The sequence below is a fragment of the Oryza glaberrima genome, chromosome 6 (assembly GCF_000147395.1).
Source record: "Oryza glaberrima chromosome 6, OglaRS2, whole genome shotgun sequence".
In the NCBI taxonomy this organism is placed as follows: domain Eukaryota; kingdom Viridiplantae; phylum Streptophyta; class Magnoliopsida; order Poales; family Poaceae; genus Oryza; species Oryza glaberrima.
In genome coordinates this window covers 12431407-12483955 of record NC_068331.1, presented here as the reverse complement: position 1 = coordinate 12483955, position 52549 = coordinate 12431407, and the positions used below count along the sequence as shown (strand labels likewise).

Genomic DNA, 52549 nt, shown 5'->3' with positions numbered 1-52549 from the left:
ATCGATCCCAATATTTTTATAATCACTTTCACATATTTTCTTAATTGTCATATAACTTATTATCCCATCTTAACCGTTTATCACTATTCACTACTTAATTTTTGTACTAACTATTTTCTCCTCTCAACGGATCATACTATTTTCATAATCATTTTCACCTATTTTCTTAATTGTTGTATCTAACTTTAAAAATACTTATATTTTAGCTAGGACGGAGAAAATAGCAAATAGCTGGCTACTGGTAGTTAACAGTGAAGAGAACACATCTGTTGCAGCAGAGATCTGGTGTTGGTACAATATTTATGTTATTTGGTTTCAGATATGCATCGAATGATTTATTGTGTGCATAATTGTAAGTGTGATCCGAAATTTATTGTGATAGTGATACAAGGACGGATTGAGATAGGAAGAGAGTGGTAGGTCTAGACTCTAGAGTCTAGACTGAGCTCGGGTTAATTGAATGCTGCAATATTAGTTGGCTGAATTGGCCTAATATAATATGTTGTCGTCTATTTTAATTGGCAAATCAGAACACCTGCCGATAGCCAAATTTTGTGAACCATTTTACAAAAAATATAGTATCAATGTGTCACGATTTTTTTTCTTGATTTCGGCCACTTTTTTTCTATGTAATTACTACCTCTCTCTTAAAAATATGTTTCTTATTTTGAGAAGCACATTATAAACGCAACCGCTTACAGCATGTACACACATCCCTATAAACGTACACATGTACACCCTACCCATATGAATATATCCGAAGAACTAGACCAGTATTTCTTGAGATTGACAAAGTCATTACTATGAACATCTTATTATCGATGGACACGTCGCCCACCACTGATTAAACAATTTCTTACATGTTCTCTTTCGAGTAGGTAATCAATTGTTTTATCCTAATTCTCTTATGTAGTTCATGTAAAAAATAATAATATAAGTTTTGGAATTTATAATGTAGATATGTGCAATTTACTATAAAATTTAATATTTTTTTATAAAAAATTGATACTGTATAAATAATGTGTCCCTTTAATTTGGGGATTCGCCACTTGCAAGGGTCGGTTATAGGAGCAAAGACGAATGGTGAAACTGTTTTCATAAGTCCATGTCATTGTCCATTGCGGAATTATTAGGGATGCATTTTGACATAATTAGCTCAATGTGCTTTTTTTTTGTCTGTTTTCTTTTCATTTTTGATGTAGTCTGATTTTTTCTATCAAATATATAGCATCAACACTTGACCGGATCTTTCTTAAATAATAGACATTAGATCAACCTCAGATGTAGCTACGCATCCCTTGAAATATGACAAATTTACATGATTTTCATAGTATTTAGTTCAGTTCCTTAAAAGGGGTTCTTTGAAGTTCTTCCAAAGGAGAGCTTGTTCAGAGGAATGTAGAGACCACTTTGAAATTCTTCTAAATAAATATATATTAATATAGGGGGTTGCTATACCACATGATCCCGTCTGGATATGATGATACCATGCAGGTATCAGATTCTGATACCTGTTGGTATCAAATCTGGTACCCGTAGGTACTAACTGATACCCATCAAGTATCAACTAACACCTCGTAGGTACCGACCATTGCTATCGGTGTTACAGATAAAACATATCTCATATACTTCACGTATCTAATATTATAAGGAATGATGTATTCAAATATGGGGAATATAGCAGATAAGAAGGTAAACTCCTTCCTTGAAAATAGAAGGTATCAAACTCCGACAGGAGGAAGGCAAGGTCTTATTTGCCGGTATCTCACATGAACTCTCCAAGTTCTACTTGGATAGGAAGTTGCCTACCATATAAATATATAGTCCTCCAGGAAGTAAGGGCATATATAGAATCATAAGCCAGAGCCACGAACCACATAGAAGACCAGTCAGGAGAAAATCAATAGCTAACCACCAACTTCAAGTCGCCGGATTAGTTCTTGATGAATACTAGTTGGTATGCTAGATTAACTAGCTAATTCCACCTTTGTCATAAGTGTGATACATTCCAAAACTATTCATATAAATTGTATTAGGATTAGTTATTACCCATATTGGGGACCTTAACCAGTATAAAAATCCCTATCTCCCGTTTCTTTTATAGCATTCTCGAATATACCTTAGTACCAACATCCCCTATACTCCTAAAATACCATTATCGGTATAGACCGTCAATAGATACCCATTATGTACCAATTGGTACCTTATCGGTAACGGCAGCTACCTATTGGTACTAGGCTGATACTGATGGATACCTAGCTTATACCTATCGGTACCAAGCCTGGTACCCATATGTATCAACCGATACCTATTGATTATCAAATCAGAGCTAAGACGGTGAGAGAACAAGGGATGAAGATGGTTAACATGATGACAACGAGCTCAGGCAATGCCAAATATGCTGGCCAGAGATCTCAGGGTTTCAAATCTGTTGTGAACAAGCAATGGAAAGGACGTTTCCTCCCCTATCCTCTCTTGGCCCTTGGCGACAATGGTGTTGGTGCTGGTTTTCCTTGATAGCGATGGCACCGGCGCTCCCCCTTCCTTCATTGGCCACGATGGTATACATGATGATGAACGCTCCCAGTCCTCCCTCGGCTACAGCTTCCCTTGACACGACCTAAGCAAGAGCAGTAGGAAGACCTCATCTGATCCTCCCAGCGCCTGGAGCAGCAGGAAGGAACTCATCCTCCTAGTGCGCCGAGGCGAGAGCAGTAGGAGGAGCTCATCCTCACGGCACCTACGACGCGAGGCGATGCTGTATGTGCTGGTGATGGTGATAGGTATGGGAACAGGAGAGTCCGCATCCCATTCCCATGCCGGCGAGTCTCAAAAACTGATCTGCAGCAGTAGTACATAAATTGGTGGGTAAGTAAAGTTCATCGAAATAAAACGCTATTTTGCGAATGGATGGTTTTTCGGGGATAAAAGCATAAAGGATAGAGGCTAAAGATGAATTAATTTTCAGGTAGAGCACCACATATATATATATATATATATATATATATATATATATATATATATATATATATATATATATATATATATATATATATATATATATATATATATATATATATATATAAGTGTGTGTTGATAGAATTTTATAGGAAACAGTTTAGGTAGGGATCACCTATACATTTGTCGATAAATTTTCTCTTAAAAATTTGACAAATGTAATTATAGTACACTCGTGATGTAATTACACTGTCACTTGTATGTAACTTGCATGCAACTTTTAAAAATCTTTTCATAACATGCTATTTCGGTGAAGTGGAGGTCGTGGGAACGAATCCTTTCACATGTATACGTGTAGTGATTTTTTTCCTTCTTCACTTGCATAAATCTTGAAATATATCTAACGGTTCAAAATTACGTGAAAGTTACATTATAGTTACAATGTAATTATATGTAAATTACAGTATAATTATACTACGATTATACTGTAATTACATATGTTAAATTTTTAGTTAAAAATTTATCGATAAATATATAGCAAAATTGGTTTGGGTATGATTCCTTGTTATACCCTGGCTCTAACAGATCGACATCACATCAAGCACTTCACACCGATCTAACGGTCCATGACTCTAGCTAAGCGTAAGCTAGTAGACCACCTATACATTTGTCGACAAATTTTCTTCTAAAAATTTGACAGATATAATTATAGTACAATCGTAGTGTAATTATACTGTAACTTGTATGTAATTACACTGTAACTTGCATGTAAATATAATGTAACTTGTATGTAAGTTTCATGTAATTTTGAATCGTTAGATCTATTACAAGATTTGTTCTGGTGAGGAAGAAAAAAATCACATCACACACATATGTGAAAGGATTTTTTCCCACGACCTCCATTTTACCGAAATAACATGTTACGGAGAGATTTTTTAAAGTTACATCCAAGTTACATTATAGTTACAGTGTAAGTACATTATGATTGTACTATAATTACATTTGTCAAATTTTAGGGAGAAAATTTGTCGCCAAATATATAGCAAAATTGCTTCAGTTTGGCTACTTGGTTGGCCAGCTGGCTCATCCTGCGACACAGAGGTCCAAGACGCGATAATTAAGCAACGTGCGTGCTTGACTACTGCTTGTACTTGTACATGTACAGGCATCAAACCCGGACGGTGTGTTTAATTAAGCTAGTAATCCAACGGCCCGTATGTCTCTTGAAGCAGGGCCAGCGAGCATGTTGACGTAGTACTCACTCGTCTGCATCCGAATCTGAATAAAAATCGTTCACAGTACTATTTAATCTGATATTGAAGTTTTATTATATTTTAAAATGAAGGGAGCCTGTAAGTACTAGTACTAGTACATCCGTGGAATTGGGGGGATCGGATGGGGGCCGCGAAACACCGGAGCGCGGAGGCGCCACTGAATCGGCCAGAGATCGAGAGATGGGTCATGGGAGTAGGACAGGTTCCTACGCACGAGGCAGCGACGGATCATCCACCTGATCGACGATCATCGATCTCTATTTATCGATCCCCCGGCCAGCTGCCATCTCCGTTCAATGCATCGTATGTATCGTCGTCGCCGTCACCAACTAATGCCCACGGCCCGTATGTCCCAGAGGCCATTAACTTTGTTAAGGAGCCAGTAGCAGCTAGCGGCATGACAGTGACTCCATGTGTATCACTTCGGGCCGGCGGCTTCAAGCCTCCAAGAGTTCGAGTGATCTGTACCTAGCTTAGCTATAGCAATAGCTAGCTAGTAGTAGATGCTTGTGGGTTAGGTTTAATTAACTGTCTGCTAGTAGGTGCATCAGTGTCTCTTCTTCTTTCCTTCTCTTCCGTTTCCGTATACCTGCTCCCGTTGTTGGAAATTATTAAGACATGTGTTGTCGCTGTCTAGATGGGGACCCTGTAATTTATTTGCGAAGGACATGTTTAAAGCAACATGCCGATGGTATTTCAGTGACAGAAGGCTGTTTAAAAAAGGGGACGGGATATATACCATCCGACAGAAAAACATCTCATTTTTTTTATAAAAAAAAACTCATGGGTTTTTTATTGCTTCAAGATTCATCTACCACACTCTAACCCTAACCCCTCCTCTCCTTTCTCGTCATTCCCAAGTGCCGCCAGAACTCCCGAGTGAGCGCGCGTATGTGTTGCCTCGTAGGCTAATCTGAAAGTGTCAACGACGCAGATAAGCACTACTAGGGAAACGACTTTTAACGATGGGAGATTTGGTCGTTAAAAGTCCAAATGTGGTCGTTAAAGGTCACTAACGACCACTAAGTTTGTGGTCGTCAGTGGTCGTTAAAGGCTCCGTCGTTAATAGTTTTAACGACCAAACGATTTTTACCCGTCGTTAATCCGTGTTCTTTTGCCATCGTTAATTCTAATTAACGACCATGATATTGTGTCATCGTTAGTTATTTAACGACGATAGTATTGCGCCATTGTTAATTTTTAACCACCTCCGTTAACATCCAATTTTTAATCACCACATGGTACACAACACGGTACACTATTGTTGATAGTAGAGAAACATAATTGCAGTCTGCACCGGCTCTTGGAATTAACATCCATGTTTATCACCATATGGATATAACATTTACATTATGTTCTGACCAATCGTAGACAATCAACCACATTTATTCATTGCAATACATAATAAAAATTTGTTCACCGCATCCAGCTAAATAATTAAGTCATTCAAACAGAACCAACATCTTGATGTCTATCAAAATTAAACACTCGATCTATAAGTATGTACTTGGAGGTGCAGTGGACAAATTCCTTTGTTATACGATGATGATCCCATCAACATTTGCAGGTATTGTCTTCAGATGCACCAGTCTCATCTGTCTCACCATTGATCCTATACAACTTACAAAAATGATATTAGCTATTTAACAAGCTATGACACTTCATACATAAAATTCATTAAGGCACATGAGTTTATCTCTTATGATGTCTTTCTAATGACACATCACTTCCATTTAGTGTAAAAAAAATTGATATGATGTTGAGAAGAGCCAATATTTGCAGACATGTTGTGTGCACATTTGATATTATTCATAGAATAATTGCATGACCATGGAGAAAATAAAGTGCAATAGAATAATTTGCATAAACGAAGACTGGTAAAATTTAAACCTAAAAGGTGATGTTCAAATAATTGCTTATGTTTTGTAGTAGTAATATAAATGAATATCTTATTCCGAAAAGAAACTGAACTTACCAGAAATTTTGTTTAAGGAATGAGGAATGCTTTGTCACCATCTAGTTTCATATGATTCCTGTAAATTTAGAGAGCTTTACTACATTTATATTTTGCAATGATATAAAAGGAGTAATTAACCTGAAGAAAACTAACAAATAAATAAAAGGAGTAATTAACCCACAATGTACAGTAGCTCGTACCAATTTAGATAGTGTGTCAGCAATAGCTTTACAGATATGGAAATAGCTCTTGTGTTGCATCCAACTTGTTGTGGCCTTGCGGGCAAAAAATCAAGCCCATCAATGACCGATCTTGTAGGAACTAATGAAAACTTGGAATACTACCTGACTATAATTTAGTTAGGCCAATGGAGTGTATTCATCTTGGTTCCTACTAAAATAGATTTGAACTGAAAATGTCAAAATATATAACCAATAGAATAATCTGAGAACAAAATGATGCTCCCATTATTTGTGTCCAAGATCATTTAATCGGTTATGTAACATGAATTTTGCTGAATGGAGAAAGGCATAAAAAAGAGCTTACTGTCTTGTGCAGTACTGCACCCGTCAGTTCTTGCCAGATCAAGCTGCCTCTCCATTGCTATTCAATTATCTCGAGTTCTCATAAAAAAACATTCTCTTGAAATCCTTTAGTACAGCAAGATGTCTCCAAAAAAAATTACGATGCTACCAGACAATAATCTAGTAACTGTAGATAAAATAAAGCAATCAGTATATATCTACACTATCCTGCAAAAAACAATAATTTGCAGTATAAAAGAACTAACTCAAGACCATGCTCCCACCTGCTGACAAGCCCTGTGCGTCAGTTTTTGCCGTGCAACACCTCCCTGCCATCACAATTCGCCACGCTTGAGCACAAATTAAGTTACTAATTTTGGATACAGGGTTCGGGATGTTGATCAATCATCAATCAGGGCAGATCAGTAGGGATTTTCAAGCATACCAATTAGGGCGGCGACTAGTGAGGAGAATAGGTGGTGACGTGGAGATGATGTTGGGGTCATCGGGTCGACATGGGCAGATCAAAAGATCCAGCCGGCCTCTGATCCCCTCGACGGCGAGGTGCACCCCTGCAGCGCCCAGCCTCACTTGTGCTCACTTGCGCAGTGGTGGCGGCTAGATGGCGCAGGTGGAACTAGAGGCGACGGCCGGCAGTGCAGGCGCGGCAAGAGGTAGGCAGCCAGCGACGCAGTTGGGGCAGGTGGCGGCTACCGTCACGGATTGGAGGAGGTCTCCCTAAACCCTCGGCGGCTTGTGTAGTGGGTTGGGCTGCTGGTGCTTGGGATGGATGGTGGTGGTTTTGTGGAGTCATGGGCCTCCTTCACGTCAATTTTAACGACCGTGTAGCAGCAAATTTTAACAACGAGCTATTTAGTGGTCGTCGGATTAGAAAATCAGCTCCTCACCACTCGTATTCAGAGGATAACGAGGATTACAATTTTCTGCTGGTCATTAATGTTGGGATTTCTAGTAGTGAAGGCCTTCTTGGTCGGCCTTCGTCGCTTCTACCGCCCCTTCGTTTTCCCCTTCTCCAATGGTTCCCTGCCACTGGATCCGCTGCCACCGCCTAATTCTTATAAACACATGCTCCGGTTTGTCCACGCCCCAACGATGGCCCAAACCCTCCTTCATTCCCACGGCTCCAGTGCAACCGCTAATGCCTTGTCACCTGTCCGTGTCCATTGCATACCGCCAAGCCGTTGCCTCTCATGGTCCGTAAGCTTGGTGGTTTTCCCCATCTTCCTCCTCCCACCTTACCAACCTGACACACTAAACACTAACTTGTCAGGCTGCTGCTAGTCCCATAGGCTTGCCGGAGATGGGGGAAAGGAATCTTCGGAGCTGGAGTAGAAAGAGTTGGGATTGCCGGAGCACAAATTGCGATGTAAATCTTAAGGTTAGAAATTTGCGAAATTTTTTATCCTAATTTTCTATCAACAGCCATTTATCAACTAATTTTAATAAATCTACTACTGGCTTGCACTCTATATGTACGTGGATGTCTTCATCGTTAGTGAATGCTAGGAATTTACTACCAAATATTTTTTGATCTTATTTCCTACCAATTTAGTACAATGGATTGGGAATTCAATTTCTTTAAACTAGGTGATTCCCCTCACTTTACTATAGGAATTACTAAGTGATTTTGCCAAATCATGTTTGGAGAGAAATAAATTAAGTAGACTCTGTCATGGATTGTAGATGAAATATTAGGTCGTTGTTGGCTAAGATTTGCATCGTAAGATGAGGAAGGTAGAGAAAGAATGATAAAAAGTTATGGTTTATTAGTACTAATCACGAAACAAACTTATGTTACGCTTTAAAGCAGAATATATGGATGAATATATGTTAAGTACTATAAAAATAGATAACTTGTTAGCTTCTGGAATGAAGATAGATCAATGCAACCGTGTTTGGTTGTTCAGAGATGGTTTGGGCCTGTGCAGCATTGGTGTGTTATTCAGTGGTTGGTTAATGTTGTTAATTAATTATTATATTGTTTTACTACTCTCAAATGGAGTATTTGTTAAATGCTGCTTTTGCAAATGATCCTTTATATCCATGTGCACTTGTAAATTTGTTGTGTGGCTTATGGAGTATTCCATATACACAGATTGTAATAATTATCAAACCTCAGTTGGATAAGTTTTCCGAAGAAGACGACGTTTAACTTATACCTCAGTTGATCTGCCTGTAGGAGTGGAGCTGAAGCCTATATCATTTGTTCGCTTGTTCTCTTTTCTTTTATAAGCATTTAACGTTATTTACGATGAATATATCTATTAAATTGTCGATTCGTTTGTCTCCACTGTTTTTTGAATGAGGATTGTATATACAAATTAGTTCGAAAATTACTAATGAATTTTCTGTTGTGAAACACATACACTGCAGGATCCTTTAATTTCCTACAATAGTTTTGAAAAAATACAACAGAGTGCAATTAAGCAAAATCCGAAAGATAAGGCATTTGCTGTGGACAACACCAGCTATCCATGGCGCTCAACTTACGGCCAACAATCTACCACTCAGAAAACATAGCAGCAGCCCAGGCTAAATACTACCCCAGCAACACAACTTTTAGATAATGGAATGAAATAACATCCTGGTTTTTACTCAAAACAGTTACAGCCAATTATTACAAACTAGCACTCTGTAAAAAAGAAAACCAAACTAGACAAAATAACATTATTCCAGTCTATTAGTAAATCTCCATCCATGATTCAGCAACACAACTAAAACCAAAAGAACACTAATACACCACATCGCCATTTGGGAGCAGGTCTGTTGCACGCAAAATCTTCACCAGATTCAGCAGCTCAGCAGCCATACTTGAGCCCCTTTTTTAGCAGCCTCCAATTCTGTAGAGAAGATATCATTTTGTGCATGCACTATTCTGAATGATTTCAACGCAACATCTCATGGAATACGAAATCGTTTTCTAATGAGCAGAATCACCCAACAAGCAGCAGCGAAGATTAATTGAAAACCAAAAATTCATTACTTTCAATTCTATTCATATCAGAAACAATACTAATTAAATCTTACACTCTGGCCGTGTTTAGTTCACCCCAACTACCCCAAACTTCCAACTTTCCATCACATCACATCACATCCAAAACTTTCCTACGCACATACACTTCCAACTTTTTTTTCCGAACTTTCAACTTTTTTCAGGAACTAAACACACCCTCTGATTGGTGATCCTTCCCATTCATTTAGATCTTTCAGTACACACCAGAATACCAGATAAAACGAGGAATGACACACTCAAAGAGAAGATCTATGGTCCACACGGACACGGTTTCACTCACTCCACGCATCTTACACTTTTAAGATCCATTCCATTATTGTTTTGTCAATATTGATTAGCACATGAGATCTTCCCTCTAAATATCATCTACATGAAAAGTTTAATTTTTAGAAGTAGCCCGGATAGTTTCCGTCTAAACCCCGAAAGGATAGGATTATGTATCATCCAAAGCCAATTTTGATTCATCTCTCTCTCTCCCCCATTACAATTGTATCCTTGACAACAAAACCGTCAGAGAATTGTAGCTCCCCATTCTGTCTCTCCTAAATTCCTTCTGAAAAGTAGGCACCAAGCTCCATAATTCTAAACATCTCTGATCACATTATTCTGCTATTTATTAACATATAGCTCTGAAAACTTCAATTCCATAAGAATCCTATAAACCTATACGAGTGATCCCCACTTAGTTTAGTTACTATGAATTTCCTCCATTGTGGTTGATCCACGTCATCAAGTTAATCCGCACCCATACGATCATATCTCAACGGTCCTTCGTGTCACCTAGATCAAGTTGATTGATAGCCGTCTGATCAGATTTCGATGGTCCTATATATGCGTCGCCTAAATGGAGAGATCCTGGGCGCTATCCACAGGGCCACAACCCACTTTGACGTGTGGAAAAGCCCAATAACAGCCCATATCATATTCTTCCCTCCCGGACCCTATCCACTCCAGAGTCCAGGGCAATCGCCCAACCTGAACCAACCATCGAGTTGCCAAACAGATATTAATTGTTGCTGAATTATTATATGTCAATCTCCCACCGTGGAGACTGTCTCTGTTAAGTTTGACTGTTTCCCTCCAGCTTTAAAGTTAGTACAGTAGTGGTAGTACAGTATTAGTGTGGGGAATACTGCGCGCCGGGCGACCGATGTAGAAACAAAAATCGGACGTCTCGGGCGCCCGCATCTGCTACAGCTCCTACTTTAAATAGTTTTAAAATGATTTTTCTCTTAAACTAATTATCCAATCTACGGTCCGATCACGCCGTTGTATTTGTTGTAATTAAATCTTTACAACAAGACCACACATGATTATATTTCGAAAAAAAATATTTTAGCTTTTCTATTGATATTTTTTTGAATGTTGCATATGATCTCTTTTGATGTTTCAACAAGTAGTTTTACGATGTTTCAGCTAGTGTACTCGCGATGTTTCACTATGCATGGATCAAATGTTGCAGTGGATTTTGATATTATGGAACGCGCCGTTGCAACAAATCACCCACATATTTTGGAAACCCCATATTAAGTGAATTTGGTTTATTTTTCGTTCCACCCAAAATGTTTCATCTAGTGTACTCACAATGTTTCACTATGTACAGATCTAATGTTGCAGTGAAATGAAATATTCCATTGCAACAAAAAAACCCACATATTTTGGAAAACCTCTGTTAAGGGAATTCGTTTTATTTTCTGTTCTACCGAAAAATGTTTCATTTAGTGTACTTATAATGTTTCACTATGTATGGATCAAATGTTGCAGTAAACTGAAACATTCTTTCGCTATTTGCTAAAACATTGTTTTTATAAAAGGTGAAACAACACCCGATTTAAACGAGTGAAACATTTTCGATCTATTGAGTGAAACACTTTCGATATACCTGGTGGAACATCGTGCAACATTTAAAAATAATTCAATAATAAGCTTAAAAAAATTTCCGTCGGAAAATATCCATGTGTGGTCTTGTTTTGAAGATGTAATTGCAACGAATTTAATGGTGTGATTAAATCATGATTTGAATAAGTAATTTAGGAGAAAAATAAGTTTAAAGCAGTTTTAAACGTAAATCGGACACTGACTTTATGCTGACGGTAGCATCCGATATTTTTCCAGACGACCGGAGTTGCCTCCTATTAGTGTACACTTAATCTCTATCCTTTTTTGGTAAGTCACTCTCTAAATGCCTGCTTACCTGGGAACAGTTTCAGTACACACACTCCTGAACACAATAGACTTTATCAGCGTAGTGAATTCATTCCATTAAGCATTGCTGCTGGCCTGGCACATTTATCCACTTCTCCAGGAGACTCACCGATCGAGTCACTGCAACCATGCATGATTCACTGGAAAAAAGCTTTCGTTCTGTTGCTATCTGCTAACTCTGCTAGCTGTTGCATTATTGCAGCAGGGTTACCAGAGAAATAAGCTAACACTACCATTGGCACACTGCAGATATCGATCGTGCAATCTGCCGTAGGTACACAAACAAACAAACCGTTCGCCAATGAAGGTTAATTTGAAGCCTCTGTTCCAAGGAGATGTTTAGGTTGTTGGTAGAGCTTCGGCTAAGGCGCAAATATAAAGCTGATTTTAAAATTTGAAATATAATTTCAGGACCAGTTTTAGGAGTTATTTTGTCATTTTCTTTGGTCAGCTCTCTTTTCCTAACATGTCTAGAACACGTAAAACTTCTAAGTAAATATATTCTTAACATTTAATTTTTTATTACGTTACAGAAAAACTACATATAAAACTGTTGCATGGTCGCATGGGTGATATTCGTTTATCAGAATTTAAATTTTTAAATTGTTAAATTTTGTCTCATGTGCTACGTCAATGCTACGTCAGATGAAGACCGAGTCAAATTAGCCACGTAGGCGCCACGTTAGCTGAAACCACCCTCCAAACAGCTTTGAAACTTATTTTGCACCGGTTTTGATAATTCAAGGACCCATTGTATTTTGTTTATTGATTTAAGGACGAAAATCGGATTCGTTGACAAGTTACGGGACCTTAAATGAACTTATTTCCCCATTGATATCCCTGAAACTTCTGTTTGTTCCCTAGCAATTCGAAAAAGAACACCGAAGGTCCCTGAACTTGTCATCGAGTTACAAAAACATCCTCAAACCGCAAAACTAGATATCGGGCACCCCTTAACTAATCAAAACCGGTCACAATAGGTCCAAGGACAGTATTGCACCCGGTTTTGTCCAACGTGGCAGCTGACTCAGCGTGGGACCCACGTGGGTACCACATGCAGCCTCTTCTTTCTTCCTCTCTCCTCCCCTTTCCACAGGCGACGGGCGTGCGCATGGCGGGGAGGTTGGGCATGGTGCGGCGGGCGCAGCTAGTGAGGGAGAAGCTTGGCGTGGCTGGCGGCCGATGGGGAAGAACTGCGCAGCACCGGCGCAGGGGGAGGAGCTGCGCTCAGCCAGCGGCCGGCGAGGGAGGTTGGGGAGGATGTTGAGGTCGGTGAAGAAGGCGATGACGGCCGTGGCGAGGAGCATGGTGACGGTGGTGGAGAGGAGGAGGAGCTGCGCTCAGCCAGCGGCCGGCGGGGGAGGTTGGAGAAGATGTTGAGGTCGGTGAAGAAGGCGATGACGGCCGTGGTGAGGAGCATGGTGACGGTGGTGGAGAAGGCGCGGAGCTGGCTAGCCTCAGCAACGGCCCGGCGCTTCCTCGTTGTCGCCATCGAACCCCATGGCGGCAGGTGGGGGGAGCACGCCGGCCTGGAGTAGAGCGATGACGAGGTCAACGGACATGAGCACAGTGGTGAGCATCATGGCGCCGATGAGGTCGACGGGATGTCGCGGGTGGGGACGCCGGCCTCTCCTCCTCCTCTACCGAGGACGTCGCCCTCCGCTCCCTCTTCCCTGAGTTCCGCCGCCACAAGCTCGACCCCTTCACCTCCATCGTTCACTGTGGGCATGGGCACCGGCGACCCTCCCTCGCCAGAGATGGAGGCCACTGCGGAGGCGCTCACTTGAGAGGAGGTGATGCGTCAGCGGAGCTGCGGGCGCGGCACCGGCAGTACGTATGGGAGCTCGGGCGAAGCCCGCTCGAGGCTGAGCAGCCACCGCCGCCGTCGCCCTCTGCGTCCGGGCCTGGCGGGGAGGGGACGGGGAGAGCAAGGACGTCGCCACCGTCGCGCCGCGTCGGGGCCTGGCGGGGAGGGAATGGGGAGAGCGAGGACGCCGCCGCCGTCGCGCCACCTCCGGGCCTGGCGGAGAGGGGACGAGGAGAGCGAGGACGCCGCCACTGTCGCGCACGCGGCTTCACCGCTTCTCGTTCCCTAACCTCGTTTGGGGCACCTACCGCCTCCTCCGCTGCTCCAAGAACCCCGCCTCATCGCCCCCACCCGTGGCGTCTGACACCCCGTCGCCGGACAAGAAGAAGGTCGCCCACCGCTCCGCTGACGGCGTGGGCGTCGGCGGTTCACCTCAGCAGGGTCTGCAGCGGCCGTGGAACCTCCGCACCGGCCACTCCGCCACCGTCGCGCCACGTCCGGAGGGATCGGACGATGCGGCCGATGCCGCGCCGGACCGAGCGCCGCTGCTAGCAATGACCAAGAAGTGGGCATCGTGCTATCCAAGGAGGAGATCGCCCAGGTCTTCAAGACAAGAAGAGGGGAAAGAGAGAGAGGGGGGTGTGATGACATGGTCACCCTGACATGTGGGGTCTACGTGGGTCCCATGCTGACTCAACTGCCACGTAGGATAAAACCGGGGTCAAAACCGCTTGAGGACCTAAAGTGACCGGTTTCGTAAATTAAGGGATGCCATATATCTGGTTTTGTGGTTGGGGGATGATTTTTTAACTCGATGTCAAGTTGAGGGACCTTCGGTGCACTTTTTCCCTAGCAATTCTTACATCAAATGGTGCTTGGGCCTTGCTTAAATGGGCCTCTAGCTTGGTCCAGACCATCCACCTTATATGGTCTAGAACTGAAGGCTAATACTGTACAAACTAGGGCCTTAAAGAGCAATTACATTTGCCGGTCGCAATGGATTTGGCAAGAACAATTGTTTTCAAACAATGTCCGATCGATATATGACATGGAGAAATCAAAAGTAAGGAATATATACGCGGACAATGACCAAATATACCTCCAACACGAGCACTAGTTGACCCGGATCAAGTGGCTGCCACGTTGGCCAGGATCATAAGGGTATAGATGGACCTTAACTATCAAATCCGATCATTAATTCCTACATAAAAGCAAATGAAATAAAAAATCAACTTTAGTGATAGGGTTTACTACTAACTATTTTCACAAGTATTAGTGAATATATTGTTCGCAGGTGATTATGTATGAAAACCATCCGCCATGCGAGTAAACACGTCTTTGACCAATCAGATGCGAGTATACGGATTACAGGGCCCACAAGCAGATGAAATCACCTCAAAATGGACCAACCACTTTGCACCATTATAAGGGCCCACTAGACATTGACTCAGCCGAAGGAGAGGGTGAATGGCGGTGATAGGGGGTTGGCCGAACCATGTTTCGACCGAACAATCCTTATGCCCATTCATCCCCACCTTCCACATCAAGGATGGTGATTGGTTCCCTATGACGGTTGTGGGTGAACCAACCTCATAACCGCCATAGTAACCGTCATTAGAGCCTACAAAAGGAGCTCTCACTTCACTCTCAAGCATAACACAACTCAAGTGGAATATAACACACTTTCATATTTCTGCTATTCTACAGTAGAGTTATAATATAGGAAGAAAGAGACAGGAAGTTTTGAAAGGAGTGCCCCAGATATCGAAGTTCTCTCCGTGGGAGTTCCGAATATGTTAGCATTCTCTCCATGGGGAGTCCCGGAGGAGTGTCGGCGTTGTCGGCACTCTCTCCTATCCTGTACCTCAACAAATGCTTATTTTATGTAAGTATTCGTTATTTTCTTTCGTATTTACTTTTTCTTATTTAAGGAAGTTATATTCTCATCTTTGTAGGTTCATTGTTTAGTATTTATAATTAGTGCTTTGGTACTAAGGCTCTGGATAAAGAAGAAAGTTATTGTCCAATGCTAGAGTAGTAATCGATAACGTAGAAATGGTGTCTAGGTTAGAGGTTATCTTTGTTTGTTGCGTGCTCCAGGGTAAGTGAGGTAGGCGGCAGGTGGTGATAACTCTGTCTGTCCTTCGTATTCCTCCACATTCGAGTACGTCATAGAGCTATAGGCTAGAGTCCGTTGGCAGAACGACCAGGGTGAAGCAACTGATAGAGTTTTACCTCAACTTAATTAGAATTATTAACCCATAGGAATCATCTCTATCCTAAATCTACCATTGAATTGTTCTTCTTAGATGAATCATTTTCTTATATTATACACACATGCCCCTTGTGATCCGATACCCTTGGAATACTCTAAGGTGAAGTGGTATATTGGTATCCGTGTACTTGTGGAGTTATATGTCACCATAACAAATACCAATGGAGGGTTGGGTGTAAATGAGCCAATAACTAACAGAAGGATTTCACGCGTAACAACATCTGTCATTTCATCGACCATATACAATAACCCTGAATTTCGAAGAAATTTTATCCAAATATTAAATTTTAATATGTATCTAGTGGCTTCTACATATAGTGGCCCTCAATATAACCTGTTATTCTAATAACCGAGCGGTTATGATGGATATTTCTGAAGTGTTGACTTTCTTGGGGATGACTAGGCATGCAGACATCCAATTGATGACAGAAAATCGGAAGCGCTGACCTTCTCCACATTTCATTTACGTGGATTGATTATACATATGCATAGTACCCCTTTTACCTTTCCATTCCCCACCAAACATGTTTCACCTAGTGTACTCACAATGTTTCACTATGTATAGATATAATGTTGCAGTGAATTGAAACATTCTTTTATAACAAATCACCCACATATTTTGCAAACTCTCTATTAAGGGAATTCGTTTCATTTTTTGTTCCACCAAAAATATTTCACCTAGTGTACTCACAATGTTTTACTATGTATAGATCTAATGTTGCAGTGAACGAAATATTCTTTTGCAATAAATCGCCCACATATTTTGAAAACCCTATATTAAGGGAATTCTTTTTATTTTTTGTTCCACCAAAAATGTTTCACCTAGTGCACTCAGAATGTTTCACTATGTATAGATCTAATATTGTAGTGAACTGGAACATTCTTTCGCTATTTGCTGAAACATTGTTTTATATAAGGTGAAACAACGGCTGGTTTAAATGTTTGAAACATTTTCGATCTACTTAGTGAAATAATTCCGACATACTTGGTGGAACATCGTGCAACATTTAAAAATAATTCAATAATAAGCTAAAAAAATTCGTCGGAATATATCCATGTGTGGTCTTGTTTTGAAGATCTAATTGCAACAAAATTAATGGTGCAATCGGATCATAATTTGGATAAATAGTTTAAGAGAAAAATTAGTTTAAAGTGGTTTTGCACGCATGTGTAGCGCTGACACCATTCTCCTGATTTTTGCACGTATGGATCAGGCACCCGATCGGTAGTCCCCTCCACATAGTTATTACATTTAAAGCGCAAAGACTGATTTATAAGCTGATCTTCATCCTCCTAAACTTTTCAAGTGGTACTAAACCACCAATTACAAGTTTACAACAACTTCTAGTATATATGGGCCTCAACTACATGGTTTTTCTGCTGCAAACAGACTAGGGAATCACGGATTAGAGGTCACATGAAGAATGGATATGTATCAAAGAAACATCTAAATTTCATATTAATCAATATCACCACGTTTAGTTAAATTGACCATAATTACAATAAAAACTAGATGATGCCCTACGCTTTGCTGCGGAATATATGTTAGATATTGAAGAAATGATGAAATGATTTAGATTGAAATATTATGAAAATGATTTGAGAATGATGATTTAGCATGTGTATATTTAGTTTTGGAATGAAATAAATTGTAGACACAGTTACTATATGCTTGTATGTTGAGCTTTGTTTGTTTAATGGGTTGACGTAGCATGTTTGCATGTAGATTTTAGAAGTGCTAATAAATATTATGCTTGCATGTGAGCTTTAGGTGTTTAGTGGGCATTAGCTTTATAAAAAGAAGAGATTGCGGATGACCAATCTGGTATCACATCATGATAAAATGCTGATAAGTCATCAAGGAAAATAGAGATATCAAAATTCGTAGAATAATTAGTTCAGTACTCCATTCGTCTCTTTAAGTGCGGTTGTGAGTTTCCGTATTCAACATTTGACTGCTCATCTTATTTAAAATTTTTGCATGATTAGTATTTTTATTTTTATTAGATGATAAAACATAAATAGTACTTTATATGTGAATTAAATTTTTAAATTTTTTAAGACTGACGGTCAAATGTTGGACACGGAACCCGCATCTACACTTAAAATGAAACGGAGGAGTATCATCAAAAGATCTCAGCTATAGTTTGTGTTATTGTTCAAAGTTCATATGTTCAGGGTACGGAATTCTTTACCTGTAACTACAGAAAGTTTGAAGGGCAAACAATTATATGAGGTGTGACTGATATATATATATATATAGGACTGGGGAGAAGGGATCGATGTGGGCGGTGGTGTAGGGTTACAAGGGCTTACTTTAGCCATTACGAGAAAATTAACGCCTTGTTTAGTTCGCGAAAAGAGAATTTTTGGAAGTCACATTGGATATTTGACCATATTTGACCGGATGTCGGAAGAGGTTTTCAGACACGAATGAAAAAACTAATTTCATAACTTGCCTGGAAACCGCGAGACGAATCTTTTTAGCTTAATTAATCCATCATTAGCACATGCGGATTACTGTAGCACTTATGGCTAATCATTGACTAATTAGGCTTAAAAAGATTCATCTCGCGATTACCATGCAAACTCTGCAATTAGTTTTTCTTTTTATCTATATTTAATACTCATTGCATGTGTCTAAAGATTCAATGTGACGTTTTTAGGAAAAAAATTAGGAACTAAACCGGGCCTAACACTGCAAAACGGATTCTAACTGACGGCTCGTGATGGCGATGGCAGAGAGTAGAGGTTGAAGAAAACACGATGGTATATTATGGAACTTGATAAAGTCTGTGGGAGATTGTAGAAGTGCGGCGATGGCAGAGAGCAGAGGTTAAAGAAAACACGATGGTATATTATTTTCTTGAGCAACACAATGATATATTATGAAACTTGACAAAGTTAGGGTGTGTTTAGTTCACACTAAAATTAAAAGTTTGGTTGAAATTGAAACAATGTGGTAGAAAAGATAAAAGTTTATATGTATAGGAAAGTTTTAATGTGATGGAAAAATTGAAAGTTTGAAGAAAAATTTTGTAACTAAACTCGGACTCAGTGAGAGAGAGAGAGATGGTAGAAGTGCGACATACGGAGTGGTACTGATCTCAAAATCGTCTGAAAACGACCTTCACCCCCATGTTCCTACCCATACAGGCCCTGGGTGCCACCAGAGACATGCAAAGGGAGGAGAAGACACGTATCTATTGCCGTGGGCCCGTGGCACCGCAATACCGCATCCTCTCCTCTCTTCTCAACATGGACCCCGCCCCAGCCACCTCTCTATCCAGGCCTAGAAACCGAGAGAGAGGGAGGGAGGTTTCCTCGATCACCAGCGTCGCCGGCTGGAAAGAAGGCGACGCCGCCTCCGTCCATCGGGTCAACGTCGACGTACCCTCTCTTTCCCGTTCTTAGCTCCCCTATGCGTGCCGTTGATTTAATTATCCCTGAGCTCGCTCCGTTTGATGCAGTGGATCCCCGGGAACGCTGCCGCGCCATGGAGCCCCGGAGCACGGCCGCGCCACCGCACCGTTGCTAGGGCTTCGTCGTTGCCGCTTCCCTGTGCTGCGCCAAAAGCTTCGCCTCCTCGACCTCAGCTAAACACCCCAAGAATCACCCCAATACGAGCTTTGTAGAAGGAGAACGTCCATCGTCTTTCCCGGCCTCGGCCGAACCCCGTCGACTCGGTTAGTGTCGAGCCCTCCCCTTTTCGCAGATTACTCCTCATGCGATGTTCCACCTCGTTTCTCCAATGTGGATGGCCAGATCTCTCTCCATACTCGGCCGTCGTCGACTTCGCCGTGACGCCGAAGCTCTCCATCGACATCGACTCCAAGCCGTTCCGCAAGCTGCTGCTGCCGTCCAAGCCTCGCAAACACCATGCTTCTGACCGGTGAGCACCTTAGAGCCCCCTAAGACCGCCCAATCCGAGCGAGCTCCACCGCAACATGCAAGGCATCCGAAAAACCTCTCCAATGTTCATCATTTACATCATCTCTACCTCCTCTGGGTCCGTATAGTCGTGGGACACATTTTCTATTTTTACCCCGACACCATCCAAGCCACCGTTCGCCGCTGGCGAGCTCTGTTTCAGCTCCAACCAGGCACCTCCTCGCGAGAATTTGGTTTAATCTAGGGTTCGTGTTACAAAAGCGCATGACACACAACACTGTCGCAGGACCTATACGCGAATAGTAGAGAAAGATGAGGCCTCTTGATCAAAATAGCCATTCAACTCGTGCTGAATTGTTGAAAACTACTATAAATTTCAAAAATGCATAACTACTTCATCCTAGCTCCTTTTCCAGTGATTCAAATTTCTAGGAACTCATAAAAATGTACTCTTATGCACTGCAAAATAAAATATATTACTTTTAATGTAAAGAATATGTCTAAAATGTTAAGTAGTGAATAAGTACTAAACTACAAACATGGATTTCATATAAAATACATTTTAGTTCCAATTAAGATGATTAAAATTTGGTTAGATTCAACTAATTACGACATGTACTCGTATTAACCAAAACATGGAACACTTGGTACATTTAATACCTCTTAAATTAGTATTGCCAATTATTAACATAAAACTTATCCTAACTTGTGACATATATATAAAATTAAATATAAATAATTTTTGAGATGAATCCAATTTCTTTAGATTTAGAAAAAACATGATGGTATTTAATACTGGGAAATAAAAAGTTGCACTTACAGTATAATAATAGTCTCTACAATTTCATTTAGGAAAATGTAGACATAAAGCATGCTTTAACTTGTAACATACATAGAAAATTCATTTTAACTCCAATTGGGGTGAATCAAAATTTCTGTAGATTCAGCAAAATGTAAAATTTAATTTAGTAAGATAAAACTTGACAACTTCTGTACCTGAAACATCAATAAAATTATGTATAGCAAAATAATTAACCCACTTGTAGTCCAACTTCTAAAATTCATAGAAAATTCATATTAGCTTCAAATATTATGAACTCAATCTTGTTAGGCTAATAACACCATTCAATTTAATTGGTAAAAACAGTAGGTACTGCACTTGTACAAAATCAGTCTCTAAAATCTTATATAGAAAATTATTAACACAGACCATGTTACAACTTGTAAAATGCATAGTAAAATCTTTCGAACTCCAAAAATTGTTAAACCAATTGGGTTGGTCTTAGAAAACTATACACTTCATCACTGTAAAGTAAAATTTGACAAAACTACCTCTCAAATCTCTTATAAATATTTTCCTAGCAACTAAATGTTATAGTCTAGCACACAACTTGTAAAATTCATAACTCACAAATAAAAAGAGGTAAAATAGTAAATATTTCACCAAAAATCATGTTAAACCAGTACATGATCGCTGTGCATAAATCATTCATTTTATAGCATTTTGTAGTTTTCGCATAATTTGGTATTTATTTGCATACCGTGAATTTTATATAGATCATTGCGCTAACGGAGAAGAAGAGAGTTAGGTGGTGTTCAATATAATTTATTCAAGTCAAGGCAAGTTTTTCCTCCCCCTTCCTTTGATCACCTTGAAACCCATGTTTTGGGAGATGAATTGAAATGTGTTGTTTGCAAAATTGCATGAGTATTTGATAAAATGGATATTTGAAATTTGGTTAATGGTAGCTAAAACCTTATTGCTGCATACTGTCCTTGAATAATTGTGGTACCCTCTGTTTGTATCCCTAAGAATGGTTTTGAGTACTTCACTTGTGCTCGATTGGGCCTATACATGCTTTATATGCTACTACTTGCTTAGCAATGCGTAGAAATATGCAAATACTTAATCTTATCATTTTATAATTGAATTTTGGGCATTTATTTATTTCTGGGCAAAAATGAAAATGCTAAGTATTTGTGAACTAAAATGAGGATAAAATGATTTTAGACTTGGGCGGCGTGGTGTGTATATGGTGGTAGTTGCACAACGATAGTGAGAGTGTTCAACCGGGTCGATTAAGGACCGAACTTCGTGTCACCAACTAATGTTTACCGTACATCCACATGTGCTATCTATGGTGATAGCCTTGCCTAACGTTATGCTCTGTCAACTTCGACTAACAAAATAAAATGACCAGCAGGGAGTCATCCTAATCACAGCTCATATCGCTCACTCATGGAGACCGCTGAGCTGTGCTGTTTGCTAGCTCTTCTTCCTCTTGTATACTGCCTCCTCACGCTCTTCCATGGCTCACGCGAGAGCGACCTTCGGCTACCTCCTGGGCCATGGCGGCTCCCGCTCATCGGCAGCCTCCACCACCTGTTCGGCCGCACGCTCCCGCACCGCGCGCTGCGCGACCTGGCTCGCCTCCATGGCCCCCTCATGCTCCTCAGCTTTGGCCAGGCGGCTCCGGTGGTTATCGCGTCCACGGCCATTGCGGCTAGAGAGATCATGAGGACGCACGACGACAACTTCTCCACGCGGCCACTGAGCACCGTGCTGAAGGTCTGCACCAGGTATGGCGCGGGGATGACGTTCGTGCCCTACGGCGAGCACTGGCGGCAGGTGCGGAAGATCTGCAGCCTTGAGCTGCTGAGCCCCAGGCGCATCCTCAAGTTCCGCAGCATCCGGGAGGAGGAGGTGGCACGGCTCGTCCTGGCCATCGCCTCATCATCGACGCCGACGCCGACGCCGCCTGCACCTGTGAATCTGAGCAAGCTCCTCAGCAACTACATGACGGACGCGACGGTGCACATCATCATAGGCCAGTGTTTCAGGGATCGCGACACCTTGGTCCGCTACGTCGACGAGGCCGTGCGGCTGGCGAGCAGCCTTACCATGGCCGACCTGTTCCCCTCATGGAGGCTGCCACGCGTGATGTGCGCAACAACTCTGCACAGGGCAGAGGTGTTCGTCGAGTCCGTCATGGAGTTCATGGATCGCGTCATCAGCGAGCACCTTGAGAAGAGGTCGTGTCAGGGAGGAGACCGCGAGGAGGACCTCATCGATGTCCTCCTCCGGCTACAAGCAGAAGGAAACCTGGAGTTCGAGCTTACCACCAGCATAATCAAAGCAATCATTTTTGTAAGGAACATCATCATGTCATGAATTGCATTAATTTTTTTTCTCTTCTATGGATTGATTGTTTGACTAGCAGAGAGAAACAATATATACAGGAACTTTTGGCAGGCGGGAGCGAGGCGCCAATAACGACGCTGCAATGGGCCATGGCAGAGCTGATGAGGAACCCAGATGTGATGTCGAGGGCACAGGCCGAGGTCAGGGAAGCCTACAAGGAGAAAATGAAGGTAACTGAGGAGGGCCTAACTAACCTACCCTATCTACATTGTATCATCAAGGAGACCCTGCGGCTCCACACTCCTGGGCCATTTGTTCTACCAAGGGAATGCCAAGAGCAATGTCAAATACTCGGCTATGATGTACCCAAGAGAGCTACTGTAGTCGTGAATATATGGGCTATTTGCAGGGACGCTGAGATTTGGGATGAACCAGAGAAGTTCATGCCAGATAGGTTTGAGGGTAGTGCAATAGAACACAAAGGCAACCACTTCGAGTTCATACCGTTTGGTGCTGGGCGAAGAATTTGCCCTGGAATGAATTTTGCACTTGCTAATATGGAGCTTGCTCTCGCAAGTCTTCTGTTTTATTTTGACTGGAGTCTTCCGGAAGACGTTCTCCCCGGCGATTTGGACATGACGGAAACTATGGGCCTCACTGCTAGGAGGAAGGAGGACCTTTATGTGTGTGCTATTCCATTTGTGCAACTCCCCTAATTTCCTTCGCCTCTTGTTCAGCTTGATGGTTGTCCTATCGAAATGACTCTACCACTCTACGTCTAGAGCAAGAATAAAATCCCACATGGCATTGTCTAGCCATGGATTGTTGTATGTTTTTCTGCATTCTTTTTGTTGGAACTTGTACTTGTTTATTGTGAACATGTATGTTTGAGATCAATGGTTTTATCTAAGGAGTATATTTAAATTTCAACTGTAGAGGACAAAAGTTAATTGAGGATTAAGCGTTTGATATTTTTCCTTTTACCAATAATTTCTAAAGTTACCTAAAATCTGATAGAGGCTTTAATAGACTTATAGCAATAGATAGGATGACAGTTAACATCTTGTGACAGCCATAAGCATATAGGACCGAACAGCAACAAGAACTAATCCAACCAGAGGGGGTGAATGGTTGGTGTATCCAAAAACAAAAACTTTTAGCGGAATTAAAAGTTACCATCGAATCGATGGAACGCGGTCTGACCGAAGTAGATGCGCCGGTCTGACCGCCTGAATATCTTCGGTCTGATAGGAGTAGATCGTCCGGTCTAACCGCCCCGGAGATTAGCTGTTGTCACAAACTCATATAAGAAGTCCTAATCCACCTAGGAAACCTTATCGTACAAGAAACCAACTTTACAAACTCTAATCATACCAAATTTGGACTCCTTCCAAATTCGACTCTGCATCCCATACGCACACAATATCTCCATCGTATGCCATATGGAATCTTCACCAACCACGTGCATTGATCTTTAGCCTAAATATCCCGCATGATATTTGACCGTCCGGACGTACGTCACCTTATCTTAAAGTTGACTCCAGATCCATCACCGGCAATACTCCCCCGAAGCATCAAGGCACCTACACATGAATCAAACAAAGAAACCATATTCCGAGCCCAAGCTATCTCCAACTTGACTCATTGTTAGCAAACAACAGTATTACATACGCATAGTATCCATTTAGAAGCCATAAACATGAAACATCCACGGATATCCAACAAAACAACCCGAAACCGAAACTGACACAGGGTCAGCCGGTCAGACCGCGGGCTGGCCGTTCTGATCGCACAAATACCTCCAGTCTAACCAGCAACCACTGCCCGGTCTAACCGGTTCTCACCTGTCAGCAGCACCTGTTCATCACCTGAAAATTCAATCATCTCCAAAACCGCTTCGCCAATAATCTCCAAATATCAATATCAATAATCTCATATGCCAATTGTTCATCACAGAATAAGAATTAAATACACTTTGATTTTACAGAGCATTTTATCCAGAGATGGTCAAATCTTTCATGGATACAAGTTTTCTGATGTTCGATGAGAAACCAGTTGGGACTTTCAAACTATGCAAGCATCTACAGAAAGTCTTTTTCTCTTCTAGTGTCAGTGAATAGCATGCCGGACGAATCTCGATCTTCCCATTTGCCAGCTCTTTTGGGTGAAGGTCATGCCTTATGTCCAGATTTACCAGGTCGGTACGTGACTTCAGCCCATCTTTCGTCTTACTCAGGTTGTCTAGTAAAGTGCCAATGGTGATGTTGAACACATTCTTCTCAAGATGTATTACTTCAATGGCATGACGAATCTCCAGGTCTTTATAGTATTCTAGATACCTGAAAAATATTGAGTGCTTCTTGAAAAGAAACGTATCATCCTGATCCGTTGCATCTGTACTATCCTGATCCGTTGCTTTCTTTCTCTTGCATGCCTTCTTCTTTCCTTTCTCGAACACGACCTTAATATTCTTTGTCATGTTGAAGACTTGTGTACCAGTTCGTTTTTCAGGAGGAAGATCGTTCTCTACTGTCTTGTCGAATAATATGGCCATCGCACGCCACTTGTGCCTCTGTGATAAGAACCGACGATGACGCATGTACACCGTCTTCCTTGAGGAGGTGAGGTACTTGTACGACGTGTTGTCGATACACATAAGACATCCAAACTTCCCCTTAAGCTAGCGTGAGAGTGAAAAGTTCGCCGACAGGTCATTGATGGTAACGAATATGATAGCACGCAGAGTAAAATGTTCCATGCAGTACTCATCCCACACTTGTCACCCTTCTTTCCACATTTCTTGCATGTTCTCCATCAATGGTTCAAGAAACACATTTATGTCAATCCCAGGCTATTTTGGCCATTGTATAAGGTTAGTCAACAAAATGTACTTTCACTTCTGGCAAATCAATGTAGCCAAGTTATACATGCTGAGCAGCAAATCCATGTAACCCAAACACACGCGATGATGCATGGCCTATATAGCTCCAGCCCGACCCTGCCCCATTTAGCCCGGCGTTTTCTCTCTCCTAAACTTAGGGGGGAGGTTTTCAACCTCAAATATTTGCTTGGGATCCATATAAAAGGTGGCATGCGTGTTGTCCTCTGTTTATCCATATAAAATTGCACTTTTCTAAATGGAGTAGTGTAGGCACTTTTAGTGTTTTTTACTAACATATATTATTTGCATGGCATGTTTTTAAAAGTATTTAGTAGTCCATACCTTTTTAATGGATACTTTGTTAGGTTTGCCTTTATTTATTTCAAATTTTTCATCGGATAAAAGCGAAGAATTTATACATTTTTTGAAATGGACAATTTTTTATTGAATAAATATATTGTTTGCAAATTTGAATAGTATTTAGTACTGCATAGTACTTTAATTTAATCTTTGTTTAGGTTCCTTCATTTATTTCAAAAAATTTTAGTGGTATACGATGAATATACTATTTGTTTAGTTTCCTCAATTTATTTCAAATTATTTAGTGGAATGCGATGAATATACTAGTTTTGTAAATGTAGTAATTATAGGTAATTTTTAATTTTTTAAATTAATGTTATTGGAATCACTAGAGCATGAAGAGTAATATAATGTCTGTTTAAGCTGTATCGTTTTTTCATAAGGATCCAGGCCTGCCCTTCCGTGCTCTCGTCCGTGTGAGGGTGGATGAGACCAAGGCGAGGGGCCTCTCTATCAAATCTGGCCACCACGATCGAACTCGGATGCGAAGCTAATGGCGATGGAGGCGATCGCGAGCAGGAGCAGCGGCTCCATCCCCATCTATTTAGCATGTTTATTTAGCGATTTGCAGATATTTTTCCTTCTTTTTCTGATATATTCATTTTTCCCTTGTTGATGTTCCTTTTTCCTTTGATGCATGAAAGTGATTTGTGTATATGAATAGCTGGGTACTCGGGTAATATATGGATTCTGATTGGAGTGATGCAATGGTGCACTTGTGCCAAAATCTTGAACTAAGTTTTTTGTGATTTGTGAGGTTGAAGAACAATTTGGGATTGATAAAGAACTATTTAAGATTGTTTTACTTTTTTTTTATTCCAGACATTGGCTCGAATCATGCTGAGACGCCTCTTTTGTTCTCTCTTTCAAATCGTTCCAAGGATAGTTTCCTAACCTATCTGATTAAAAGCCATGGCCTGGAAATAGGCCCATGAAAGCCGCCTAAACCAGATTGGTTAGGAAAGTGCAAGAATACCACCGTAAGTGTCTCTATCAAAGGGATAATAATATAAACTTTGTACTACTATAAGAAAAACCTTAGGGTTTGCTTAGGGTGCGTTTGGTTCACGATTAAGGTTGGATAGGATATGGCGGTTCATATTTTGTTGGATATGGTGATCCAATTTTTTGTTTGGTTGAGCGAATATGACGATTCAGTCTTTTGTTTGGTTGTAGGGATGAAGATGGATTTGGTGATTCAATTTTTTGTTTGGTTGGAGGGAGTATGATGAATTTGTAGGTGTGGTCACCTCTCACTTGAGATGGTGAATATAACCTCCCCCCAATCAAATTAATACATAATACAAATCATAAAATTTCCAACCATTTACACCACTATCTCCATTATAAATACACATAGAAAAAAGAAAAAGAAAAAGAAAAAAAAAGGAAAAAAAGTCAGCTGGATCTGGGGGCTCACCACCGCCGCCGCCTCCTCTCGCCGGCCACCACCTCTCGCCTCCTACCCCCGGCCGCTGCCTCTCGCCTCCTCCGCCGCCGCCTCCTCCCACCGGCCGCCGCCGCCTCCTCCCATCGGCCGCCACCTCCCGCAGCCGCCGCTGGCCTCCACCGCCACCTCCTCCCGCAATGCATCGTCGTCGTCACCGGCTAGGCTCACATCGCCATCATCATCGCCTCCGCGCTCATGTCCCACGCCAGATCTCCAAGCTTACCACCATTCCCTCCTTCCTCCGCCACTGCTCTCACCGCTGCTCCCTCCTCTCGCCGATGCGGCGCTCGCGCCCGCACCGGCCGCAGCACGCCGTCGTCGTCGTTGCTGAGCACGCATCGGCATCGTCGTCACCGGCCGGCCAGCTCGCGTTGTCACCGCCCAGCGCTCTCTCTCTCTCTCTCTCTCTCTCCACGGGTTGACGTGACCGCTCGCCTGGCTCGCTCGCTCGCTCGGGCGGTCGCATCCGGGCGAATCGGCCAGAGCTAGCCATTCGGCATTAGAGGGGAATATTCCCCTCTAGGCCACCATGTCCTATCCACCCAAAACGTCCCATCCAAACACACCCTTACTGTGCGGTAAGCCATAAATAGATCCCAAGGGGTACTTTGCAAGTGAGAGTTTCAAATCAATATACTCCCTCCGTACTCGTAAAGGAAGTCGTTTAGTACAATGTTTAAGTCAAACCTTGGGAATATAAATCATGAATAACTCTCAAGTTATTGAGTTTGAAAATGTAAAAATTATATGAATAGATTTGTCTTGAAAAATACTTTCATAAAAGTATATATATATATATATATATGTATATCACTTTTTAATAAATATTTTTATAGAAACAAGAAGTCAAAGTTGTGTTTTGGAGACCGTGTCGCTATTCAAAACGACTTTCTTTAAGAGTACGGAGGGAGTACTACTTTATTAGTTTTGTCTATACTCAGGACAATTGTTGTGCCTTTTGACAATACTCAAAAACATGTAAGTTTAAATTTGTCTTCGAGTTAAAAATAAATATGACTATGAATATATGCTTATTAACTAGTGTTTGATTTGTTGTTTTGTTTCAACTCATAGAAATCGAATTTTAACTTACATATTTGTGAAGTGTTTATGTAAAAAAAATCATAAATATTTATGTGACATACAGAAGACAAGGAGACATCCCTCGAAAGTTTAAAATCAATTCCCACAATTCAGAGCAAACTTCCTCAACTATATACTTGGCATATTAACAAAATTAACAAATTTTGTGCCAAAAGAGACAAGGCTGCTGACCCTCACTATGTTAAAGGAGCATTTGTTTTTTAGGAAATTGCTTAAATAAACATTCGACATCGCCATGAGATTCATGTGAGGTAAGGTAGGAGGTTAACCCACAACATGCTTGGTAGACACATACGACCCTAGCGCGAACATGATATATGTTTGTTTCATCCGGTCACAGATAATTTAATACAAATTACTTTAAAATTATAGTTACAATATAATTCACTTCAGTTACACTACTTTTTTTTTTTACAAAAACTATCCAACATTCTGCAACTACTCCTGCTTTTTTTTTAAAAAAAAAAAAGTCCAACTCTTCCGAGCATCCAACGCTTATTGCTCAGTGCAGCCAGACATAAACCCCATATATAAGTTGTCAATTCTCAAGGGCCCATTTCCCTTCCATCTCTGCCTCACTCTTCTCCTCACTAACACCCAAGATGCGGAGCCTCCACTGCGCTCTCCTCCTGCTCGCCGTCGCCGCCGCCGCCGTCCACCACCTGCCACCGGCCGCGTCGTTGCCGGCAATGCCGAACCCGGCGTCGCTCGAGCCGTCGCTGCTCTTCCCGTCGTCGTCCGGCGCGTCCTCCCAGCCGGCGCAGCCCGGCCCCGGCGCCGCGTCGTCCACCATCCCGGCGTTCCCGGAGCAGTCGGAGGCCGCCGCCGCCACCTCCGTCTGCCAGCTCGCCCCGTCCCCGCCCCTCCTCCCCGCCGTCCTCGCCTCCTGCAACGCCGGGGGCGGCGCGCTCCCGCCGCGGCTGCGGTGCTGCCCCGCGCTCGCCGCCTGGATGTACGCCGCGTACGCGCCCACCGCGCTGCTGGCAGCGGCGGCAGGAGGAGGCGGAGGCGTGCCCGGCGCGGCGCACTCCACGGCGTCGGCGGCGGAGGCGGTGGCGGCGGTGGTGGACCTGCCGGTGCTTCCCGACGACGCGGAGGAGTGCGCCGGCGCGGCGGAGCGCGCTCTGCTCGCGGCGGGTGCGTCGCTGCCGCCGCCGCCGCCGCCGTCGCAGGTGGGCGCCAACGGGACGACGGCGGCGGCGGCGTGCGACGTGCCGTTCTGCTACTGCCGGGTGAGGCTGAGGCGGCCGGCGTGCGCGGCGCCGGCGGGGAGGGCGGCGAGGAGGCTGGAGAAGGCGTGCTCGCGGCCGGGGCTCGCCGGCTGCTCCAGGTGTCTCCGGGCGCTGAACCAGGTGAGCCTCGACGCACACTAACACAGGCTTCTCCTTGGATTGCTTCTTTAATTTGGTGCAGTGGACTGGGTGCATTCAAGCTTCATAAATCGCTACAACATTTCTATTTACTTAAACTAATGGAAGCTTAAGATTGTTGATCATGGGAATCATTTCATGCATGGTACTACTTTTTTTTCTTTTATTTTTTTATGTTTTTCTCTTCTTTTTTAATTTCAAATTAAAGCAAGAAATTAACTAATATATCATTTACTACTTTTAAATATGTCAAAGAACATGATATCAAAGTTTTGTGTACCTAACGGTATCAAAGTACTGCCTAGTATCAAACAGATGTATGGAATTGGGGTGGTAAATAAGGTCCTATCTAGAATGTATGAATTTGTACGTGTAGATTTATGGAAAAGGGAGCATCCATCACAATATCTCATTGCTCTGAATATGGTCTGACACAGATTGGAAAACTTATTATCACAGAATTGAAGTTTTTTTTTTGGGGAACAAGTGTTGAAGTTATCTGAAATGTAGTTTTTGCAAAATATTTTAGCTGGCAGCTTTTCTTTATAATGGAAAATCTTACATTTCCGGCCTTTGCTATAATAGTAAATACATAATATATATATAGTAAAATATTTTAGCTGGCTTGGCTGACTGAAATTACAAAATGGAAAAAATGACACACATCCTTATTATTTTATTTTATTTTCAAAGTATAATATGAGAAAAATAAAAGCTTTATATCTTAATTAACCAGGGAAAATGCATATATCAGAACATAACAATTTTCTCATTAATTTTTGGAAACATCTTGAAAGGTTCTAAAAATCACAAATTAATTGTATTAAGGTTTGAAAATCATAATGGTGGCCGGTGTAGAGAATAAGGTAGCTTAGTAAAAGTGAACACCTATCTGATAAATTAGAAAAGATAGTTTTCCCTCAAGGACAGGCAATGTATATGTATCCACAAGAACAGACAAATAGACGGTCCCAGGATTTATTTACAGCCAACAAAATGTCCAGGAAAATGTCAATTGAAGTTCACAGGTTCCATATAGTACGTACGTAGTCACAAATCCTATAGGGTACAACACAAGAGGACCCCCATGTAATAATTAAACAAAGGATAAACTACTATAGCTACAATGCACTGCAAGTCTAGAAGAGTTTCCTCAGACTTTCTGCACATAGTTAGCTGTATTGTGATGCAATGTAAGCATTACTTTCAGTAGAGCCACATATACAGCTATACTCCCTCCATCCCCCCCCCCCCCCCCCCCAAAAAAAAAAAAGACAAACCCTGGGTTTCCGTGCCAACGTTTGACTGTCCGTCTTATATGAAATTTTTTTATAATTAGTATTTTCATTGTTGTTAGATGATAAAACATGATAATACTTTATGCGTGACTTATCTTTTTAATTTTTTTCATAATTTTTTCAAATAAGACGGACGGTCAAACATTGGACACGGAAACCAGGGTTTGTCTTTTTGGGACAGAGAGAGTACATACATACTTTCTGTCCTACTCATCACACCTTTTCTCGTTTTTCATTCGTATGTTTCCCAAATTTGTTTTTGTTTTCTTGAAAAAAAATGTATACGAAAGTTATTTTAAAAATTATATTAATCTATTTTTTTAAAAAATAGTTAATACTTAATTAATCATGTATTAATGGATTGTTTCATTTTGTATATGCGAGTGATTAGTTCCCAGCATCAACATCCGAACACAGTCAGCTTAGTCTCTACTAGTAGTCTGTACCAAAGTTGCATTCCTTTATTTCTTCTCGGGTTCTTCCTGCCTTTTCTTGTGTGATGTGATAATGCTGTAGCCTGGCCCTGTATCTCACATAGACTTGGCTCACCTGGAATTTGGTGCATATATACAACTGAATTTACAGAAATGCACTTGGAAGTGTGACAGTGAGAAAAATTTTTAATCAGAGATCCGGGCCGGATGGGTAGGGCCTGGAGCAATGGAGAGCATGATTTGGTTCTGAACACCATGCCTCCCACAGCTTTATTTCACAACTTTCACTTTGGCTCACTTGCTTTACCATTGTTTTGCTTCAGGACTCGATGCGCCATTGTTTGCCCCCCTCTCATCTCTTCTTGCTTTTGTTTTCTTTCTCTCTTCGCCTCAAAAGCCTCCACTTCCCATACCGAATCATTGGCTTTACGACCCAAGCTTACCACTGGCCGGCGGTGTCGTCAAGTTTCACTTTCACCATCTCATTTTCTTTTCAGAGAGAGAGAGAAAGAGAGTGTGTCTGTCTCTGTGTGTTTCACAGACGGCCTCAACAATGGTGATCTTCTTCTGTGCCAATGCCATTGTCATACGACATGCGTCACATGAGGTTGGAGAGTTCCGAGAGATAGATGTGTGTGGGTGGCGATGTGACGCCATGTCTCGCACGCATGCGCTTTGCAATCGCAATATCTTGCTGGCAATCTCTCCAAATTGAACTGTTGCGAGAGCTAGCCAGCAAGGGCATATTGGCAGGAGGAGAAGCCCCTCCCGTTTTTTGTCCCTTGTCGATCTTAGCTGGAATCTCTTCGATTATTTACTAGTACTACTCCGTATCATGTTCTGAATGAGACGACGCATAAATGATTTTCTTTTACTGTGTACTGTGATCGATCGAGTTGACCTAGAACAGTGTGTATCAACTGCATATGGACAACGCTGAACATCTGATTATGCTGCCATTAATTAAGAAATCCTGCGAGAACATTGATTAGTTGCTCGGCTGAAACGATTGATCAAGTATAGTAGTTTGCATCCTTAATTAATTACCTTGCAACGAAAACTGCCTTTAATTTCGTTTTGTCAACTTGTAAACAAAAGAGCTCATAATTGTTTCACAATTGTTAAATGTTAATTAGCCCGATTATTAGCTCATTTCTTATGTTCTTGGATATATTGTTGCAGCTCAACGGAGGGAACGCCACGAAAGCGGCCAACGCGAGCCACGGCGGCGCGCAGGCGCAGCAGCAGCAGCAGCGCCAGCGCGACTGCCCGCTCATGGGGCTGACGTGGCTGCTCCACCGGAACGCCACGCGGCACGGCGCCGCGGCCACGGCGGTGATCCAGGCGCTCATGGCCGCCGACGACGCCACCGGCCGGCCCGCCACTTGCTCGCTCCCCTCCGACGACCTGCCGGTCGCCGTCGCCTCGTCGGAGATCAACGGCGCCGCCGCCGCCAAGCTCGCTGGCGGTGGACTGAATATCGGCCGCCTCCTCCTTCGTCACGCCGTCGTGCTGGCTGCTTTCGCCATGATCTTGTCGTCGCAGTACTGCTTCTGAATGATCATCGGTAAAATTTGCTAGTTAGTTAATGTCTGTGTGAGATTGATGTCGATCGTTTTTTTTTCTTTAATTAGTTCTTCAAAGAGTAGGGATTGCATTTCGTTAATGTAATTATGTGCTGTCCTGGAGCCAGCTAGCTAGCAAATCTGATTATCTGAGAGTGAGCACTGAGCAGTAGCATGAATATCAATGAATCAGTTGTACGGAAATTTTAGCACTAATCCGCTACCTGATCTTTTTCCAACGGATAGAACGTTTGGATAGATTTACCTGGGAAGGGGACCAGATTCTACAAATTCTCAGATAGATTGGTAGAGTAGGAAACAGGAGATAACTGTCTCGAAACCGCTCTCGTTCTGCAACTGAAGTTTATCTGAACTTCACAGGATGGATGGTTATGTGAAAGGGTATGTAGCCTAGTGGTTGTAGTGATCTGAGTAGCACCCCAAGATCCTGAGTGGCTGAGTTCAAATCTCCATAGAAGTGAATTTGAGATTGGGTTATTTGAGAGCTAAGTTCCGGCTAAGTTTCCTATCTGATAGGCGAGTAAAATGCGTCACATGTACCACAACTTGTAGAGTGGGTGCAATTTAGTCACATATTTTGTAAATTGCTCAAATAAGTCACTCAACTTGTTTTGAGGTGCAAATCTAGCTGAAAAGGTGCCACGCGTATTATTTATGCCAAGGTAGACGTCACATCAGCATGACAGGTTGACCTTGTATGCAAAGAACAAAGATACAAAGTAGCCCTTACATTGTTTCAATTTTCCGTTTGAGTACATAGATTTGTTGGATACTCCATGGATATAGCTTCATAGATTTATGTGCTAAGATTTTGCAATACGAGAGAATCCATGTGATGGCAGTAGAACAACTAATCATATGTGGGCTGATGAACACCAGTAAGACGCGGAATTGGAGCCATCAAATGGAGCGCTCGTGGCCAGCGTTGATGATTTCGCCGGTGATGGATTCGTATGCAACCACGCAGGCTATCGCCGCGACTCGCTAGACCTGGCGTCGTCCTGTCCCGTGCACATGCTAACAAAAAACCTACAATCATGGCTTAGCACATGGGCATAACAGATCTAAATAGGCCAATTAGATTAGCAAAGAGTAATATAGTAGAAGGGTTTTTTTATAAAATTGTATTACTTTCGCCAACTCATCGTCACGTCTGCCATTGTATCGTCCACTTTGACAAAAATAATACACGTGGCACGTTTTTGATTATATTTGCACCCGCAAACAAATTGAATGACTTATTTGAGCAATTTACAAGATGTGTGACTAAATTGCACCCACCTTGCAAGTTGTGATACCTACAACACATTTTACTCTTGATAGGCTAAGTTGCTAATTTAAAAAGACTACATATATCCGGTTGGATATAGAGGCCGGGTAAAAAATACCCTTATAAAAAAAAGGATGGATGGCTATTGGCTACATTAACGGAAGAACCTGAAAACATAAGAACATAGAGCGACCACACAGCTGGAGGACAAAATAGCAATGGCCTCTATTTATTTCGATTACATCAAGATGTGCACAGGGCAGCTCACTATTATACACGTACATCTTGCAAACATACTCACGAATGCACTCTTAATACACGTCGAAATCTTCTATTATATACTTAAAAGTCCATTAAACTTCCTACAAGCGCTCTTAAGCCGCCACGTGGCACTTCTACGAACGCTTCTAGACCGCCACGTGGCAATGCCTAATCTCACCGTTGATTTTCACTTAAATCGGTGGACCCGAAAATTTAGACCATTAGATTAGATTAGATATATTTTATTTAAAAAGAAACTAATACCTTACTGTTGGCCGAAAAAAAAAACTTAAGAATTCCATAAGTACGTACGTACGGCTTAAAACAATAAAACTCAAATACTGTTCATCGGTTCCGGTTCGCAATAAATATAAGTACGTAAGATCAGGAAAGAGCAATTGAGCTTATGCTGCTCACCTACGAGGCTACGATTCGTCAGGAAGCAAAAAACCATGTCAGCGTATTTACGATGAAAAAAAATTAAAGCAGCGTGTAAACAAATAAAGCCAAAAAATAAACGTATGTAGTACCATCAAAATAAATCGAGAATAGAAACGTACGTAGTTCCTAGAAAAAAGCTCGTGCGTTACAACGGGTAAAGCTATTTTAATTTTATTATTGATGTACAGTTTAGCTATAGTAAAATTGACAGTGGAAATTCGCTTGGATATTCTTTTTATAAAATCATGAGCTACAATTATGGGTCTGATCGTCTCAAATTAGCATGCAAGTGTTTTAAAGTGATTGCTTATATGGCTCACGTATTTGTAAAAACAAACAAAATTAAAAACGACTCAAACACGGACATGTATTTCTAAAAGCGATTGAACTTAAAAACTGACTCAAAGACATGTGACGTATCAAAGTACCGGCAAAAACATCTTCAATCTATCTATCTATTATATACTAAAAGTCTATTAAACTTCCTACAAACACTCTCAAGCCACCACGTGGGACTCCTACAGACGTTCCTATATCGCCACACGGCAATCTAATAAATTGGTGGACCCATTATTTCTAACTTTTACATTTATATTTTTTTTTTAAAAAAAAGACCCCATAACCCACCTCTCTCTTCTCTTCTCTTCCCGCACCAGCCCATCTTTCAAATTGGTGGACCCATTATTTTTAACTATTAGATTTATCTTTAAAAGAAAAAAAAAGACCCCATAACCCACCTCCCTGCTCTCTTCCCGCACCGGCCCGTCTTTCCAATATGTACATACGTACTTACATTCCTCCTCCCTCCCCTCCTATCTATTCTCCCCTTCTTTCTTTTCTTTAGTTATTAAAATTCTAAAAATTAATAAACTTTAAATAAAAATAATTTACCAAAAAAATTTAGTCATGACTTTTAAATAGATATAAATCTATTTCTTCCGAATTACTGTTTCCGTTAAATAAATTAGATGTACGATGAAAAAATAAAAAATAAATAAAATGTGAGTAACATAAAAAAAATATATCCTAACCTTTTGCCATGCGTTCCCAACGATTAAAAGGTCTATGAAGAAAATAGATGATATAGATCATATCATCATATATCACTTAAAAAAGATAATTAAATCTTTTTATGAAACAAAATAATGTTAATTAAATCTATCATGGAAGTTATTTTGACATAATTATATGTTTAATATTCAAAGCAATTTACGGTAGTGCAAAATAAAATATTTTAATTGTGATTAGCATTCAGAAAAAATATTATCATCATTCTAAAATATCAATATCAATATGTCCAAACAATCTTAATAAATCTGTTAGAAAAAAAAAGACTATAATACCCCTTATTAATTAAAAGGTATGTAGATGGTGAGAAGATGGTTAGGATAAGATTGAGTAAACAATAAATGTTAGTTGTTTGGATAGGACAAGTAGTACTACTCTAAAATCCCTTATATTTTGAAACAAAATTTAACTTTATCAGATTTATGTGATGGGGTATGAATCTATCTTTAATTAGATGACATAGTTCTATTAGCTATATGCTTAATAGAAAATCTTAAATAAATTTATCCTAAAATCCACAAATATATAGAAAGCATAAAAGCAATTATTACTTAAAGTTTAGAAATACCCATAGTACAAAATATATATAGTTTCATAGAAACCAACTTCATGGTGGAGACACAATATTTTCTCATAAATTCAAAGTTGCATGCTTTCACACAATTTTAGTTTACAATCTTTTATATTGCAATGGTAATTAGAAGAATATCGATAATAACCAACATTCAAAGCAATCCCAAATAAATTCGAATAGAGTAGAAATGATATTTCAATAAAAAATCACCTACACATGAACATTTGTAATAAAATTTCAAACAATTTAACAAGATGCCCGCGTATGTGCGCGGGCTACCTTCCTAGTTGAAATAAAAGATAAATAAGGCTAGCAGCAAATCTCTAATCTCTTGCCAAATCCTATCTTACAGTTATAACCCACTGCACTAAATCCTAAAATTTAACATAGAAAAATATTATATCATCCTCCACTGACAACAAGATGCCACATCATCATTTACTAACAACTATTATATTTAAACATCATACAAGCATGTTTTGTTATCTATAATTTTATAACTTATTAAATTTTAGTGCTTTTAAAATGAAAACATGTTAAACCATCATCCCATATAATCCACATAATATTTTAATATATCTCTTCCTCAGTTTTTATAATATCCTATATACCTATATAGTTCATCCTCAATTAGTTAATGTGATTTCTCTCCTCTCAAACTAAAATTTGACTGGTCGCTAGGGAGGATCCCAAAACTGCCTTTCAAACTCATTTTGGCCACTTTTGAATACAAAGTCATGTCATTTTGGTTGACTTGGGCACCTGCAACGTGTCAAGGAGCTATAAATGACATTTTGTCTCCTGTGTTTAGGAAATATGCCTTAGTTTTCTTTGATGGCATTCTAATCAGCAGTCCTGATTATAATACTCATGGGCAAGATTTGAGGATAGTGTTGCAGCTCCTTTTGAATCATCAGTGGAAGGTAAAGCTGAGTAAGTGTTCTTTTACACAGCAGGAACTTACATATATGGGTCATACCATTGGGTTTAAGGGAGGGTCCACTGATGCTAGTAAAATCCAAGATATTTTGGATTAGGCAGCACCCACCACTCTCAAGAAGCTCAGAGGCTTCTTGCATTGTTGGGTATCATAGAAGGTTTGTCAGAAATTTTGGCATTTTAAGTAAACCTCTAACTAACATGTTAAGGAAGGGGGTAGACTTCAATGGACTGTTGAAGCTGAGTTAGCATTTCAGTCATTGAAGCAGGCCTTGGTTTCAGCCCCAGTTTTAGCACTCTTTGATTTTCAGAAAACTTTTGTTATTGAGACTAATGCTAGTGAATTAGGGATTGGTGTTGTGTTGTCTCAAGACAAATACCCAATCGCCTACTATGTCAGCAAAGCTTTGGGGCCTAGGACCTGAGGTTTGTCGACTTATGAGATTAAGTGCTTAGCCATTTTGTTGGGTATGGACCATTGGAGATATTATCTTCAATATGCAGAGTTTACTATCCTTACTGATCACAAAAGTTTGATGAACCTTACGGACCAACGTTTACATACTAGTTGGTAGTAGAAAGCTTACACCAAGTTGTTGGGTTTAAAATTAAAATTTTGTTAAAAAAAAGGATCCATAATGGTTTGCGGATGCTTTGTCCAGGTGTGATCATGGAGACACCATTGACACTTGGTTGGAAGAGGTTGCTCAGGGTTATTTTCTTTGCTTCCTGTGACATATAGAAGAATGAAAGCATTGTTTGGTTGGCCTGGAATGAAGGGATTTATCAAACAGCAGGTTAAGAACTACTCCATTTGTCAGCAAGCTAAACCTGACTGATATAAATATCCTGGACTGTTTCAGCCTTTACTTGTGGCATCAGGGGCTTGTCAAACAGTGACCATAGATTTCATAAAAGGGCTTCCAACATCCAGACGATTTAATTGCATCATGGTAGTAGTGCACAAGTTGTCTAGGTATGCTCACATTTTAGCCTTGGCTCATCCTTTCTCTGCTCAAGATGTTGCCCAGCTGTATATGGAAGGTGTTTTTAAATTGTATGGATTACCCCTGGCCATCATTTCTGATAGAGACAAGATATTTACCTGTCATTTCTGGGAACAGTTGTTCCAAAAGGCAAAAGGTGGGCACTAAACTACATTTGAGCACAGCTTATCACCCCCTTTATATACTGCTGAGCTCTATGCAAATGTTAGTGTAACAGCTGCTGAGCTCTATGCACATCATCATTTGAAAACCACTGCTGAAGATCAGGTATCTCACAAGAATCCACACCAATACCTAGCTGTAGTGGGGTGTGTCCATAGAGCACATCAAAAGTAGTTTTGCCCAAAGTGGAATGATAACCGGTATTGTACCAATATTCTGCCAAATACAACCTAGTGGCCCATTTGGATGGACAAGATTGCGTAAAACAACACAAATAAGTTTCTAGACACTGATTTACCCTCTCAGTCTGTCCATCTGATTTAGTTCAGGCTGATAAAAAAATGCAGCTTCAGAGCTTTTGCAGTTGGGGACTGGGTGTACTTGAAGTTAGCCTTATGTCCAATCTTCAGTTGCTCTCTAATACTCTGGTTAGTTCCCTGAGAGGACAAAGCATGGAAAAACTGAAAACTTGAACTGTCAAAGAAAGGAAATGAATATAAAAGAAGAATGTTATTGTTGAAATTCAAAGCAATAAAATTAGTAACATGATTGCAGGTTTGAATTACGGATCAGCAGGACTATTATATTTGATTCCACATTTTCTCCGCCGTCACAAGTAAACATATCTACCAAAAAAATTGTAAGATTTGTCAGCATTATGAATGTAGTTTCCTGAAATTGGGCTCTGCCATTTGCAGAACAGGACAGGCTGCCATTTTCATCACACAGATCACATTCAACAAAACGTATCAAAGATCACATATGCACGGCAAGGAGCTCAGTTTTCCTCGCATGATTATTTAGTGTGGCAACAACACCAACATGTATTGTCTGGGTAGACAAGTGAAATTGTACACATACTTACTGTACAGCAGAAACCCACATAGGTTTAGATAAAAATAACATACCAGGTCTGTCATTTCAGCCTCAACTTTCTCATTGCTTGGCACAAGCGGAGGCCTCAACTTTGCCATTGCTTGGCACAAGCGGAGGACTAATAGAGTTCCACTGCTCTGAAATAGCATGGAGTTAGACACAGGTTTAGAAAAATTGTAATTGAATAACAGCTCATTAACCCATTACATATATAAAGAAAAGAAAAGAGTAGTTAGGTTCTTGTTCCTGGAACAAGTCTAGCGTGCATAAATTAAAGGAAAAGAAATGGACATAAATGCAACAGAATTCTTGTCTCGTGATATGTAAGAGGAAATTGATTTCAGTTGTACCCTCACTATTTGAATTTGTGAAGAGAATTGTAAATATGCTACATGGAGGACATTTTGAAACTGAAAACGACAAATGATGTACTATTGTTGTATATACTTATACATCTCAATTGTGCAAAAATGAACAATTCTATAGCATACAACTAATAGTAAGATCTTGATAAAAAGATACTTCTCGTAGGCATAAATATTCACCGGTCTTGAATTGAAAATTAGGAGAAACAAAACTAAAAATGCAACACAATTGTCCTGAGTTTATCAACTAGCACCGGTAAGCAAATGGTTGCAACTTGCAAAAGGCATGCTGTGAATTTTGGTCCCACCTCCAACATGGGCATTAGCAGCTCTCTTCTATCCCCTGAGCTTTGCATCAACCATGCCTCTCGGCTGTCACAGCTGATGCGCAAAATGAGGTGAACCAGATAATCCCAGAGAAGCAGATGGCTCCTCTACATCAATTCATCTTGAATCTTCAAGCGCAGGTCCGCAGTCTTCTCAAGCAGCCATGCATTACATTTTCAATGCACTTGCCCTCAGCTCATGCCGCCTACCAAGCAGGAAATCGGGTTCTCTGAATACCTCTCTTCCGGCAAAAGAAGTATGATCACCATCAAACAATGGAAATCAAGCCAAGCCATTGATCATAGCAACTCAGCCATAGGAGCGCTTGTCACTCCCTCAGAGACAGGGAATCTATACTGATGTGGTTGAGAAATTCAGTGCAGCCTATCAAGCAAATCTGAGCACATTGGCAGGGACAGGTGAATGAAATCCAGCCAAAAAAAAGAAAGATTGAAAACAGAAGCGACTAACAAAGGCCTCTCTGCCTCTCGTGTGCTTGTCGCTCTTCAGAGTTCAGACCATAGAGATGCCAGCCCGATGGTCCGCGTCGCGCGCCTTGCCCTCCCCACGCGGCCGGCGGAGGCGGCGGAGGATGGCGAGCGCGACGGCGGCTAGCGTGGCGCCCACGAGGTCAGCGGCGGCGTCCCTGAGGGAGGCTCCCGAGGACCCGAAGAAACCGGCCTCGTCGGCGATCTCCTTGGCGGCCCCCGCGGCGAGGGATGCGGCGCAGCCCAGGGCGGCGGGGCGGCGACGGAGCGGGGATCTCGAGCTGCGGCCGGCAAGCGCGGCGCCGGCGAGGGCGATGAGGAAGCAGGCGAGAACGTGCTGCAGCTTATCGGCAGCCAGCCACTCATCGGACCACTCCATCCGCCGCCGCCGCCGCCGATGATTCGGTGTCGGACTGACTGTCCGTGGCCGATGATTTCTTGTTGACAGTTGACTGGTCCGCCCTCCCCACGGAAGAAAAACAAAATGATATTATGCCATTGTCACAGTGGGTGTCGTCAAAACGTAATTATTCGATAAAAAGTAGTATTTTTAAAAATTTCATATACTTCTTCTGTTTTTTAACTTTTAACATGACGTCTAACCTATGTTACCCTGATACGGGGATACGGATACGGATACGCGATACGAGGATACGACAATTTTTAAAAAACAAGGATACGGGGATACGTTTGTATATATATATTATATATATATATATATATATAAATACAAGAAATTATAAATTGAATTGGGATATTGTAGTATTAGTGTAGCCGATTGGTGATTACAATGTAGCAATCTTCTCCATTTCCCTCTTGTAGCTAATTCACGCTGATTAAGCCCAGACTACCAGCTTCCAATAATTCAAACAAAAAATCAACACATACACGTTTATAACTAAAAGACTAAATAACTGATGAATCTGTTGGAGCATTAGCCGCCGAACTACCACTGGATTGCTAGATGTACTAGGGCCTGAAAACTTCCAGTTCCGGTTCCAAAATCCATTGGATCTTTTAAAACAAAAAGATAGGTATTGTTGTGCCAATAAAATAAGGACATTGCAGTCTTGCAGATTCATTCAAGAAAAAAAAAGAAGAGGGGATTTATCATTTATTACCTCACATGGGGAACAAAGGAAAGAACAGCTCGGTTGTGATGGAGCTTTGCTCGGCATCAGAGACACTGCGGCGGCCCTAACCCCTGGCAGGGTATGACGGCTGTCGGTGGAGATGTTGCCTAGCTGCGTCTGGTGGCGGCGGCCCTGCCTGAACAGGGAGGTTCTACACACTGAGAATGGCGCAGGAGGAGAGAAGCTACCGAGGCTACAAAGGTGTTGCATCCGCCGGCAGCGTCGGTGTCGGCGACGGCGTGTGTGAGTGCCGTCGGGAGAGATAGCATATGGAAGCGGCGGAGAGACAGCAGATGGAAGCGGCGCCTACATCGCTTGATTTGGAGGGCGTCGCAAGTATCCGCGACGTATCGGTATTATCTTTTTTATTTGGAAATCGCTATAATAGTGGATACGTACGGGATACGTATCCGGTGTATCCGTTCGCATATCTGATACGGATACGCGGGGTGAGAGCCGTATCCAGGTAACCGTCTAACTATTTATCCTATTAAAAAATATATAAATACAATTTATTTTGTTATAACATATTTTACCATTTAAGAACATTAAGAATAGCTTATATTTTTGACATATTTACTCTAGCTTTTAATAAGATGAATGGTCTAATATTATTCTAAAAGTCAATGACTTCATATATTAAAAAAATATAAACATGATTATATAAAGTTAAATTAAAATTGCATGAATCCATCTCTATGCGTGTTGACAGGGGCGTCCCGGGGGCCCGTGCGGGCCGTGCGACCGAACAGGGCCCCAAATTTCAAGGGCCCCTAAAATATTAAGTATGTCCTATATATAATAATATTAGAGGCTTTAATTTTGTTAATTGCCGTCCAAATAGTAGCAAACACAAGGCCCAAAATGCTGCAGAAGGTGAATCGATCCATCTTCCATCGTACTCCCGTCCAGGCGTCCGAGTCATCGCGTATCGCCGAAGTCCCGATGCCGCAGCCGCTTCGTCTCATCTCCCCAGTTCCCTCCGGCCTCCGCTTCTGCTTCGTCGCTGATGATCGGCTAATCGCCACGCCCGTTTTTAATTGTACTATAAAAAATTTACTAGGCTACGAGGGCCCATTTTAATATTTCGCACGGGGACCCGATTTGGCCAGGATGCCCCTGGTGTTGAGAATGAATTTATTTAAAATTTTAGCATGTGTTTATACAGTTTTTTCATTATTGAGTTATTCTCCCCATCTACTTTTGACCGTCATATTTTGGCTTGACACTTAGACCAAAGAAGATAAACACGATTATAACTCATAAGCCAAGGCTTGCATGCCTTGGCCCACAATTAAAGCTGGCTGCATGCGACCGTGACGCTTCAGCTCCGCAAAATCCTTCGCCAAACCGTTCGGATTAGTAGCACTCGCAATCGCGCGAAATGTTTTTTGCCGCGCCAAATTTTCGCTCACCTACTCGCAATCCGTTTTGTCGCTCGCTGAAAACGGATGGGGTATTGCCCGGGCAAAATTCAAAAATTGAACTTCACATGTTCAATGGCCCTACATAAGCAGCGATGTGACGACGGCATACACCAACGAGATCAGTTTTCAAATCTTCTCCTCCCTGCCTCTACCACACACAAAGCTACAGATGATCAATGGCGGCACAGTTGTTAGACCTCAATCTTGAGCCTCCCATAGATTGGGATGCCATTGGCGATTGGGTTGGACCGGCTCATGAACTTGAGTATGACATGGTGTAGGCTCATATGAAGGTACTTATCTATGTGTCTTTGTTTTTGGTTTAGGAACCTATAGTTTTGGTATGAATCAGTTACAAAATTCGTTTGTGATCTCTTATTATTTGTGCTATTGTAGGTGTTGATGCCGCCGGAGATGGAGGTACTGCCGCCCAAGATGGAGGCGAAGGAGATGCCGCCGCCGGAGATGGAGGTACTGCTGTTGGAGATGGAGGTACTGCCGCCGGATAGCTTTTTGTTTTTAGTTTCTGTTTTTGCCTAGCTCTCTGCCTAAATGATCTGTTCAGCGATTATAGTTCAATGAGTATAGGTTTATCATTGCAAAACATCTTGTCTGCAAAAATCTGAAAATAGTAGGTACAGATTCACTATTTGTATCGATTGCATCTTTTTTCAGAATGACTGCATTTTTCAAGCATACTATGTAGTCTTCTTGAATTTAGCTTAAATCATGAATTTAGCTTACCACGGACATATATATCCTTCAATCATGAATTTAGCAGACAACCCTATCCTTCAATCATGAATTTAGTTTCAATTTACCACGGACATATATATCATGTCACGTCTTCTTAAATTACTACTAGTACCAACCTGAAAATATTAGCAACAGACTCAATATTTCTATGGATTGCATATGCTTTCAGAATTAGACTGTCTTTTTCCAGTATTTGTATGGATTGCTACCGGCCACATCAACAGCAACGATGTCCACGGCGACTTGGGTATCAGGAACTTCCGTGTCGCCGGCAAAGGAGTCCTCCACGACATGAACCTCATCGGAATCATAGAAAATCGCCTCGCATGCAGCCACGGCGGAATCGAGCTTGCTCTCGGGGACAGTAACTGCGGCACCATCGAGCTCCATCTCGGCCACAGCCACGGCGGCATCGAGCTCGCTGTCGATCACATCAACTGTAACAACATGGAACTCCATCACAGCCAGCGGTAGAATTGGAGGTGGTTGTCGCGCGCGCGCGGTAGAATAGGAGGCGGTTGCCGCTCACGGTAGAATAGGAGGCGGTTGCCGCGCGGTGAAAAACGAATCCGTTGCCTCGCGCGGTAGAAAAGGAAGGAGCGATTGATTTCCCGAGGGCGAATTAACTCTGCAAGAAAACTGAATCGGCGCGCATGTGGGAACCGAGAAGTCTGACACAAATGTGACGATCAAAACTGTAAAATCGATTTTCTGAAATGTGACGATCAAAAGTAGATGGAGGGAGTATTAATCAAGTTGATACCTTAAATTCACCCTACTTGGAAAGATAATGTTTCAAATGTGCTGAAATTAATCGAGATTTAAATAAAGGTGATGTTTTTGAGACATTTAGGGTGTGTTATTTTCTCCCATTTTCCAACTTCTATTGTACTGTTACTTGTAGAATGCTATATTGGTCAAAAATATCATTGGGTTTCTTCCACAGCTTCTTCCGTTACTACACTGGTCTGTTTGTCGACCATGGCGGGGAATGAGGAACCTCGCATGTGTTGAAGGGGTGTGGCATGCACCAAGTAGAGAGCCGATGAGCAGTACCACTCGTGCTCCGCAATGCCTACTCACTGGTATGCTTACCACCACTTTAAGACTGTGTTTGTTCAAGTGGGTTGGGAACTCATTCCTTCTGCACAGAAAACGGAGCCACACATTTTTCTTATGATTAATTAAGTATTTGCTGTTTTTTTAGAAAAAATGGATTAATATAATTTTTTAAAGCAACTTTCATATATAGAAACTTTTTTAAAAAAAATACACAGTTTAACAGTTTGAAAAGCGTGCGCACGAAAAAACAAGAGAGGTGAGTTGGTGAAAGAACTCAGCCTAGAAGCAAGCAAGTCAGTCTTTCTCTTTAGTGCACAACCACATGTAGGACTTCATTGTTTAGCTTATTGACGGAATAAGCGAAACAACATATTTGCAAACGGAAAATAATTTGTAAATAAAACATTTATATACGTGTTCTTAGCGATCTAAAAGTAAATGCTGAAAAACAAACTACGATGATAAAACCCTAAAATTAATTTCAAATTTAAGGTTGAAAATTTAAATTTTGGTTTATAAACATATGCATAAGCCAAAAGATAAGACTTGTAATTTTCGATAAAATCCATCGCATCAGCTCACCAAGCGACATTTTGGCGAAACCAACTTTTCACTATGACATTTTCGCATGAAAACCGATGGAGTCCATCGCATCAGCTCACTGAGTGGCATTTTGGCGGAACTAACTTTTTCACTATGGCATTTTTTTTTTCTTGTGAAAAACCGACGAGAGGAAGAAGAGCACGAGACGTTGGATTTTGATCCAAGGGTCGTCGTCGTCGTCGTTAGTCTAATGATTGATTAGGAAGGAAAGTACTCCAGCATCCCCCTAATGAATCGCGTCAAAATCCCCGCCGCCGCGCCGCCGACGACTGGCCGCCGGCGCCGCCGACGATGAAGGAAGGGAGCGACTCGTCCTCCGGCGTCTCCTCCGGATCTGGCACCGCCATGGCGTCTCCTCGTGCGTTCCAGCGCAGGTGGGCCCCCGCGGACGAGATCTCGCTCCTCGAGGCCGCCGCCTCCCACCGCCAGCGGCACGGAGGGATGCCGTCGCCGGGCGACCTCGCCGCGGCCCTCCGTGGCCGCCTCCTGACGGAGGACCACCACCTCGACGCCCGGGCGGTCTCCCGGCAGCTGGCCTCTCTCCGCCGCCGGTACGCCGCCGCCTGGAGGCGGCTCTCGTCCCGCGGCGTCGTCCCGGTGAAGGACCACGACCTCAGGATCTACAGGCTCTCCAAGTCGCTCTGGGAGGGCAGCCGCGGCTGCGGCGCGAGGAAGCCCATCGCGCGCCACGAAGCGAGGGAGTTCGGGGAGCTGGAAGCGCTGTACCCTTGCCTCTCCGCGGAGGTGGAGGCGGTCGAGGCGAGCCGTCTGTGCGCCGTCCCCGGGGTGTTCAGGAGGTCGTTCCGGCGCATCGGCGACGAGAAGGCGGCGGAGCTGGAGGCGAAGGCGAAGAGGCTGCGGCTGGCTGAGCTCAAGGTGGGCGTGCGGCTCGACATGCTGCGGAAGGAGGTCGCAGAGACGATCTTGGAGCTCATCGACTGATCAAACTCATTTTCATTGGATTTTGCTGATATATCATGCCTTGAGCTTGGCAATTGGGGGATGGTTTGATGCCGGAAGAGGTACGAGGTTCCCATTTCTTTTGTGGGAAATTTGAGGGTAGCAAAAGCATCAGTTGAACTCGTGAGAATGTTAGGAATTTGGTGGTTTGCGGCGAATCAGTAGCGGTCGCTGCAGAGATATAGGATGCCTACCTAACCTACCAGTCTGAATCATTACCTGTGATGAATGAAAACATGAAGCTGTTCTGGTAAAATCATATCAGGTTAAATTTTGCAAAACATGGCTGGCACCGGCAAAGAGAAGCATATTTCCCCAATTCCCATATTTGCAGTTCGATATATCAGCTTCTTTCATTTCGATGGCAATGCTCTGCATTGTACACCAATTTACATTAACTGAGGAGGTAGCTGGTGAAGAACTTGACAAAATTAAGTGATATGGGAAGGAAATTAAGTTGCTGGAATAAAATGGATCTTCTTTTTAGAAGTATTCTATTTATCTTTAGTTTCGCCTTTTTGTTATTTTTAAGATTATTTCTGGCTATGACAGTTAAAGACTATGTGTATGCACCTTTTCCTTTTGTCGGTCAGTCAGTAGTTTATGATGCGGTTAACTCTCGCTTGTTTTATCATGGGAAATATAATTATGTTATGTTTCCAGTTCTATACCTTTTTCTGATTATATGTAGTGAATAATATGAACAGAAACTGGAATATACTATGTTGGAATGTAAGAGGTATCAATTCTGAAGATAAATGACTGGTCATCAGAAATAAGATTGAGGAGAGTAGTTGTGTTGTTTTCTGTCTACGGAAACCAAGAGGCAAAATTTTGATCATTCTAATGTCAAAAAGTTTGCACCCAAGCGCTTTGATTCTTTCGTTTTTTTCCCCTTCGGTTGGACTTTATGGAGGAATCCTAGTTTGCTGGGTTGGATCTTTGTTTTCCTATCGGACCTTACATGTTCAGCGCCTTATAGTTTCTGTGCAATTCACTTTCCTGCATTCTGCTGAAACTTGGTGTCTTTCTTCTGTTTATGGGTCGTGCACTGAGCCACATAGAATTGAATTCATTGAGTGGCTGCGTGATCTTCATATCCCTGATGATACAAGCTGGATTTTTCTAGGGGACTTTACATAACAGAAACAGAGATGGTGCAAGCATGAATGATATGATGTTTTCGATGAAGTTATTAGTAATCTGGGTTTGATAGAATTACCAATCAACGGCAGATCTTACACATGGAGTAATATGCAGGAAAATCCTCTTCTGCAACAGCTTGATTGGTTTTTTATAACAAATTTCTGGACAGAGAACTTCCTAGGCACTATAGTCAAGCCACTGGCCAGATGTATTTATGATCACACTCCATGCTTAGTGCAGATTGGTACTTCAATCTATAAGGCTTCCATATATTCAGATTTGAAAGTTTTAGGGTAGAGCACGATGGTATTTTTGAACTAGTCAATTTTATATGGAGAAATCATGGTTGCTTGGATGATGAAGCAAAGAATATTACAGTTAAATTTAAGAGTTTGAGAAAGGCACTCACAAAATGGAGCAAAGGGTTGTCAAACTTAAATAAGCTGGTCAAAAACTGCAATTCAGTGGTGAATTTTATTGACAAACTAGAGGAATGCAGAGACTTAACTGTGACATAATGGAATTTGAAAAAACTGATCAGGACAAAGACTCGGACATATCTAAGGTACAAACAGATATACTGGCAGAAAAGATGCAATATTAGATGGGTTCAGTTAGGAGTTGAAAACACAAAATCTTTTCATGCAGCTGCTACATAAAGCTACAGGAGAAACTTAATAACACACTTCAAGGTTCAAGATGGAAGAGTTGTGACTGATCACAATGAAAAGGCTTCCATTGTATGGAGTGCTTTCAAACAAAGTATGGAAGTTTCTACCAACTCAATCGTGCACTTTGATCTAGCATCTTTGATAGAATCTCATGATAATTTAGAAGAACTGTCCAACAGTTTCACTGTCGATGAGATAGAGGACAAAGCACCAGGGGCTGATGGATTTAATGGTTTATTAGTGCTGGCCAATCATACGACAAGATTTTTATGCTTTATGTGCTCAGTTCTGTAATGGTAGTTTATCCTTGGAAAGCCTAAATACTTCTCTCATTACCTTGGTGCCCAAGAGGCAGAACCCTGAAGGAGTAAATGATCGGCCAATCTCTCTTTTGAGTATATTGCTTTAAAGCTAACTACTAATGTGTTAGCTGACATGTAACAAGCAACAATTATCCCTATTTTGCATCATAATCAGTATGGTTTTATAAAAAAAATAGGACAATACCAAATTGTTTGGCCTGGTGTTTTGAATACATATGTTAGTGCAAGAAGCAATTATCCTTATTTTGCATAAGCATTAGTATGGTTTTATAAAAAATAGGACAATACAAGATTGTTTGCTCTGGTTTTTGACTACATATATCAGTGCCAGAAATTGAAGAAAGGGATTATTCTTCTAAAGTCCGCGTTCGTTAGTCCAACAAGGAGGTGATTAAGATTAAGATTTTCGTGGCACGCTTTTTAAACTATTAAACGATGCGTTTCGTGCGAAAACTTTCTATATGAAAGTTGCTCTAAAATATCATATTAATCTATTTTTCAAGTTTGTAATAATTAAAAATCAATCAATCATACGTTAATACCACCTTGTTTTGCATAAAAAAACTTAATCTTCATCTTCAGGAGAAAAGAACACCACCGGCTTCGTAGACTATAGTGGATGTGTTGGCGCTGTGATTCGAAAATCCTGAACCCCTCAGGGGGGTATGCCTCTTATACCGTAGGTTACTTTGGTCTCCAAGTCGAACTTTGAGATAACAAACCCCGCACGATATGGAATTGTCCTTATCCTTTCCGAATAGGACTCGGATAATCACTAGCTCGTAGAGATATTATCCATAATATTTTATATATTTCCTTATCGCATATGGAGACATACTGTAGGATATGAGGTATACCAATCGGGTATACTTAGTTAACCGTAGGATATAAGAGATATGCCTTATATGTAACCCTGACAGTAGCCCCCGACTTCAATTTAAATGAAATCTCGTTGTCATCCGCGACTTCCCTGCCAACATCATCGTTCTCCTCTAGTCGTTCTCAACAGAAGTCGAAAAGACACTGAGCCTCGATGGAGCCGGAAGAAGTTCAACGGTCCACAAGAGGGTTTCTTCGATTAGGAAAATTTTCAGCTCAGCTTCTTCGTATGTTCTTTCTTAATGGTGTTCTAGGAAAGAGCTTTGTTTGCAAAAGAGGAGTGGGACAAGTGTTTACATCTAAATTTGACACCTATGTACGAAATAGGGGAAAATTGCCAAAGTTTGGAAAGTGACGGGTTTCCTTCATAGGGCTGGTCAGACCACAGGTATGTGGGCGGTCTGACCGGCTAGTAGGGCCGGTCTGACCGCAGGTATGTGGGCGGTCAGACCGTCAGGGTCTGAGTCCGAGTTTGTTTTCGTTGGGTCTCAGGTTTCCTTACTCGGGAAGGCAGGTTTCGTGTTTTCTTTGGTTTCTATCCCGAGTTGGACGTGGAGAAAGGCCTGTAGAGGGCAAGACCAACCCCTATTTAAGGAACAAGGCCGGTTCATTGTAAAACCCCCGAATACAATCTACTTGAATCGTTCTTTTACTATGTTTTCTATTTTACCCTAGTTTTAGTCCATCTTTGTCGGTTTGTGCCGTAAACCGTCCGCCGCCGCTGCGAGAGTGTGACACCTCTTTGTAGGTTTATCCTGAAAACCTTCCGTTTTGCCCACAAGACGGGTAGTTATCCTCATATCGATCTAAATTGGCCTAGAGGTTGATTTTGATCTCTAAATCGGCTCCACTAGCCGGTTTAGTTGTTTTTCCTCAAAACCCATCTTGATTTGGCCGTTTGGCTAGATTGAGATGGTTGGCGACTCTATATCACCGCAAGGCGTTTAGGTGTTACGATCGTGCTTGTCGACTTATCAAAAAAGTTGCCAACACGATTTTTGGCGACTCCGCTGGGGAATCGATCTATTCAGCCCTCTTACAGCCGAATTTGATTGTCAAATCGAGAGTTTCGGACAAACAACCGAAATAAATCTACACCGCTGCCATTGCTAGTTCCTTTGCCGAGACGCCGAATCAATTTATTCGTTATCAAATCGAAATACATCTACTGCCGGTTTACTGTTTCGTGCTATTGTCGTTGCTGTGGCCGGTTGCAGCTATCTAATCTACCATCAAAATACCAGGCAACGGAAAGGAGCAGCAGCAGGCCACGGAATCCAAGCCGCCGAGCAGGAGCAGCTGGTCGTATACGTATTACTGTGCAGCACGGCAAGAAAATTTGGATTTTGATTCAATTCGGTTTGCTGAATATACGTGTTCTAAAAAAAAAATCAGGCTACCAAAGCCGATTTACATACCGAGAGACAAGCGGTAGTACCTAGTTTCGGTCTCAGCTTCTTGCTGTACAGGGTGACCGAAAAAGAAAAGAAATATCAAAGCCGATTCATTTGTATCGGTTGTTTTTACTAAGAAAATCAAAACCGTATATTAATTTATTCGGTCAAATATTTCGGCTATGAGCTATATGGCCGGATTTAATCAAGAAATTTCTTCATCAACTATGACGAGCGGGAACGGATTCAATAATATTACTACACAATACATCAGGACCGATCAAAGCGTCATGAGAGGAAACGTCCCGCTACCTCAAGTTGTAATTTCACCAGAGGTAACCCTCGATTTGCCCAACCCGTCTTTTGCTATTCAAAACGTTAATAATCATTGTGTAGATGCATATGCTACTTCTAGTTTTGCTCCTATACAATATGCTTATAATGCTGGGGGGTCAATGGGTGATTATACAGCCGATTACACAGGAATCGGCTATATGCAAAACCGAGCTGACAGTATGACCGGTCGTGACACCGGTCTAACCGCATCCTTTGCCGGTCAGACCGTACCCACCATGGCCGGTCAGACCATGTGCTACGCCGGTCAGACCGTGCCTACCATAGCTGGTCAGACCGTGCCCTATTCTGGCCAGATCGCGCCTCCTGTGGCCTGTCTGACCGCACCACTGACCACCGGTCAGATCGGGCCATGGGCCGGTCAGACCGGTTCCCTGGGAGTTTCTCCAGTTTTCATACCACGACTAGCAGTACTGATTTTAATTATTATTCATCACTTGTTAATATTGTTAGTCATGCTATTCCACATATCCCTAATGCCTACAATGATATTAATAGGGGGTATCCTCCCGA

General features: G+C 41.7%; 3 protein-coding genes and 1 long non-coding RNA gene across 4 annotated transcripts; all 4 read left to right on the top strand.

Annotated features, from left to right (window-relative positions):
• The first annotated feature begins 19316 nt into the window (after window positions 1-19316).
• Window positions 19317-21768, top strand: LOC127777807 (uncharacterized). Its single transcript, XR_008018371.1, has 4 exons — window positions 19317-19424; window positions 19505-19720; window positions 19800-19926; window positions 21483-21768. It is a non-coding gene; the product is annotated as an uncharacterized LOC127777807 (long non-coding RNA).
• A 255-nt stretch (window positions 21769-22023) lies between these two features.
• Window positions 22024-23997, top strand: LOC127777343 (zealexin A1 synthase-like). The gene is made up of 2 exons (XM_052303917.1): window positions 22024-23073; window positions 23166-23997. Exons 1-2 carry the CDS (start codon window positions 22165-22167, stop codon window positions 23781-23783), a joined length of 1527 nt encoding a protein of 508 aa, XP_052159877.1. The 5' UTR covers window positions 22024-22164; the 3' UTR covers window positions 23784-23997.
• A 5429-nt stretch (window positions 23998-29426) lies between these two features.
• LOC127775863 (uncharacterized GPI-anchored protein At4g28100-like) lies at window positions 29427-34088 on the top strand. Its single transcript, XM_052302174.1, has 2 exons — window positions 29427-30214; window positions 33147-34088. The coding sequence occupies exons 1-2, from the start codon at window positions 29465-29467 to the stop codon at window positions 33519-33521; spliced, it is 1125 nt and encodes a 374-aa protein (XP_052158134.1). The 5' UTR covers window positions 29427-29464; the 3' UTR covers window positions 33522-34088.
• A 12299-nt stretch (window positions 34089-46387) lies between these two features.
• Window positions 46388-48753, top strand: LOC127775735 (uncharacterized). The gene has a single exon (XM_052302026.1). The coding sequence runs from the start codon at window positions 46601-46603 to the stop codon at window positions 47249-47251; it is 651 nt and encodes a 216-aa protein (XP_052157986.1). The 5' UTR covers window positions 46388-46600; the 3' UTR covers window positions 47252-48753.
• The last annotated feature ends 3796 nt before the right edge of the window (window positions 48754-52549 follow it).

Bases quoted from the DNA above. Each gene is read 5' to 3' on its own strand.
- LOC127777343 (XM_052303917.1), top strand. From the start codon at position 22,165: ATGGAGACCGCTGAGCTGTGCTGTTTGCTAGCTCTTCTTCCTCTTGTA. The intron at 23,074-23,165 runs GTAAGGAACATC...CAATATATACAG, and splicing joins TAATCAAAGCAATCATTTTT to GAACTTTTGGCAGGCGGGAG.
- LOC127775863 (XM_052302174.1), top strand. From the start codon at position 29,465: ATGCGGAGCCTCCACTGCGCTCTCCTCCTGCTCGCCGTCGCCGCCGCC. The intron at 30,215-33,146 runs GTGAGCCTCGAC...ATATTGTTGCAG, and splicing joins GTCTCCGGGCGCTGAACCAG to CTCAACGGAGGGAACGCCAC.
- LOC127775735 (XM_052302026.1), top strand. From the start codon at position 46,601: ATGAAGGAAGGGAGCGACTCGTCCTCCGGCGTCTCCTCCGGATCTGGC.